This window comes from Jaculus jaculus, chromosome 1, assembly GCF_020740685.1.
Source record: "Jaculus jaculus isolate mJacJac1 chromosome 1, mJacJac1.mat.Y.cur, whole genome shotgun sequence".
Classification (NCBI taxonomy): domain Eukaryota; kingdom Metazoa; phylum Chordata; class Mammalia; order Rodentia; family Dipodidae; genus Jaculus; species Jaculus jaculus.
The window spans coordinates 233,145,439-233,217,527 of NC_059102.1; the positions used below are offsets into that span (position 1 = coordinate 233,145,439).

The following is a 72,089-nucleotide window of genomic DNA, read 5'->3' on the forward strand; positions in this document are numbered from 1 at the left end:
GGGCATTTTTTCGTAGCAAGCAGCAACACATGAGCCCAGCTGTGCCCACACAAGCCTCACCCACAGCTTTATGAGATACACAAGACGGATCATGCTATCTCTATTGCAGAGAGCAACACTGAGCTCCAGAGGCTTCAGCATACCTACCCAAAGATACAGGGTAATGAGTAGCAGCACTGGAATTGTCTGTTAGTCTTGACTCTGTATATGGAGGGCTCCTTGTTCCTAGACCATTACACCACTGTTCTCTTCTGGCTTGGAGAAGCTGTGTTCATACAGTTCTGTCTCTGGTTTGGCATGAGCACTCTGCAGTATCCCCCCTACACCAATACCACTGTAGCAACAGTGACATTGATTCCTGGATACATGGCATTGCTTTGTTCCCATCCCACCTTCAGAACTGTAATAGGGAGAGTTGGACAGGAGAAAAGATAATCTATCTTAGTCACCACTAGCTTCCTCCTTCCCTGCCTTTCATCCTCCCCCACCTTTCGATCATTAGTGTCTTATGTTCTAAAGCACTTCCCCACCATAAAAATAGAAAAGGAGCTGTGAGTCATTTATGCTTATCATGAATGTACTTTCATGCGTCTCCCAAGGCTACCTGTGCTTATCCCTTCTCTTCCAACTGCACAGTGAAGGTCCTGAGATTATATCCTGGGTATTTAGCCAAGAAGAATGAGCTGGGAATTATTGGCCTAAACATCACAACCGCTGGAGACCCATTGCCTAGAGCTGCTTGCACTGCAGTTGATGTAGATATGGCATCCAGTCTTTACTGAGCAGTAGATTCGTAGCCCAGACTTACACTTTCCCCACCTCTCTGCTGACATCAGATACACTCTTGTCCTCCAACCCCTCCAGATTTTCAGAGAACATTCTCCATCTTTCCAGTGAGCACATTATCTTGTAGTGTCCTGTGTCTTTCACAGTGGTGACTGAGCTGCCCATAGATATGGGCTTACAGTATAGCTCTTCTGTGACCAGCAACTGCCTGCTATCCAGACAGCCCAGATGTGACTGGTTTTGTATGAATGTATATGTGTGCATGTGTGCATGTGATCACATGCACATGCATACATACCTGCATATGCCCATGTGCTTGCAGGTAGAGTAAGAAGCATCTGTGTGGTGTGTGTTAATCACTTTTGGAGGAAATAAATCTGTTCATCTTATTGTTTCAGAGGTTTCAGTCCATCATAGAGGAAGGGCAGGCTGTAGCAGCTCAACATTAAGGTAGACAAGAACTAGTGAGAAAGAGACTCAGGACCAGGGGCATAACCCCAGTGATCTACTTTCTCTAGGCCCCATTTCCCAAAATAGCAAAACCAGATAAGGCCAAAGCATTCAGCACATGTGCCTATGGGGCACATTCAGATTCAGACCATACCCTGATGGACGCTTGAGGAAGGTTCAGGAAGCCACTAAAACCTTCAGCCCATTTCTCAAGTCGTATCTTACTTTGATCTCCCAGAAGCCAAAGCAGGACAAGGATCCAGGTATAGGCAGTTCATCTGGGAGATGATACCATGAAGATAATAGTGGACAGAGAAGTGCTAAAGGCTGGGGGAAGCTGTCTCCAGGTGAGTTGGAAGGGTAGTAACCATTACAGGCAGCATTCGTGAAGCTCAGGGAGTCTGTGGAACGTAGGCCTCAAGATGACTTTACCAGATGAGGAAATAATCCACAAGCTCCCTGCTATTGATGGGCATTGGCTAATGCCCATATGCTGCTTGGGTCACCAAGCTTCCTTTACTTTCAGAAAAGGCTTACAGGCAAGATATAGGTACCAGAAGTGGGGTTTACAGGAGCCCATGGAAAAAGCAAGGTCAAGCAAGGGCTATGGGCAGAGATCCTTGATTCCTCCTGGGGATGTGAGGAGGTAGGGGACATGCAGAGAGTGAGACTGTCATCTGTGATGGTTGGTGCAACAGTGCATTAAGGGAATTAGATGACTCATGTCATCTGTGCCAGCAGTCATCTCTGATGGTGGTATAGGTGGGCAGAACCAGCAACTAAGAAGGGAGGAAAACAGCAAGCAGTTGGCAGGTCTGGCTAAACACAAGTAAAGACTCCCATAGTCACTGGTGTGAGCTTCTTGTTATTAATGCTGATTACAATGCTGCCTGCCTAATAATGATTATGCATGCCATTAAGTATGTGTCAGATTAACTTTGTCATAAAATTTACGACAACGTTAAGTTTTATTCACATGCTCAGCCTTCATAATTTATTGCTCATGTAAGCATGGTTATGACTTCAAAAAAAATCTCCAAGGCAGTATTGGTTTGATGATTCCATTATTCATCCATAGGTGCCATTTCTCCATTCATGAGAAATGTCAGCAGTGCATGGCAGTGGTCATCAGCTCTGCCTCCAGTGACAAGATAGTTTCACTTATCCAGTCAAATGGCACAGAGATAACTCCTCTTCTTGAGTTCTCTTGCCATATGTCATTTACCAAATCAAACAGCCTGCATTTGAATCAACCATGTAGCCTGCATTGTGCCAGGTGGTGTCAATTGAGAGATGAATTTGAACCTGACTCTGTCATAGAGAATCCCACTATTTTATAGATGATTACTCACATGAATGAAGCAAATATCAGCCAGATGTTGTGATACTTGCCTGGAACTGTATCATCCCAGCCTTCTGGATCTGAGGTGAGAGGATTGTGAGCTTGAGGGCAGCCTGAATTATATAGCAAGACACTAACAAAACAAACAAAAAAACTGTGAAGTAAATAGGAATGAAAGACTACGCATATTCACTTACCCTGAGTGTGGAATAACAAAGCTATTGCTGTATTTGGTTTCTAGAAAATGTCTCTAAAGCATTTATGCTTTCAGAAACAAGTAGCAAGTCCTTATTGCATGGCATAAGCTTTTTGTGTTATTTGAGAAGAGAACTTGACAAATGAAAGTCACTCACTGGTAGAATTCAAGGGGTTTTCTTGCCAAGTGCACAGTGGGGTAGTACCTTTTAAATCCAGGTCTAAAGATGTCATCAGACCCACATCCAGACACTTAACAAAAGCCAACCAGAAGAACTTCATGACTCACAGCAGAGCCAAGCACTGTCCATAATGCAACTTCATGCTCCCAGAAGCTAAGCCAGGTGTGTTCTTGAAGTTTACAAGTTCACATGAAAAGGATGAGTTGGGAAGTCATAGCTTTACACATCAGCTCTCAGAACTGAGCTTAGAGAGTTGCCCTCAGCTCCATGAAAAAGGAGGCCAAATGAGCTTGAGAGGAAAAAGGGTCAAGATGGAATGGAGAAGGTCAGTAACAGAGACAGATCAGGTGAGTATAGTCCTGGCCCAGAGACCTCCCCAACGTCTGTGGGGAAACCTAATGTGGATATGGCAGTAGGATGGATAAGCCAACCCAGGCCACACTGATACCCTTCCATCAAGAAAAGGCTAGTATGAAGAGCATTTAACCAGCTAATGTTCAGTCCTTTCTAGCTGACAACCTAGAAAAATGCCAGATCACCATGAGGTTTCAGGCCATGAAATACCCAAAGTACATGCAATAACCTGTGAATAGCAAGCAAGGTTTGAATGAACCTGATCCTTGCTTTAAATGAACAGTATTCAGAGGCAAAATAGATGTTTGGATAAATACCTGTGTTAGTTAACTCCCTAAGATAGGAAAGGGGCCTGAGAGTACTTGAAGCCAGCGCCCTTTTCCTGCCTCCACTCCAGACTTGTACTGCTAGATGTTCTCCCTGTTACAGGCATTACCCCAGTCCCTTCAGGCTAGATCATCCTGGGACCTCAGCAGCACTCCACCTCCAACAGGCCTTAGCTCTCCCTGGCATCTTAAGTGCTTCTCAGACCTTGGCCTTCCTCCTCAGACCTTCTCAGAATACCCAGTGGATTCCCACGTCCACTCCAAAGCCTGACCTGCAAGCCTGGCTCTGTCATTCTCCATCTGGCTTGAGCTGGGTACTTGGGCCTTGGTATACTCTCCTTCCCTCACCTGCATGGCCCTCTACTCTCCTGTCCTTCCAAGCTCAGCTTCATTGCCTGGACACACCTGGCACTGTCACACCCTGTGCCTTTCTTCCACCAAGACCACCGCTTCACTGAGATGCCCAAGCCATCCCTGTAGAACTGACTGCGCTTGTATCTGAACTCCAAAAATGGGATTGTTTATCGTGTTGGCTATAGCTATTTATCTGTCAGTCATTTTAAGTAGCTTCGTGACACCTAGCACAGTGACTGAAGGAGAAACAGGAGAGACCCAAACATGGACTTTTTTTAACTTAAAGTATTAAGATGCGTATTTTGGGATGTCACACTCTGAGTCCAAGAGCTACTTTTTTATATCAGTACTTTTAATGTGTAGCTGTATAACAACCCTGGCTCATTTGAGCAGGAAAAGGAAGGTGTAGGTGGCCCAGAGAAAGGAGCAGGGCAGGAAATCTCTTTGGAGGTCCTTGCTGAGCACAGGCTGATCATTCACACCCTCATCTGTGACCCCAACACTAGACTCTGCCACTCCCTCCAAACACTGATGTGAGTCACCATACTGTCACCAAACCTTAGCCAACATTGCCTCCATGCTTACCACAAGTCATGCCAACATTCAAAGGCTATCTGGTGAAGCCTGGATCTTGTCTGAGACCTTGCTGCAAGAGAGGCTGGGAAAGTGAGCCTCTAGTTTCTAGTTGTATAGTCCTCATTTCCCATCAAGACTCATGAGGGATGGAAAACCACAGACCATGAGTCAGTACAGGTACTGGGAGTGCTAAGGGAAATGAGTAATCAAAGGAGCAAAAAGAATGATCTGTGTTACAGCCAGGTACAGTAGCACACACCTGTAATCCCAACACCTGGAAGGCTGAGGCAACAGCTCATGAGTTCAAGGCCAGCCAAGGGAACTTAATGAGGATTGTTAATGCCTACTGGAACTGTGAGGACACCAAAACCCTAATGAAGTGCATCTTTGACATAATTCTAGAATTTAGCAGAAGAAAAAAATATGCCTAAATTAAGTGACTGGAGGAGAGTTAAAAAAAAATTATGCTTACCAAGGACCAGTACAAGTGGATGATCACTAGGGACAGGGCAGTATTCTAGGGCTGTCCACTGAGGGGCCTCTTACTACCCCAGGCCTGAAGAAGTGAGGAGAAATCACAGCTCCCAGACCTGCATGTAGAGACAGGTCTGTATGGAGAGGACTGTTTTAAATTAAAGAAACATGGCTCCCTGGATAGTCCCCCAGTAAGAGGACAAGATAACTGTTCCCCTGGCTTTTGTTCCTTCCTGTGACCTTGCCAAGGAACCTCACCCCACTTAGAGGATCTGGGACCTGGGGAGTTGAACATGGGTGCTTAAGCTTCGCAGGCAAGCACTTTAACCTCTGAGCCATCTCTCCAGCCCCTACCATGCTTTTCGACTCTTTTGGGCTTTCCCTCAAAACTGTAAGCAAAAACAGCTCCTTCCTTAAGCTTTTTGTTAGTAGTTTGTCCCAGCAATGAGAGCAATGAGAGCCCATACCCTCACACATCAGGTCTTAGGCACCAAGCATGCTGACCATGGGGGAGAGCAGATGTTGAAAAACAAACACAAGCGCTTATGGCTTCATCAATATGCTACCAGCATTTTTCTTTTCCTTTTATTCAGTAAAATCCTGTGGGGCTGTCACTTTACATTTTTACTACCCTAGCCTACAAGATCAGTGCTCTTAAAATGTTCTCTTCCTGGGTTTAACGAGATGTCATTTTCCCCTTGTTTGCTATTTAGAATGCTCCATTGTGTGGTTCAACAATCTGCACCATCAAAGGTTAGAAAATGCCAACCAGGCCATTGTTCCTTCCCAAGCTTGTGAAAACAGGATGAGATGTATAGGCACGATGTCAAGCTTTTCCTTCCTAACTGTTTGTGCAGAAATTCTTTCTTCATCCAGTCTTGTCCCACGAGACCTGCTGCTTCACCCCTGCTTGTTCCTCACTTTTTTAAAAAAGCACTTTTTGAGGCAAGCCCAACAGACTGGCCTTTTTTATGTGAGAGAAAGCAGGAGAGAGAGAGAATTGGCACGCCAGGGCATCCAGCCACTGCAACCAAACTCCAAGTATGTAGCTCCCCTTTGTGCACATGTGTGACCTTGTGCACATGTGGCCCTATGTGCCTGGCTTACGTGGGACCTGGAGAGTCAGACACAGGTCTTTAGGGTTCATAGGCAAGTGCCGTAACTGTTAAGCCTTCTCTTCCATCTCCTCCTCACTTTTAAATGAAGAGATAGAAGAGTGGCTGTTATAATTATTACAATAAGCCCTATGCCATTAACAGCAGATAGAGGCCCATAAAGGCACCCAAGGAATTATGCAATGTGTGACACCCAATCCTTTTGAAGTACATGCAACTCATGCTGAATAAGACCTGTAGGAGTTTGATGTAAAATGTTCATCATAGACTCATGTGTTCGAATATTGAATCCCCATTTGGAGGTACTGTTGTGGAAGGCTGTAGAACCATTAGGAGGTGAACCTTAATGGAGGGAGTGTCCCTGGGGTGAGCCTTGAGGTGTTACAGCCAGGCCCTATCTATGGTTGGTTGGTCTCTCTCTTTCAGTCTCTCCTTCTTCCCTTCTGATAAGCGGTCATGACACTGGCTGCAGCTCCTGTCATACTTTCCCCGTCATGATGGACTCTCCCTTCTGGAAGTGTAACTAGAAATAAAGACTTTCCTTCCTTAAGCTGCTTCTGGTTGGGTATTTTGTCCAGGCAACAAAAACTGACTCATACAGGGACAGTTCATCACCGCCTTCAGGTACAGGATATGTCACCTCCCAGAATATGGCACCAGTTTTTTCCCATGAACTTCAGGTATATACACAAGGAATCTAGACCAAAGAATATTCATTTTTCCTGTTTGAAATGACACTTAGAACTCTTATTTAAAATGAAAATAACAGAAAGGGGCTGGAGAGATGGCTTAGCAGTTAAGCACTTGCCTGTGAAACCTAAGGATCCCAGTTCGAGGCTCGATTCCCCAGGACCCATGTTAGCCAGATGCACAAGGAGGCGCACGTGTCTGGAGTTTGTTTGCAGTGCCTGGAGGCCCTACCATGCCCGTTCTCTTTCTCTCTCTATCTGCCTCTTTCTCTCTGTGTCTGTTACTCTCAAATAAATAAATAAATAAATAAAATTTTAAAAGCACAGAAAAATATGAAGAGTAAAGAGCAAAAGAGTGTGCACACTTCCTTTCCCTAACTCTCAAATGAACACAGTGGCAGAAAAAGGTTTTCTCCTCATGTCAGTACATGCTGTGTCCTCTTGGGCTGCTGCAGATGGGGCATGCTCCCATCACTCTCACTTTCCTTAATAATTTGAGACAGGGCATTCTTGGCCTTAAACTTGTAATCCTCTTGCCTCAGATTCCTGAATGCTGGGACTACAGTATAAAGTATGTGGTTATAGTATGGTTGTTCCTCCATGCTGATTTTCTTTCAGTTTTTATGTATTTTTTTATTTTATTTCATCATCACTATTATTATTATTGGTTTTCTGAGGTAGGGGTCTCACTCTCGTTCAGGCTGACCTGTAATTAACTATGTAGTCTCAGGGTGGCCTCAAACTCACGACGATCCTCCTACCTCTGCCTCCTGAGTTCTGGGATTAAAGGTGTGCGCCACCACACCCAGCTCAGTTTTTTTTTTTTTTTTTTTTTGGTTTTTGGTTTTTGGTTTTTGGTTTTTGGTTTTTTTTTTGAGAAAGGGTCTCGCTGTGTTACTGCATTGCCCATCTTCCTGCCACAGCTCCCAAGTAGCTGGGAGTATAAGCACAGACACCATACCCAGTTTTACCATGGGGTCTTGAAATAGTCTGTACTCTGCTGCTCTGGTGAGATGTAGGCCACCCTTTCATCATAGGCTGTGTCTCACTGTGAGAGCAAACACCATTTGCAAAGCTGCAAACCTGCGCTGTGTCACATGGCAGGAGTTCCTGGGAAGCTTCTCTCCCTTTATTTATTTTAAGTGCTAATTGTACATGTCTGATTCTCTGCGCACCTGAAAAAATAGGAACTTTATCATTTTTAAAAAATGGATGAAGGAATCTACTGGAGAGATGGCTTAGCGGTTAAGCACTTGCCTGTGAAGCCTTAAGGACCATGGTTCGAGGATCGATTCCCCAGGACCCACATTAGCCAGATGCACAAGGGGGCGCACGCATCTAGAGTTAGTTTGCAGTGGCTGGAGGCCCTAGCGCGCCCATTCTCTTTCTGTCTCTCTCTTTCTCTACACCTCTTTCTCTCTCTCTGTTGCTCTCAAATTAATTAATTAATTAATTTAAAAAATAATTTTTTTAAATTAAAAAAATAAAATTCCTATGTATGATCTTTGACATTTGTTGTCATGCATTGCTTTTATAGTTTTATGAGAAGGAAGTATGGTTGACAATGTGAACATAAGGAATACTTGTTTCCATTATCATACCATGCACATTGAGCTTTCCACATGGATTTACAGGATTTTGGAAGCTTCTCATGGCCTGTGCTAACAGTAGGAGTTCCCTGGTCTGGGACTCATTGGTCATCTTCACTCTGTTCCACATGGTGTCAGGACCTCTGCGGAACCCACACTCACTGATCTCAAGCACAGTAAACTCTGGGTTAGCAGAGTCACCTTAGCCAACTCAGTGCAGGCAGGCAAGGAAGTTGTGCTGCGATGAAACCAGTAGCCATTCAGCTGAGCTCGTAGCTCCCCTTATAAGATAAGACCCTAAACCTCCCCTATGAGGAAATGTCAAGAGTAGATGAGCATGAGAACATGATTGTCCACCCTTGGCAACATCTCCTTTGTCACCCACAGACTCATTCACCACCATAACCAAGAATGTTACCTTACAACAATCTCTGGAACCCTCCCACTTCTTATATCTTAATGACCACCTCTTTATCTAACCACCATCATTTCCTGCATTACTGTAGGCATCATTCTGAAGCCCATCAGCTCTTTACACAGCAGAAAGCATTCTGTTTATAAAAGGCAAATATCACTCCCTCCTCCAACAGCCACCTTCTTACCATTCAGAAAGATAACACTGGGACTGAAGAGATTGCTCAGTGGTTAAAGGCCCTTGGCTTGCAAAACCTGATGGCCTGTGTGTAATTCCCTACTACCCACATACATTCAGGTACACAAAGTTTTAGTTAAATCAATGCCTTGTAAGTGACACTTACAAGCCCCTTGTCTGAGGATCACTTTACATATCCCCATCCATATGACTACCACCATCAGCAACCAGAAAATTATGGTCTAGCATTTACCTGATATCTGGCTTCCCTAGAAGACTGTAAGATGTATGAGGGCCAGTACCAGACCTATCCTATTTAGATTCATTTTTACTCCTCATTGTGTGCCAACACAGAATCTGCTACCTAGTAAATTTAATAAACACAGATTTTATTTTTTGTAAGCATTTATTTTAAGATGAGGTGGAAAAGGGAGAGAGGACAGGAAGGAAGGAAGGAAGGAAGGAAGGAAGGAAGGAAGGAAGGAAGGAAGGAAGGAAGGAAGGAAGGAAGGAAGGGAAAGGAAAGGCATTTGAACTGCTTACGGTTTAAGTTATTCAGGTGTCTTCACATTTGCTACCTGTATTGGTTAGTTTTTCATTGTTGTGACCACATATATGACCAAAGCAAGGAGGGGTTTATTTGGACTCACAGTTCAGAGTTACAGTCCATAGTTGTGGGAAAGGCATGGTGGCAGAATAGGAAGTGGCTGGTCACATTAAATCCACTTTGAGGAAACAGAAAGACATGAATGTTGTTGCTCAAGCTTTATCTTTTTGATTCAGTCTTGGACCCCAGTCCACGGGATGGCACCACCCACGTTTAGTGTGGGTCTTCCTTCCTCAGTTAAGCACCCTCATAAACAGGCTTAGAGGTGCTGCTTCTATAGTGATGATAAATCTAGTCAATTTGACAGTGAAGGGTAGCCATCATGCTTCCTAAAACTGTTTCATTTTGTCATTTCTGTTTTGCTATAAAATAGCCTGAAATCAGTTTCTTTACAAATTTTCCTTTGAGATACATGTTGCATTATTAATATAAATTTTTGTAATGTGAATTCCCTTACTTAGCCTCTCTCAAACATCAAGCTACCTGGAAGGTACCTCAGCTTGGATTTCCTAGCAGCCAGCATATGCACTCAGGTGCACTCCAAACAATGTGAAAGGCTGGGGAGATGGTTCAGCAGTTAAAGGTGTTTGTTTGCCCAGAACCAATATATGCATTACTTCATTGTGCTCTTAACTCAGTTTATCATTTTTTTAAAATAATTATTCCATTCTGTAGCTCTTGTTTGAAAAGGAAAAGCTTTTGTTGTTGTTGTTGTTTTTGAGGGTTTTTTGTGGCTTTTTTGTTGTTTTGTTGTGTTTTTGGTTTTTCGAGGTAGGGTCTCACTCTAGCCCAACCTGACCTGGAATTCACTGTGTAATCTCAGGATGGCCTCGAACTCATGGTGATCCACCTATCTCTGCCTCCCAAGTGCTGGGATTAAAGGCATGAACTACCATGCCTGGCAAGAAAAAAAGGAAAAACTTTTTTAAAAGATATAAATTCAGGCTTGGTGGCACAGGTCTGTAATCCCAGCTACTCAGGAGACTGAGGCAGGAGGATTGCAAGTTCAAGGCCTACTTGGGCTATAGAAGAAGTTCAATGACAGACAGGGCAAGACCCTATCTCAAAATAAGAAAGAGTAAAAGGGCTGAGGATATATTCTGTGGTAGAGTGCTTGCCTGGCATGCAGGAGGCCCTAGGTTCAATCCCTAGTACCACAAAATAACAATACTAATAATCATCATTATCACTCCTTATAAAATTAACCAAGAAATCATGCATACACAAAGGACATAACTCAGCCAGGCATGGTAGCACACACCTTTGATCCCAGCACTTGGGAGGCAGAGGTAGGAGGATCACCATGAGTTCAAGGCCACTCTGAGACTACATGGTGAATTCTAGGTCAGCCTGGGCTAGAGTGAGACCCTACTTCAAAAGAAAAAACAAAACCAAAATCAAGACAAAGTCCATGGATGCCTCTTTGGGGCTGGAGAGATGGCTTAGCAGTTAAGGCATTTGCCTGCAAAGCCAAAGGACCCCAGTTTGATTCCCCAGGACTCATGTAAGCCAGATACACAAGGAGGTGCATGAGTCTGGAGTTTGTGGTGGCTGGAGGTTCTGGTGCCATTCTCTCTTTCTCTCTCTCTCTCTGTCTCTCAAATAAATAAATAAATAAAACATAACTCCATGTCATTGGGAATATATTCAGCATTTTCACTTTCCTATTTTATTATTATCTGTTTGAGGTAGGGTATAAATTAGTCTATATTGATTAATCACCTATCTCCTTCCCCCTCCCAGTTTATTTGTTCTCATTGAACGTGTTGTTTGTTTGTTCTCATAAAATATCACAGTTTCCCTGGTTGCATCCATCTGATTCTATTTCTTCCGAATTGGCTTTATATTGGAAACGTTTTGTCATTGTTGCCTTACAGAAGGGCCAGGGATACTGTTTCATAAAGGCTTGATCCCTCCACCAAGAAGCTCATAAAGTATCTGGGCATGGTAGGAGCACCTGTCGTGCCAACAGTCTGGAGGCTGAGGAGTTTGAGACCAGCCTGGACTACAGAGCAAGACCCTCCCTCAAGAAAATAACAGCAGACATTAAGCAAATTAGTTAACAGGACTAGAGAGATGGCTTACCAAGTAACGTGTTTGCCTGTGAAGCCAAAAGATCCAGATTCAGTTTCCCAGAACCCATGTAAGCCAGATGCACGTGGTGGTTTATAATGCCTCATGGTTTCTTTTTATGATTGCATATCTCCGCCCATTCATTTATTAAGAGTTAAAAAATAGTCTCATTCTGTCTATTTTTCTTCATTTACTAATTGCAGTGTTCTGTAAATGAGCATTTCCCCTCATTACCCCTTTGGCTACCTTGGTGCACAGTCACACTGAAGTAGGATGTGTGCTTTATATTTTCTTTTATGTAGCCATTTTCAAAATGACAAGCAGTTTCCTGGCATCTTTCAAAGGTGATGAATAAATGAATGTGTTTACTTTTATTTTATTGCTAAATCTTATTGAGAGGTTATGTTCAAATACTTTCTGTTTATCGACAACAGTGTATTTATTGTTGTTTAAATCATTCTGTCTCTGGTCAATGGCAGTCTGATCACACCAGCTCTATGTACTTTCCACATGACTATAATTCTCATTGAAAACTTCTTTGCATGGGGTTAGGGATGAAGCTTGGATAGTAGGGTACTTGTTTAGCATGCATGAGGCTCTGGGTCCCATATCCGACACTGCATACAACCTGGCATGCCAGTACACACTTAAAATAATAGTGCTTGGGACATGGAAGAATGATAATCAGAAGTTCAAGGTCATCCAAGCTGTATACCATGTTCAAGGCCAGCTTGGGATATATCTCTGAAAACAGAAAAAGCCACTTGCTTTCTGACATGTTGTATGTTTACACACACACACACATATACACATACATATATATATATATCCTGCTCCAGACCTGGAAGCAGCCATTTGTTCTTGGGGTCTTCACTTCTCTATGATGGATATATTATTTATAGTGGGCTGGTTGCTTCTGGAATGATTATTATGTATAGTGGACAAAGATAGAAAGTGTGTTTTGTTTTTTTTGTGTGTGTTTGTTTTGTTTTTGGTTTTTTTTTTTTTTTTTTTTTGGTTTTTCAAGGTAGGGTCTCTCACTCTAGCCCAGGCTGACCTGAAATTCACTAGGTAGTCTCAGGGTGGCCTCGAACTCATGGCGATCCTCCTACCTGTGCCTTCTGAATGCTAGGATTAAAGGCGTGTGCCACCACTCCCAGCGTGTATTTTCTTTTAAAGGAAAGGATAAGAAATAAATTTTTAAAAATTAAAAAAGAAAGGATTGATCCATTAAAATACCAATTCACTTTCAGGATAAATATGTTTTTACTCTGCTTCATAGACCTTGTACCCATGAAATCTCTCCCTTCTTCTGTATTACAAATTTCAGTTATAGATCATGCCAGTGTAATTATGAATCGCTGTGCTGTGTGCTACACAGAGACTGTAGTCAATAGCATGATTAGTAAAACTGGCATTTTTCCTTTGTCTCTTAGGTATATCTCACAGCAATGCCTAGTCAAATTCCTGCATTATAGAATAACTGAGAAGAAGCTCACAGTATGGCCAGACCACCAACCATTTACATAATGAGATCCATTGATTTTGTCCTACTTAACATTTTTAAATATTCTTGTTCAAATTAATCACTCTTGGACTTACTTTTTAAAAATTTAAAAATTAATTGTTCTTTCTAAATACACAAATATTTACATGATTACAAAGTCAAATCTACAAATCAAGGTATACTTAAAGTCTGGTATTCCCTCATTCTCTTTCCCAATAAATAATCATGTTATTTTATTTATTGATTGATAGATTGATTTTTAGTGTGTATATGTGTATATGTGTATACATGCATGACGACCAGAGGACGATTTGAGGTGTTGTTCCTCAGGAACACTGGAAACAAAATCTCTCATTGGCCTAGAATTTGTCAATCAGACGAGATTGGCTCAGTTTCCCCAGTACTGGAATTACCCACACGGCTCCACACCGTGACTTTTTACTCGGGTCCTGGGCACTGAACTGAGGTCCTCATGTTTGCTGGTTGAACTGTCTCCCCAGTCCACTAATCACTTTGAACTGTGGCTTATTCTTTTTCTTCTTAGGCCTGTATCCATCTCAGCACTTGTGGAGGAGAGGCAGGAGGATGACGACTCATTACAGGTCAGCCTGGGCTACATCATGAGTTTGAAGCCAACCGGAGCTATGTGAGATCCTGTCTACAGAAGAGAAAGTATGATTTATCCTTTCTGTTTGAGAAAATACAACTTCATGTTTGAGTGCCTCTCCTCTTTCTTTAATAAAGAGACACCTCCCAGTCAGAGTTTTCCCTATGGTTTTCATGTAATAACTTTTTAATGGCAAATACAAGTGTTTGATGTGGCTTCTGATTCAAGGAACTAAACACAGGCAGCATATACTTTTAAAAGACACTTTTAGGAGTAGGCAGGGTGCCACATGTCTGTAATCCTAGTACCCTGGAGGCTGAGGCAGGAGGATCATGAGTCCTAGGCCAGCCTGGGCTACATAGTGAGAACCTGTCTCAAAAGCAGATTTAAAAAAATCTCTGCAGATTCTCATTCCAGTCTCTTGGACTACATCTAATCTGTCAGAATATAACTCCAAAATAAAAGACCTAGCAGGATATGTGTCACAGACCTGTAATCCCAGTACTCTAGAAGCTGAGACAGGGGGATCAAGGGTTTCAGGCCAGCCTGAACTATATAGACCCTGCCTCAAAAGACAAACAACAATAAAAGTAGCAAAATCGAAAGCCTGCAGCTTCTCACACCTGCCCTGCTGCCCACACACACCTGGTCTGTGGTTGGGACTGTTGCAGGGCCCTGCCCTCTCCTGCCAAGGTGTGTCATCAGCACAGTCATCACAGTCCTTTGGGACCAAGTCAGGTCATGTCAGTCCTCTCTGGGGACCCCGCAGGATCCCATCTCATTCTGCATGAAGGTCCAAGTGCTCCCCAGGGCTCCAGTCTATCTTCACGTCCAGTAGCTCTGCTCTGAGCTCCCTCCTACTCGTCTTCCTCCCTCTACCCCACCTGGCCCATGGGTTCCTCGCTGCTCACATCAGAGCTCTCACACTGCCTCATGCCCATCCTTGTAGCATCTGCAGAGCACTCTCACCTTCACATAGTAGTCCAATGGCACCATCTCAGAGAATATCACCCTCCCTGCTTCTAAAGTAGCAGCCTAGCATATTTCCATAGCACTCAAACTTCCCATCATGCTCTGGGACACTCGCTGTTGTAGTCAGCTCCACACCTGCTGGGATGAACATCCAAACCAGGCACAGTTTATAGGAGGAAGGGTTTATTACAGTTTATAGATCCAGGGGAAGTTCCATAATGGTGGATCCCTTTCAGAGATCCAAGCAGAGAGAGAAACTACCACAAGCAAGCACACAAGGGAAGCCAACACCAGGGACCCAGGCAGAACTCTGAGTGCTCTGCATACCTTTGGCTGGAAAGCAGATCTACCCCCACTGACACCGTAGGGCTGGACCCCCTCCTCCAGCCAAGCAGCTGGAAATCCAAATTTTAAAACACCTAAGTCTATTAGGAGACATACGTTCAAACTAGCACACTCTCCTTATAGCTAGTGTTCTCCACCTGGGTAGGGAGCCGGATCAGTTTTGCTCACTGATGTATCCCCACTGCCCAGAACACTGCCTCACATAATAGGCACTCCATAAGTATTGTTGAATGAATGAATACTCCTGAAACTTCAACTAAAAGTGTTAAGCAAACCGTGGCCCAGTGTCTCATGAGCATTCAGAGCCACACTGACCACATAGCCCACAAGAGAACAGAATTGTTTTCTGGTGACCAGAGCATGGCTGCTGCTTCCTCCAAGTGCTGCTGCCCTGAAAGAGAGCAATGATTAGGGCCGCATGACCCTTTGCTACTATCAGACCACTGAAAGACAATAGTAGCCAGCTGTTCATATGATGTTCATTATGTTAATGAGTTTTACATGCATTCATTAAACCATATAGTCCATACCCCAGCAAAGGCATGTTTATGATTCTTCTCACATTAGACATGAAGCCGCCGAAACACAAGTAGATGTTTTCAATGACCTGTGGCTAAGTGGTTTATAGAATAGAGCTGAGACCAAGGAGTCTGGTTCTAGAATCTATGCTTTCAACCAGTGCAAAGCAGTAGGATTTTGAGACAATATGGAATGTACCTTATCTGAGATACTTAGTGTACCTCCTCCAGCCACAATGAGCTACTAAACTACCCAGTTCTTGAAATGTGGCTAGTTCCACTGAACTTCATTTGAATTGTATTTAGTCTGCACTACTTTAAATAAGAACACATTTCTGGGCTGGATAGATGGCTTAGCAGTTACAGCACTTACCTACAAACCCTAAGGACCCATGTTTGACTCTATAGATCCCATGTAAGCCAGACCTACAAGGTGACACGAGTGCACAGGGCCGCACATGTGTACAAGATGGCACACATGTCTAGTATTCAGTTGCAGTGGCTGGAGGCCCTGACATGCCAATTCATTCTCTCTCTCTCTCTCCTCTCATAACAAAATGACAAAAAAAGAATGTATTGATGCTATATTGGAGCACTATGCCATTGTAGTTTTTTAAACAGCAAAGAGTTATTTAAGTTTTTGTTGTAATTGTTAAACACAAAGGTAGGACATGTTTCCAGGATTCCAAGAAAATGGCTGGGATCCATAATCCTGAAGTTTCCCCAACTGTGTTCATCCACAACTTGGGAACATATGTCTCTCTAGTTTCAAAGCGTTCTTAGGCAAAAATAAAGAAGAAGAAGAAAAAATGTTGTCCAAATACACTCTGTCCTTTTGTGCTGAAAGCAATAGAGTCAAAGTGTTCTGATTCTAAATGTGTGCTTATTTGAGTATGATTGCATAAGATAAAAATAAAGTTAATCACAAAAGGCAGGGCATGACATTGCAGATCCAGCTGAAAATTATAAGCATTTGATTAATTTTTAAGTATCTTTTTTGGATAATTGGAAAACTATATAATATTTTAGAGAAGAGACCAAACAAATTCTTAATACCTGTGATTAATCACGGGCATGTTCTTCCTTATGTATAAAAGGAACTGCATGTCTTTTATGTATGTATTTTTTAAATTGTGCAAGTGTAATGAATTTCCTCTTTTCAAAGAAATATAGCCCATCATTGGCAGGCTTGTCCTTGATCTGTTCCTTCAAACATAACCTCCTCCTTTACTCCTCAGAAATAAGCAGTATTCTGAGTAGTATGTATGCACCCAGCCCATTCTCTATCTTGTTTTTTAAATTTTTTTGTTTTTTAATGTTTTATTTTTCTTTTTATTTGAGAGAGAAATAATCAGGGGAGAGAGAGAGAATGAATGTGCCAGGGCCTCCAGGCACACTAATGAACTCCATTCAGATGCATGCACCCCTTTGTGCATCTGGCTCACGTGGGTACTGGGGAGTCGAACCTGGGTCCTTTGGCTTTGCAGACAAGCACCTTAACCACTAAGTCATTTCTCCAGCTCCCCATTCTCTATCTTCTTACATGTGATTGTTTATATATTTTAATATTTATATAAATGATAACACTTTTATTTTTATAACTTTTAAACTCATTGCTTTTGAGCTCTGTGCATTTTGATATATTTGATATATTTAAATCTATAGTAGTTTCATTAAACTATTACATGAGGAAACCATATTTTGTTACCCATTCCTTTGCCAGTGAAACTTTAGGTTAAGTCCAATTTTTCATTGTTTCAAGTTTTGGTGCAGGAAATGAACTCATACTTATCCTCCAGTTTGTCTGTAACAGTATTTTTCTGAAGAGGTCATTTTAGACAATAGAATCTGGCCATATCCGTGTAAGTAGAGTTTATCAGATACCTCCACGTGGCTGTACCATATGGACTCCCACCTCCGTGCATGAAGCATTCATCCCCATCGTCCATCAGCAGCCACTACGGGTCACCTTCTTAAGTTGGTCCATCTACAATAGGTGACATTAGGATTTAAATTTGTATGCTCCTAATTATTAATTAGGTTGGACATCCTGCAGTGTTTCCTGAACACCTGAATTTTCAGTCTTTGTGGAATTCTTGAATATATTGCTAATACGTTTTGCTACTGAGTTATCTATGTCGTTGATATGTGGTTCTTTATAATGACTGATTAACACTCTTGATTACCAACAGTGTGGCAAATATTTGTTCCCTGTTTCCAACCTGTCTCTTGACCTCCTTATGATTTATTCTCTCATACAGAAGTTTTGAATTGTCGACATTAATGGTGCCTTCTCATAGACATCTGTCATTCCTGTTAACTGATTATAAGTCTTATTAAATCTTCATGTGTTAAATTCTAGAAGAGATGGAACCAATATATGACTTTCTGATTTATTGGCTGATTGCCATTTCTGAGTGAAAAAAATTCTCTTGTGCATATTTATAGCATTTTCCTTATGGAACAAAGTTCATTTTTATGTCATTGTGAAATGTTTTGCTGTGATGGTAATGATTTTTTGATATCTAATAATAAAATGTTGACAGTGGTAAAAGCCTTGAAATAGATTTTAAAGCAAGAATTGATTTTGCTTTTCATTGCCTGCTCTGTGAAAGTGTTTGCTCATGGCTCTTTCCTCTGTTTTTTGGTTTTTTTTTAATTATCAGGATCTACTGTCTATAATTACACTGAAAATGAATTTTATATGCTTAAAAATTATTTTAAATACCATCTCTCTTCAAACTGAAATCACAGCAGACTATACTCACTTCACCAGCTCTGAATACCAGTTCTGCTGCCTGGTTAATGGAAACATTAGGCACACGCCACTTAGATTTGTTGTTTCCGTTTCTTCACCTGGGGGATGGGGCAGTGGCCGCACATGCCTCTGGGATTGCTGCAGATTCTCGATGAGGCATAGCTCATCAGACCACCCTACAGCAGTGCTCAGTGCAGAACAAGGACACCTGTCTATCAGGTGTCTTCAGAGTCTCACAGATGAGGGACATAGCTCTCTGAAAAGTATGTTCAGATTAAGGTGCAGCTACTTTCTGTGGTTGTCATTATGATTCAGAAAAATTGACAGATACAAGTACTGCTGAGTACAGTTGACCAGTAAATGTCTGTCTTGCAGATTTTCCATGGCACACTTTCAGCCACCCAAGCTCAGTGCTCACTTACTCCACAAACTTAAAACATAATTTCAAAGTGAAGAAAACCCTGCAAAAGATATATACATCTTAAAAGTCTGGCCCCTCGCAAGTGTGATCATATGGTTATCTAGGTGAAAAATGGGTTTGGTGGCTGAAGAGATGGCTTAGTGGTTAAGGCACTTTTTGGCAAAGCCAAAAGGACCCAGGTTCAATCCCCCAATATGCATGTAAAGCTGGATGCACAAGGTAGCGCAGTTCATTTGCAGTGGCTAGAGGCCCTGATGTGCCCCCCCCCCTTTCTAGCTCTCTCTCAAACAAATATCTTTTTTAGTTGGTTTGGCTGGGCATGGTGGCACACTCCTTTAATCCCAGCACTTAGGTGGCAGAGGTAGGAGAATCACCAAGAGTTCGAGGCCACCCTGAGAATACATAGTGAATTCCAGATCAGCCTGGACTAGAGGGAGATCCTACTTCAAAAAGACAAAACAATTTTAAAAAAGGTTTTGATTTCACCTTTCCTGCTAGTTGTAAGCTCTGTAGAGGTCAGAGCAGTGTAGATGCCAAACATATAGCTGGCTATGCATTTAGTACTGGGTCAGTGAACCCTCCATCTTCTGTTAACTGACAACCAGTGATTGTATGTATATATAATATATTAATGGTGCATAGTGTGGTGTTTATCTTTACATTGCTGATATTTAAATCACACAAATGCATCACCTCTTGTACTTATTTCTTATAACAAAAACCTTTTATATCTCTTCTCTTTCAGTCTTTATATATACTGTTTTAGTACCCTGTTTGCACAATAGAGCACTAACAGCTTTCCTCTTAACTGAAATTTTCTACCCTTTGATCAGTACTTCTCTTCCCTTCTGTTCCTCCAGTCCCCACCAGTTCCCACCATTCTACTCTCTGTTTTAGAGTTCGTATTTTTTGATTTACATGAGTGAGCTCATACGGTGTTTGCTTTTCTGTTTCTAGTTTATTTGACTTAACGTAATGTCCTTCAAGGCCATCCATGGTGAAACCAATGACAGGGTCCTGTCTGTTTCAAGGCCTGTTGTGTACATGCATGTTTCCATTAAACACTCATCTAGTCATGGATATAGGCTGCTTCCAGGGCTTGGTTCTTGTGCACAATGCTGCAGCGGGCACAGAAGTGCAGGTGTCTCTTCAACATGCTGATTACAATTCCTTCACACCCATACCCAGATAGGGCATTGCAGCATTCCATCCATATTGTTTTCCATAATAGCTATACTAGCATATACTTCCACCAACAGTGAGGGTTCCCTTTTCTCCACAGCCTTACCAACGCTTGTTATCTTTCTCCTTTTACAACTAATTATTCTAACTTAAAAAGAAAATGACCTTTTAGTTCTTAACAAACATCTTGTCATTTGTTCTGCCACAGTCCCTAGCTGGCAGGTATCTGGAGCCATGCATAAGGCTGTCCTGTCCAATTTGCTTTGGAGCACTGGACTCAGGGTGGGAAATGCCTGGTGTCAGGGCACAGGGCCCTCCTACCGCCTACAGTTTCCATTTCTTCCATCCTAAGGATTATCTTCAAGATGTAAAGTAATAGAAGAATGCAGGACTTTTAAATAGTAGAGGTGGGATCTCACCAGAAATTATTTAGATGACCGCATCTGCGTATTAAAAGACTGGAAGCCAGACATGGTGGTGCACACCTTTAATCCTAGCACTTGGAAGACAGAAGTAGGAGGGTCACCGTGAGTTTGAGGCCGCCCTGAGAATATAGAGTGAATCCCAGGTCAGCCTGAGCTAGAGTGAGACCCTACCTTGAAAAACCAAAAAATAATAATAATAAAATTAAATTAAGCTAAAAATAAAACAGTACCTACACAAGACCCTCCTAATAGGAGAAAAAGATGATGACATCAAATTAAAAGAGAGACTAATGGAGAGAGGGAGGGGATATGATGGAGAGCAGAGTTGTGAAGGGGAAAGTGGGAGAAGTGAGGGAAATACCATGGTTTGTTGTCTGTAAGTGTAGAAGTTGTCAATAAATATAAAATAAATATATATACACACATATATATATTGTGTGAAATAAATATAAATATAAATATATATATAAATACACATATATATATTAGAAATAAAAGAGGGCTGGAGGGATGGTTTGGCAGTTAAGGTGTTTGCCTGCAAAGCTAAAGGACCCAGGTTCGATTCCCCAGGACCCACGTTAGCCAGATGCACAAGGTGGCACATGTGTCTGGAGTTCGTTTGGATGCAGTGGCTGGAGGCCCTGGTGCACCCATTCTCTGTCTCTTTTTTTCTCTGTCAAATAAATAAATAAAATATTAAAAATAAATAAAAATAAAATGAAGACTGGTGCATACATACAAGTATGCGAATGTTTTAATTTACAATTCCACACTCTCCTTTATGGTGGTCATCACTGTGGAGCAGGCCCGGCTCCTGAGTTGGTCCTGAGCTGTGAAGGATCAGAAGTGTCTGCTGAGCACTGACTGCTGTACTAAATGCATCCTCTCTCTCTTTGCTCTGGTGATTGCACATGAGCTAGCCACTCTCACCTGTCAACCCCCTAGCAGAAAACCCACCTGGCTGCCAAACAATGGCTTGCAGACCAGCGTGGCCCTCCCTGCCAGCATGAAGGAGGGGGAGGCACCTGCCATTGGGGTGGCTGCTTTTGTTGGTGTGCCCCTTTTGTAAAGTATACAGTCATGTTCTCCATTTGTACCCGGCTGCACACTACCTGTTTACTTGCCATCCTTGACCTAACTGGCTCTTTCCCCCACCCATAAGTGGGTTGCTATGAGGGAAGCTTCCCGCTGAGGGATTCACTCTGCACTGACTCCTCTTTGTTAATCTCTGGAAAATAAGGCTGTTTCTGTGGAAGGCAAGGCACTCGTTAATTTTTCATAAGAGCAGCAAGGATGGGACTAGCAGAGAGAGAATCTCTTGAAAAAGAAGCGTAGAGGTTCCAAAGAGAGAGAATAAGAAAGCCCAGGGGAGGGGACTGTGTTCTTTCTTACACTTGTTTACCACCACCAGCCCCCACCCCTGCCATGAGACCACCCTCTGTTATGAAGGAAGAAGCCACTTAGGGAGGCTTACAGCACTTCAGATCTCAGGAACCTTAATTTTAATCCTTATCAGTGCCTTTTTAGATGAATGATACAGTGACCTTCAGCTTTGTCCTGTAATATGGGAGGCTGATTTGCAAAGACTGCTTTGGTTTTTGTTTTTTTGTTTTGTTTTGTTTTTAAATTAAGGCAGATGCTGTACGTATTCTATTCAGTTCCAGCATTAGTGTTGTCCCAAGTGTGACATTTATGTTCTTTCGCTTCTTTGGTATAAATAAATATCAAAGGAGGAAGACCAGTGTGAACTCTATGAGGAATAATAAACTAAAATAATATGCCATTGATTTTGTTCAGGATGCCTAAGTGTGTTTTTACGATTGTGTGTGTTTATAGCTTTTTCACACAAGTGACATGAATTCTGGGCAATTAAAAAGGACAAGAATTTCAAAGCATTTAGGAAGAAAATCTGCTTTCTAATGGCTGTGCATTTTAGCAAGTGGTGGCTCCACGAAAACACTGTAGATTTCAGACCTCCACCTTTAGAAAGTGAAGAGTTATTGCCACCTTGTATTGTTTTATAATATGATTGCCCTGAGACCACATTTGGGGGTTTATTTCATAAGGCTGCTAAAGTGCTGTAAGTGGATGTAGCAGTTTAATCGGGAGTAGATAAAGAGTACTGTACCCCATGTGCATATTCTCCCAAATCCCCGTTTTCAATCCTATTAGAGGAATCTCAACCTCTTCTCTCCTATGCAGAGGGGGTGGCATGCGCCCCAGAGTCTGGGCGCCCTGCACTTACAGACTGTCAGCCGAGAGAAATCCCCACCTGGTGGGAAGTGTTCTGCTGATTGCTTTAGGACAGTTGCTGTTCTCAGGAAGTCCATAAGACAATAGGCACATTCTGTACCACTGAACTCTTCTCCGTCTCCTTCTCTCTGCCCTTTTTAACGTGTTAATGCTATTGCTCTCAACTTTCTGTTGTTTGATTTAAATTATTCAAGTAATACATAAATAGCAACTCTTTAAAAAAAAAAGACTTAAAACATTACGGAAAGGTTTAAATCACCTTGTACCCCCTTCCTCAGGACAAGTTCCTGTTTCTGCTTCTTCTCCCCAAAGCTCTTCGCCCTTTTAGTGGTATTTGCATCCTCTCAGGTACTGTCAATACAGTTAAGCATAATACATGCAAATCAATAGCATTGGACAACTAGAGAGAATTGGTTTTAGAAAGTTTTGTTCTCCTGTGACAGTATAAAGCTATGTATTTCTCTGCATCTGTATTTTTCATTCCTTCCATGCTAATCCATCTACATCTGTTCATGTAATACTTCATGGTATACCTATGCAGTAGTTGATTTAAGCTTTTTCCCCACTGAGGGTGATGGTGGATTTGTTTGTTTGTTTGCTTTTCAGTTTCCACTGATAGAGATTTAAAAGGAAGGTAAATTTTTTATATAGGTAGTTATCAAGGTACTGACCCAAAGAAACACAGATTCTGCCCTGCTCTAGTCTGATCCTGTCTCATCCTAGATGGCAAGGCAGCTTTATGATTCTTCCTCAACATTTAAGGGGCTCAGCACCCGTGAGTGGACCCTTCCTGAGGTAGTGGTCCTTCTGGGCTCAACAACCAATCAAGATCTTTCATATTCATTGGGACTTGGCAGTGAGGTCCGTTATCACTGGATGCCTGACTCATATAAATAGACTTAACCTAAGCCTCCAAGAGTGAGAAAGTTTTCTCTGATCTTTGCTTCTCCCCTCCCAGCTGAGAGGGGAGGAATTCCTTTTGGCTTGGAAGCTTTCCTGCTTGTTTCCTCTTACTTCAACTCTTCTTTAATAAATCCTCCATAACTTACTCTCTCTGTGTCCATGTTTTTCAGTTCTTTGCTAAACATAGACAAGCGATCCAGATTTGAGCCACTGGATCAGGGATTCTTAGCTTACCCAGAGTCTAGCTTCTCTTCTGCATCGTTGTGGAGATCCAGTCCAGACCTCAGTATTAGAGATGCCACTGCATTCTGTGAACTTCTTGGGCACATCAGTACCTTCGTAGTTAATACCCACAGGTGAGTTTGCAGAATCACAGAGTATGCATTTACTACAGTAGACAGCTGTCTTCAACTTACTCTACAGAATGGAACATTGTATCCATGTTCTGCAGGAAATAAAATCTCCACCTCTTTCCCTACATCCTTATCAACTCAAATATTACAATAAAATGTCTATTCCTTTAATAGGTGCCAGACAGCATCTTATTACTTTAGTGTACATTTCTCTTATAACAAAGGCAATTGAATCACTTGTCCTGTTCATTGGCTGATGGTAATTCCTCCCTGTGATCTGCTTATTCAAACCCTTTGTTCATTTTTCTATCAGGTCGTTTTACTGATCTGTAAGATGTGTGTGAGTGTGTGTGTGTGTCACTGCATTATATCCCATATTTGTTAAATATGTCATAATCTCTCACACCATGGCCACCTATCTTTTAAATTTTTTATCTATATTATTTTTGACCCTTTTACCCTGGTTTATTTTTTTTCATTGTTATTCTTTTGCCCAAATTTCCTTGTATACATGGTAAAAGCTTAGCAGACTCTGGTGGAGTTTCCAAATAATTGCACTCATCTGAGGCTTGGAGCTGAGCCTCCAGCAGTGGCTTGATACTATCATACAGCAGAAACATCTCATGCGGGAATGAAATAGGTCCTGAAGCAAACACCCCTGTCCGTAGCTCAGGCTGGCAGAACAAACCAGGTGTTGTGTTCCATTTTCCTCAGTGTGAAATAATACCTAATGTAAATGACTTAAAGGCAGGAATTTCATTTGGGCTCATGAGAGGTTTTAGCCCCACAGTCCTTAGCTTCCTTGCTTCTGGGCTTGTGGTGAGGCCATCCTGGTGATGGGACCATATGATGGGCAACACAGTCCACCTCATGGAGGACAGGAGGCCAAAGGGATGGACCATGCATAGTTTTCAAAGGCCCACAGCCAGTACTAGACCCCCACTCCCCAAAGTGTCCAGAATCTCCTGGTACAGTACCACTAGGTGTGGTTCAGGTGTTCAACACAGTAGCCTATGGAGGACATTTCATACTAGAGCCATAAGAGGTGTCACTAGGTGTCAGAACCAGGGGCTAAAATTCCTCAGAAGCTATACCTGGAAATGGTAGGTGCATTCATTATATATAGGAAGGTTTTTGTGCCCTCTTTTTTTTATATATAATTGGGAAGGAAAGACCTAAGATCAGCAGTTTACCTGCCATCTACTTTTCAGAAACTGGGCCCACATTCCCAAGGCTGTATTCTAGGTTTTACTGTGCACTTTAAATTGGGATATATCTCAACAGTTGGATTTAATTGGGAGATTATTAAAATCCATGAGCAAGTTCAGCATCTCACCCAGTGTCTGACCTAAACGAGCTGCTCTTCCTTCACTTCCTCCCCGACCAGGAGCTGGGGGAAGAGGGTGAGCCAGGGCACAGCTTTGAGTAGACCTGTCCCCAAGCATTAAGGACTTGGAAAACACCATTACAAATAAAATAATAATGTTCCCCTTGCTGTGGCTTGCCATCTACTTAATCACAAACTTACTTACAAGGATGAATTTCACCTTTATAACAAGTGAAAAGCCAGTTTTGTTTATCTGTCAGTTACACAGAAATAATCACAATCATGTTAGTGAGATGTGTGCCTGTGCCTGGTGCCTAAGAAAGGAACTTTGTTCTAAAGGGAGATTTTAGTCACATCGCAGGTAGAGAAAAACTGCTAAATATACAATGGTGCTAAGCTGGTGCTCAATTGTAAAAGGAATCGTGTTCTTCCTAAGAGGCCCACAGCTGAACTTCATGAAACAAAGCCGGGGCTCACACCTCCCCACACACAGCACGTTAGTGTGGCCAGTTGGTTACAGCGTCTTTGAAATCAAGGATCCCTTGGTTTAGGAGAGAGTACAAGGACATTGCTAATCCCACCAACTATTCCCCTGGCAATTGAGACATCAGAGTGCCTCTTCTCTTGTTAGTCAGCTTTTCATCAGTGTTAGAAAATACATAACTTAAAAGAGGAAATGTTTATGTTGGCTTATGTTTTCAGAGGCTTCAGTACATGGTGTCTTGGCTCCGTTACCTTTGGCACTGTGGTAAGGCAGAGCATCTTGGCAGAGAGCATCCAGTTTACTTCATTGTAGACAGGAGGCAGAGAGAGAGAGAGAGAGAGGTAATGGACAATCTATACCCCCTAGGGTACACCTCTAATGACAGACCTACTTCCTTCAACTATTTCCCACCTCCTAGAGTTCCCACCACTGCCCAGGAGCACCACTAGCTAAGGACTTAGCCTTTGCCAGGCTTTGGGGGAATTCCATATCCAAGCTCAACACAGGCTTGGTTGCATCACTCCCTAGACTGCAAGTGACTACATGCCTCAACTTCAAATGAGTCCATCCTCCAGGGTTCTCGATGTCTGCATGTCCTTGCTGCTATGAGGTCACAAACTGCAGAGGTACCTTGGTTCTACACCATAAGCCTCATCTTTTCAGAGTCATATCAAGAAAGGCTAAGAAAAAGAAACAAAGATCCCATAGAGAGTAACATGTAATTTAGGGTGCCCAGGCATGTGACAAGTGCAACCATTCAACCCTAGAGTCCAGTCAGTTTGCTTTGTGATCTAATATCAACATGTACGTATTATATCTTTAAAGCATTTTGAAATTATTCATGTAATTAAAAACAAGTAATACACGTAGGGGTTTTAAATTAATTTTAATATATTACACTGAGATAGCAAATAGGGTTTTTAAATATTGCATTTATTCCCTGGCTCATTTTCCTCTTTAGTCATATTCCCAAAGGCAGCTCATTTTGGCCCATCCTATTTATAGACCTTCTGGTTTTTAGTTATGTGTTTGTAAATAATATACTTACATTTTCATTTGGTTGTTTGCCAACTGCAGCAGCTACTTTCTTGCTGTTGGGACAAAACACCCAATCAGAAGAGAAGGATTCATTTCCAGCTTACAGTTTCAATGGGAAGGTTCATCATAGCAGATGTTGCAGTCAGGTTCGCATTGCTGGTAGAAATTACCCAACCAAAAGCAGCCTGTGTGGGGGAAAGAGTTTATTTTGGCTTACAGGCTCAAGGGGGAAGCTCCATGATGGCAGGGAAACTGATGGCATGTGCAGAGGGTAGATATCACTCCCTGGCCAGCATCAAGTGGACTACAGCAACAGGAGAGTATGCCAAACATTGGCAAGGGGACACTGGTTATAACATCCATAATCCCGCCCCCAAAATACACTGCCTCCAGTAGGCTTTAATTTCTAATTGCCATCAGCCAGGGAGACTAGCATTCAGAATACCTAAGTTTATGGAGGACACCTGAATCAAACCACATTCCATCCTTGACCTCTATAAACTGATATCCATAAAATACAATGCATTCAGTATGACTTTGAGTCCCCATAGTTTTTATCAATCCTAATGATGTTATAGCATCCCCATAATGCAAGATCTTCTAACTAAGCCATAATACCAAAAAAAAAAATATCCCCCCCAAATCCCACAATGGCACAGAATAAACATTCACACTGCAAAAGATGGCATTGGGCACAGCAAAGAAACATTCAGCCAATACAAGATTTAAAACAACCAGGGCAAATGTCAAATTCTGTAACTCTAAGTCCAACAATTCTAGCCAGTGACAAATCTACAAGTCTGATAACTAACCAACAAGTCTGCCATTCTAATTCCGCCCCTCTAATTAGGCTGTTCACAGTCATGGAGGAAAACTTCACCAGGGCCAGCAGCTCTCCTTGGCAGTCATTTCGTTGTCCCAGCATCTCCACTACAACCCATGGTCCATCCTCATGGCCCATTGGGTCTCCATGCAGGCATCCAACAAACTTGCTTCACACTGCCCATGGCCATTTCCAAAACACAAGACTATGTTGCAAACTCAAAGACCTCTCTTTCCTGCATTTCTTATACTGCACAGGTTGGATGCCAATTTGTTAATCCAGGGGAAAAAAGAGCAGACTTTGAAGAACAGGACATTCCTTGAGCACTCAGGCCCCTTCAAAAGAGTCTACATTCTTCCTGTTGCCCCAGTGCAGGTCAGCTGGCCCAATCTCAAAGGTTTAATCTCTCAACCAATTAGCAGGTGAACGGGCAGAAGCTTAGGCCCAAAGATTTCATTTTTTTCTGAGCATATCCCTCTGCTCACACCAATCCATTTCTGTACAGTGCAACCCTGCACAGCTTCTCAGGACACGGCCGTAACAGCTAGCTTTTCACACAGACTTCCAGCCCAGTCCAAGAAAGCTCTTTCCCACCTTCATAAGCCAAACCTCATAGTCCATAGTTCTTACTGCATTCAGGTCTTGCAGCTCAGACCAAAATAGTCCATCAAGCTGTACTTACAGCACTGCAAGGCATCTCTTAGGCCAAAGTTTCAAATCCTTCCACATTCCTCTTGAAAATCAGCCCCAAAAAGCCAAATCCACACAGTCAGTGTGTAGCAGCAACCGCACTCCTTGGTACCCTTTTACTGTTGCAGTCAGGTTCTCATTGCTGGTAGAAATTACCCAATCAAGAGCAGCTTGTGGGAGTTTAAAAGGTTTATTTTGGCTTACAGACTTGAGGGGTAAGTTCCATGATGGCAGGGAAAATAATGCCATGAGCCAAGGGTGTACGTCACCCTGGCCAACATCAAGTGGACAACAGCAACAGGAGAGTATGTCAAACACTGGCAAGGGGAAACTGGTTATAACACCCATAAGCTGGCCCTGACAATAAATCGCCTCCAGGAGACATTAATTCCCAAGTTTCCATCAACTGGGAGTCTAGCATTCAGAACACCTAAGTTTATGGGGGTCATCTGAACCAAACCACTGCAGCAGGTAAAGCATAGCAGGAGCAGACAGACAGGCAGATACCAGCAGCAGTCCTCAGCAGCAAGAAAAAAGTAGACTGAGTATTGGTCCTAGAGCTGTGCAATATTATCCCAAAGCCCATCCCCAGTGACATACCTCCTCCAGCAAGGCTTCACATACCAAAGACCCCACAACTTACCCAAGTTGCCACCAGCTAAGGACCAAGTACTCAAAGCACATGAGCCTATGGGGGACATTATTCCCATCTAACTGCAATATTCCTATCCCTGACCTCCATAGAATTTTGGCCATCTCATGATGTGCATGCATTCAGTCCAATTTCAAAAGTCCTCATAGTTTACCAGTTCCAACAATGTTCAAAATTCCAAAGACTCATCTGATACTCAAGACAGATTCTTAACTGTGAGCCCTGTAAAATCAAAACACAAGCTACACGCATCCAATATATAATGGCACAGAGTACACATTCCCATTTCAAAAGGGAAGATGGGAGCAATAGCAAGGAAAGATTGGACCGAAGCAAGGTCAAAAACCAGCAGAGTAATCATCAGACCCTTCAGCTTCCTATATAGCACCTAGGACTTATGATGGATGACATCCTCTGGACTCAAAAAGGCTTGGGCAACTCAGCACCCCCCCCCATACAGTTGTCTGATTGCTTTGTGTGCAGAATCCACCCTGAATCAGCAGGTTTCTTTAGCTGGCTTCTCATACTCCTGTTGTCTCCAACATCCCAGGATCTCCACTGCAACTCATGGTGTACCTTCACAGCTCCACACCATGTCCCAACATGGCTTCCAAAATGGGACTTCAAGCATATCTCACATTACCCAGTGGCCATCTTCAGAACCATCAATCCCATGGCCCTCTATTTTCTGCATTTGTCACATGTCTAAACCAATACCAGGTGGGGACACTGCCAACTTTGTTAATCCAGGAGGGATATAGCCTAACTTGAAGGAGCAGAAAATTCCTTGAGAATTCTTCCTTTAGGCCCCCAATCTTTCATAAGAATCAGCACTCTTCCCATTGTCCCAATACAGAGCAGGTGGCCCATCCTCCCTAGTGATAACCTCTTAAACAACTACAAATGAATCAGGTGCAATCTCCGGTACCTGAAACCCATTGGCATGTCCATCTGTGCCAACATTTACAGCTCTCCTATCCTTCTGCTCTGTATTTTGCTCCATCATACACACTAGTGAATCACTTTTAAGCTCCAATTTGCTCAAGTTCTTAGGACACAGGCAGAACACAGCTATTCTCCTTGCCAGAATATCAAATGAACTGAATCTAGCCCAGATCATGACAAAGTTCTCTTTTCCCTCTGAAACAGAATTAAAGCAGTCAACTGTACTCATAGACTTGCATATTTCTTCTTGAAAATACTTAATTATTTGTGTCATTTAATTAAAGTTATCTGAAACTTTATTTGTTTTTAAGGCAAGCCCTATGCCAGAGCTAGAAAGCCACAGAGAGAGAGAGAGAGAGAGAGAGAGAGAGAGAGAGAGAGAGAGGAGAGAATTGGCATGCTATGGCCTCCAGCCACTGAAGTCAAACTCCAAATGGGTGTGCCCCTTTGTGCACATGTGCAGCCTTGCATGCTTGCATCACTGTGCATCTGGCTTACGTGGGACCTGGAGAATCAAACATGAGTCCTTACGCTTCACAGGCAAGGACCTTAACCACTAAGCTATCTCTCCAGCCCCTGAAGCTTTATTTTTAAGTATGTGGATATGATTTATTATACTGTTCTTTCTTCTTGATGAATTGATTTCTTTATGGATATTAAATGGCTTTCTTCATCTCAGTATCTGCCTGATGTTGGTGTCAATTTGTTTATTTTTTATAATTTGTTTATTTTTTTCCATCCTTTTATTTTTAACCATTATAGTTGAAATATGTTTCTTGACTAAGGTGGTCATGATCCCATGGGGCATAACAACTGCTCATGTCTGGCTAAATGCTTCTATTATTCTCACCAAACTGCCTGACAGGCACTTCTCTTAATGTTCATACCCATATATTAATGCTACTCTCACTTTTGGTTAGAGAATCTTCTCTTTTCAGATGATGGTGACCTTGGGATGACTCAGGAATTACCATAGTGATGAGAAGAAGTGACAGAGGAGCGCTCAGCACTGAGATATCTCTATCATACCTTCCAAGGTTCTGAGTCCATTGTGGAAGAGGTGGTGGGAAGAATGTAAGAGCCAAAGGAAGAGTAGGACTCCTTACATTGTACTCTTCCAGACATAAAATGGCCTAAATATCCATGACCTCACAGTTCTTGACACTACCTACACAAGATGATCATAACAGGAGGAAAAGATGATGACATCAAAATAAAAGAGACACTGAGGGGGGCGGCATATGACAGAGAGAGGAGTTGCAAAGGGGAAAGTGAGGAGGAAATTATTATGGTTTATTGTCTATAATTATGGTAGTTGTCAATAAAATTTTTTTAAAAAAAGAAAAATGCTTTATAGGCAGCATATAATTAGGTCTTTTTATTTAGTCTGATAATCTCTTCTTTCAACTGAGGCATTTTGACCATTTATCTTTAGTGTGATGTATTTTATGTTTTATTTTATTTTAATTTATGTTTATATTTAAAAATATTATGATGTATTTAGGTTTATATCCTATTTGTTTTCTCTATGTGCCATTCATTATTTGTTTTCTTTTCTTGCTTTCCCTTTCTTAATTTGGATTGATTAATTTATTATATTGTATCTCCTTCATTAGTTTATCATCTACAAGTCTTTGTTTTATTATTTTAATCATTGCCTTGGAATTTTAGTATATATTCTGCTTATCACAATTTCATATAGTGAATAGTCATGTAATTAAATATTTATATTTCTTTCCTGCCATTCTTTTTTGTAATTATTTCTATGCATTTAATTTCTATGGCTTTTAAAACCCCTATATTCTGTTATGTTTTGTTCAAGTAGTCAATGTGTCTGGAGTTCATTTGTAGTGGCTGGAGGTCCTGGCATGCCCATTTTCTTCTGTCTCTCCCTTTCCCTGCATCTTTCTCTCTCTAAAATAAATAAGTAATTATAAAATATTTTTAAAAGGTTTTCTTTAACCTTTCTTGCACTAAACTCTACTAGTCATGAATTCTTTAGCCTTTATGTGTCTGAAAAAGACTGTATGTCCTTTTCATTTAAAAAGTTATTTTCAGGAGCTGGAGAGATGGCTTAGCACTTAAGCACTTGTCTGTGAAATCTAAGGACCCCAGTTCAAGGCTCAATTGCCCAGTACCCATGTAAGCCAGATGCACAAGGTGGTGCATGCATTTGGAGTTCATTTGCAGTAGCTGGAGGCTCTGGGGTGCCCATTCATTCTCTCTATTTCTCCCTTTCTGTCTATCTTTCTCTTTCCCCACCCCCTTTCTCTGTCTGTCATTGCCAAATAAATAAAATAAAATAAAATAAAATTATATTTTCAGCCAGGTGTTGTGGCGCACACCTTTAATCCCAGCATTTGGGAGGTAGAGATAGAAGATTACTATGAGTTTGACATTAGCATGGGACTACAAAGTTCCACATCAGCCTGGGCTAAAGAGAGACCCTATCTCAGAAAAAAAAAAAAAAAAAATCAAAGTTTACATGTCTTTCCTCTTAATTTGTTAAGATGTTGTTTCAGGGCTTGAGGGTATAGTTCAGTGGCAGAACACTAGCTTAGCATATATCCCTAGCACCAAAAGAAGGAAGAAAGGAAGAAGGGAGTAGGTAAAAGAAGGAAAAGGAGAGGGAGCTGGACATGGTGGTGCACACCTTTAATCCCAGCATTTGCCAGCTGAGATAGGAGCATCACCATGAATTCAAGGCAAGCCTGAGACTACATAGTGAATTCCAGATCAGCCTGGGCTAGAGTGAGACCCTACCTCAAAAAAACCTCCATTGGACATTTATCATACCAATAACTGGGGGCTAACTCCACAATGCACGACCCATTTACATCAACAAGGAGGGTCCAATGGGAGGGGGTAGATCACAGATGAGCCTAAACAATGGTACCAAACTGCCTGTATTTACTGAAAAGCAAACTAATAAATTAAATTTAAAAAAAAAAACCTCCATTGCAAAAAAAAAAAAAGGGGGGGAGAGGAAGAGAAAGAGGAAGAAGGGAGAGAGGGAGGGGAGGAGAGGGAAAGAAGGGAGAGAAGAAGGAGGAAGGAAGGAAGGAAGGAAGGAAGGAAGGAAGGAAGGAAGGAAGGAAGGAAGGAAGGAGGGAGGGAGGGAGGGAGAAAAAAAGGAAGAGGAAGAAGGAAAAGTTTGTCTACTATCTTCTCATGTGATTTTTTCTGTCTGTAAGTCTGCACTTATCTTTACCTTTGATCCTTTCTGCATAATAAGCTTTTCTATCTGAAGCTTTCTTAAGATTTCTTTTTATTACTGGCTCTAAGCAGGTTGATATAGAAAATAATATGTTGGTCCATCTTCAAAACAAAAGGGTCTGAAGTAGGCTTAAGCCTACTTAAGATAAGCAGGGCACCCTGCTGTGCCGACTTCCTGGGTCCTCCTAATGTGGGAATTTTGGGGAAAGCAGCAGAGCCTTTCTCAACTCTTGGTTGGCAATAACCCAGCAGCTACCATGCTGGACACCCACAGTCTCACAGAGATTCCTGAGTCAGTAGCCTCCATATTCTTGTCTTATAAATGTCAATGAGTAATATTCACTGATAATAGAGGATTGAGTATGGAAACATTTTAATATAGAGTTTATAGGCCTTAAATGAAGGAATAAGACAGAGCTCTTGCTCAAGAGGCAGGAGTTCCTAGAAATGGGAAAGCCTAACTACAGACCCAGATTAGGGTCATTTATGGGAGTTTACAGGATGGGGGATGGACAGGTTATTTCAGTTCCAGTGCCCATGTCTAAGTACAGCCAATTTCTCTGGAAAGAAAATAATCCTTTTATATTCCTTTCTCTTTTAAGAAGAGAGAGAGAGAGAGACCAGTGGTACCTATTCATATCCTCCCCTGGTGAGGTCTTAGGGGAAAAGAGATAAAGAGAAAAAAAAATTCTCCCATACAGGTTCAAGGGCACTCCTGGGTTCTATTTTCAGGGACCTGCCACCTCTAAACTGTCTCGCTTCTAGCTATCCCCACCCAAACCAGAAGCTTAGAGTAGAAAATTATTAACAGCTAAGCTTACTGTATGGCCCAGCCTGTGGAGGTGACAATGTGCACACACGTAGAAAATCCCTAAGCAAACAAGATATGGGGTCAGGAGCAATAAACTAGAAAAAAAAAAAATCTTGTTACTTAGGCAACATCAAGGAAAAGGGGTAACCCCAATAGTACTTAGCCAAGGAGGAACTGGGGGAGGGACTTGAGCTCTAGGAATAAATAGCTTGTAACTGTATTGTATGGCTGCTCACCAGCTGGGTACCTGGCTTCTGCCGGACTCTGGGTCTCCAGGTCCATTCTTTGGGCTTGGGCAAGTGTATTTGTTCCCAACAGTTGATTATGCCATAACTTGCTGTAGCTCTGTTCATATTTGTTGGGCTTTATTAAATATCTTTATTTGTTTATTTGAAGCAGAGAGAGACAAAGAGAAGAGAGACAGAGAGCAATCGAGAGAGTGAGAGAGAAAATGGGCTTGGGCTACTTTGTGCACCTGGCTATACGTGGGTACTGAGGAGTCAAACCCGGGTCATCCAGCTGTGCAGGCAAGTGCCTTAACTGGTGAACCATGTTTTCAGTTCCTCATGAAATTTTTAAATAGTTTTTGCATGACCAAAAACCTTTAAGGCATTATTTTAAGCCAGTTTTTCTGGCTCTGCTGCTTCTCTGGGTCAGGGGCTCCTCTTGCCCCATCTTCAGGCCTCTTGAAGTTAATTCCACAGTTCATAATGCTCTGCTCATCTGATAAAATTCTCTTTCTCCTTGTCTTTCATTTTTAATGCTTTCTATAAGCATGTATTCAAGTTCAATAATCTTTTCTTCTGTGATCTCTAACATACTGATGTTCCAGTGTAATTGTTATCTTAGGTATACATATACGCACACACATACACCACACACACACACACACACACACACACACATACACAGAGAGAGAGAGAGAGAGAGAGAGAGATGGGCATTCCAGGGCCTCTAGCCACTGCAAACAAACTCCAGATGCATGGGCCACCTTACCCTCTAAGCCATCTCTGCAGCCCCACTTTTGGTCTTTTGAAATTATCTTGATGTGTCTGCTTTACATTTTGAACATGTAGAATGCAGTTATAATTTCTTAAATGCTAATTCTGAGATATTTGGAGTCCAGTTTTGATTGATTCTTTTTTCTTGTGAGCCATTCTTTCTCCCTTCCTGATTCTTGTATATTAAATAATTTTTGAGCATGTACCAGAAAGTGTCAAATTTACCTTATCAGCTATAGGTATTCTTGTATAATTTTTTATAAATCTCTCTTACTTTGCTCACACATATGTTTTAGTCAGTTAGAAACTGTTTTCCTTTGTGCTTGCTTTGAAGATTTGTAAAGGGGTGCAGAAGTGATGCTTGGCTTGGGGTATTTAACAATTATTCTCCACAAATTTTCCAATCTGATTCATGGGGAAAGCCCCTGCCCCATCCTTTGCATGTTTTCCAGCTGACCTTGGGAGTTTCCTCACACACATGCATGTTCACGTCCTCAGCTGAATGCTCAAGAGGGACCACCTTGAGTTTTCAAGTGACATTCACCCACTCGGGTCTCTTCTCCAGTGTTCTCTGTAAACCTCTCAATCTGGGTCACCTCAGATCCTCAGCTTTGCCTGCTTAACCCCAGAGCCCACTGGGCTGAACCTGGCTTTGGCCCCTCTGTGTTGAAAGCTAGGCTTCTGCCCAGGCACCCAGCTCAGTGTACAGAGGGCTCAGCTCATGGGCTCCCTTCCCTCCTCTCAAGGCTCATTGCTTTTTGTTAATTGATGTCTAGAGCATTGGATGCAGTTGCTTCATGTATTGTGACCACTTCTCACTGTTTTAGGTAGAAAAAAAATACCTTTCTTCCATTGTGGCTAGAAGTAGAAACTTGGCACATGCTCTCATTTTCCTGGAGTCTGAGTTTTCCTTTCAGCAAACTGGGCCCGAGCACACTGCCCGTTTTTTAAAAGCCTGCTGCTGATAGAGTCTCTATTAATGCTGAGCTCGTGGCTTTGTCATTACTTCTCCAAACTCAACATCCTCTAAGTGGACTTTTTCAAGGAATAGAAATGGTGTCTCATTCATTTTTGGAATACTGTCGTGCTGAACTGGAGCTCAGTAAAAGTGTGCTGAATGCCCGGGTGAGTGCGTGGCACTGCTTTACTGGTAAAGTTACCGCTGTAAGAAATGGAAACTGCTAGAAAGGTGATTTCATGAGAATCTTTGCAGGGAAATGCAGTGTGCCCTTCAGGACATCGCTCTTTCAGGCTGCAGCTTCTGGGGAGCTGTTCATATTAGCACTTGCCCCCGCCTACGTGTGTGGCAGGAAACACTTCTCAAGAATGCAGTCGCACCTTGCTCTGCGAGAACAAGTCTGTGTAACACGTAGGGGAATTTTATTCTTGGCCATTTGTCCTAGTTGTTTTCTAATCTGATCTCAATGTGAAAATTATAGTGGAATAACAGAGAAATGTATCTTTCCCATCCATCTAGCCTCTAGTTTCATTTTTGCTCAATATCAGTTTAATTCTCTACAGGACCCTTAAGGTCTCGTGGATAATGATAAAGGCAATTGATGGATTTTAAGGTTGCATTTCTTTACTATTTTTTTCTGTTCTAAAGCACATAGAGTTGTATCATATATTCACTTAAGCTACCAAAGGTCAGAAGCTGAGAAATACCTAAACATTTCATATTTCTTTGCTTATAAAGGCAGCAAAATACAATGGCTTCAGACACTATGGAACCTGATTGCCAGCATGCAGCCCAGCTCCTGCTATTGTGTGGCCTAGGATAGGTTATGCAGCCTCTCCAGGACTCAGCTTTTGCAACTGTAAAGTGGCATCATAATGGTATCTTTTAAAGTTGTTAAGATGACTAAACTGGATTTATGAAATCCTGTAGAATAAATGATACTTAGCACATGTCAAGTATTATATAAACATTGGTTCAAACAGAAAATAAAATGGAATAGAATGAAATATAAAGTTTTATCCCATCTTTCAGCATTTTTTATCCAGTCTGCCTTTTCCAAGAAGTTAAAAATCCCACTGTTTTCTCAGCATATGTCCCATGTTAGTACACTGTGATTTTGAAAAGCAGTTGAGTAGTAAGGTGAAAAGATCCTTTCTAATCTCCTTTTCTGTATAACAATGATGCCCCTCTCATGGGGTCAAGGCTCACAAGTTTCTGCCCTTGGTACTATGATCTCTTTTAGTGAAAACCTCCAGCATTCCTCCCTTCAGCTTTAAATTCTGCCTCTGAGCTGCCCCCACCCCACTGCCAAGTGGGTGCTAGAAGTTTCTGACATAGTCAAGATCCTCTGAGATAGTGTAGCCACTGCCTGGGATCCTGTGCACCATTTGTATATGCTCCAACCTTCTTGAATTTCTTTTCTCACTGAACATCCTTATTTTCTATAGTATGCCAATTTCACAAATATCTGAGGTTATAGAAGTTTCTCAAGCTATTAAAGACAGACCTTGATTTGCCATTCCCGCTCCACTTTTTCCATTTGTTGGTCTGTTGTTGTTGTTGTTGTTAATCCTGCTTGCAGGATTTTCAGTTTAGCTTCATCTGTCAGAGTCACTGTCATCCTAACATGTTATAGTTTGGATTACTAAGAGGCTAAGCCACTGAAGAGCACAACCACCCTGTGCCCCAGCCATTAACTGCTTCTTCAGGGGGAGTGGAGCCTCAGAGGCACTTTCCCCCATCCGTGGTGAGGTATTGTTGGGCTCGGTCTCGTGCAGGAAACCACAGCTGCTATGAACAATAGCCATGCCATGTCCAGAATACAACATTCCCCAGCACTCCTCCCCCTCCCTACTCTTACATTCTTTCTCTGCACTCTGCTGAAACTGACTATATCGCTTTTCTTCCTCACACAATTGATTTCTTTGTTTCTTTTTCTTTCTTAAGATTTTATTTAAAAAATAATTAGGGAGAGAAAGGGAAAGAGAGAGAGAGAAAATGGGCACAACAGGGCCTCTAGACACATGCACCATCTTGTGTACCTGGATTATGTGGGTCCTAGGGAATTGAAGTTTGGTTCTGTGGCTTTGTAGGCAAGCACCTTAACCACCAAGCCATCTCTCCAGCCCGTGATTGTTTTCCTACACCTTCATCAGGATTTCAAAGTCCATTCTGGCAAGTGTCTAATTAATATCTTTTTTAAATTTATTTTTTTGCAAACAGAGAAAAGAGACAGATAGGAAGGGCATGTTAGGGCCTCCAGTAGCTGCAAATGAACACCAGATGCATACAATGCTTCATGCATCTGGCTTTATGGGGAATGAAACCTGGGTTGTTAGGCTTTGCAGGCAAGTACCTTAACCACTGAGCAATCTTCCCAGCCCCTCATTTTGGTTTTAATTTGAATTTTCTCACTGAGTGATGATGCTAGAACCATTTTATATGTTTATTTGACATCAAATGAAAATATACTTTGGAAAGGGTGGGTGCTGAGAGAAGATTATGATCATGGTGTATTGACTATATGTAAGGAGATTGTCAACAAAATGTTAAGAAAAGAACCAAAATGAATTTCATTGATTTAAATTTTTTTAGGGATGGAGACATGGCTTAGAAGTTAAGACACTTGCCTGTGAAGCCTAAGGACCCCAGTTTGTGGCTCAATTCCCCAGGACCCATGTAATCCAGATGCACAAGGGGTACACGTGTCTGGAGTTCGTTTGCAGTGGCTGGAGGCCCTGGAGCACCCATTCTCTCTCTCTCTCTCTCTCTCTCTCTCTCTCTCTCTCTCTCTCTCTGTCTCTCTGTCATACTCCCTCTTTCTCTCTCAAATAAATAAAATATTTTATAATTTTTTAAATAGGTTCCTGAAAAGGTTTTATTCATGGTAATTTTTTAAAGATGAAAGTTGGCAAATGGGATTTTGAAATTTTTTGCCTTTTTTTTTTTTTAATTTAGTCATCTTAGGCTAGAGAATGCTCTTTGGGGAACTTCTGTGCATGATGTCACATCCTATCCTTATATTTGTTTCTAACAGCACATGTGAAGCAAGGTAGACTCACAGGGAGAACTGATGAGTCTAAAATCCAGATTTCCTCATTTGATTTATTGTCAGTGCACACAGGCCTGGACCACGTCAGGACACATGGCAGCCACCAAAAGGGCATCGCAGACACACACTGTGCTGGCCTCCCCCTCACTGAGGGCAGTCACTGCTCTGCCAGTAGGGGTAGCAGTGGCTCCCTGGGTGTCTGAAGACATAGCTTCAGTTGTGTGGGCTACACTTTATCACACAGCGGCCTGCATAACAGAAAGTATTTATTAGGAGAGTTGAATAAAGTAGAGATTAAATCAAGGCACATTGTGACCGGTCACAGTTTCAAAATGAATCCACCTGACTGATTGGGGCCTGACATTTCCCAGGCTGCCACTATTACTGAACTCAAACATGTGGGGGAAACAAGCCAAGGCAAAGTGATGTGGCTCTTGAATGCTTTCCTGAGAGCAAGCTATGGTCTCAGACTCATCATGGGCACACGCACACCGCCACATGCGCAGGTGTGATACATACCTAAGGAGCTCTCGAGGTGCACCTTTGACCTTGTAATCCAGTCCAACCCCGCGGCCCCTGCCAAGCTCTTTCTCCACATCAGTTCTCTAAGTATTTGGCAAAATAAGAAGGCCTTTTAACTGTGTAGTAGTTGGCCTTGCTTATAAAAAAGAAAAGGCATTATCTCTTATAAGTCTCTAAGTATTAGAAGCAGGAAACCCTTCCTTCCCTCCCTTCCTTCCTTCTTTCCTTCCTTTTTTCTTTCTTTCTTTTTTTTTTTTCTTTCTTTCCTTCTGAGAGAATAAGAAAATGGGTGTGCCAGGGCTTCCAGTCACTGCAAACAAACTCCAGATGCATGCATCACCATGTGCAACTGGCTTATGTGAGCTCTGGGGAATTGAATCTGGGTCCTTAAGCTTCACAGACAAGGGCCTCAACCCCTAAGCCATATCTCCAGCCTGCATGTTTCTTTCTAATTTAGCAAATAGCATTTATGTGCACATGTGCGGTGCTGCATCCACACTTAGACTGTAACAGAAGCACCATGGAAAAGCAGTCCCTAAGCTTTTAGTGCTGTCAGGCCTGGGCGCTTCCTTTCATCCCTCCTGAGGGGACAGTTAGGAGAAAGAGAGGCCTCTCAGGGTCTGTGTTGATAAGCCTGCACAGAGAAAAACAGAGTCCATTTTTTTTTCTGTAGGCTCAGGATCACACTATAATAAATGTGAATCTACAGTTGCCAGAGTGCTTTCTAAGCAATGCTTCCATCTACAATCCCACACATCCCTCTTTTTTTTAAAGTATTTTTATTTATGTATTTATTTGAGAGCGACAGACACAGAGAGAAAGACAGATAGAGGGAGAGAGAGAGAATGGGCGCGCCAGGGCTTCCAGCCTCTGCAAATGAACTCCAGACGTGTGCGCCCCCTTGTGCATCTGGCTAACGTGGGACCTGGGGAACCGAGCCTCGAACCGGGGTCCTCAGGCTTCACAGGCAAGCGCTTAACCGCTAAGCCATCTCTCCAGCCCCCACACATCCCTCTTATATTTAGTAAATGTCAGTAAGAGCTAATCAGGTTGCGGACCATTTGCATGTTGCACCATCGTCACTCAGTATGGAGTCTAGTGGTTGAAAAGGCTCAGCTGGTGGCCAAGACCGGGTAGCAAAATCAACTTTCTGGATCCTACAGGGAGCTCCCCTAGATTAGAGGGCTAGATGTCTTCAGGATGGATGTGAGATGAAAGTCACATAGCGTTGGGACCTGGGCATGCCTTAGGAAGCTGGGGTCTCTTTGATGCTTGAATGGATTCTTATTTTAGGTGTTGTCAATATGAAGAAGGTACTGCACATACCATGATGTAAAATGTACGACCAATTCAGACAATATTTCTGTTTTTAAAAATATTTGATTATCAAGGGAGGGAATTAGGGCACATGGAAGAAAGATGATGTAGAGATATAAAAATATGTGGACTGGAGCCAGATGGCCTGGGTTCATATCCCAGTTCTACCTGCCAAGCTATGTCAGGCTAGTTAGCTAACCTCCTTGCTACACATGGGAGAACCAGGAACCAACCATGGCTTTGCTGCTAAGAACAGCACAGGCACAACAATCCTCAGGTAGCACTAAATAAATGCTAATTTGTGTGACTTTTATATTTTAGGCATTGAGAAAAGAATTTTCACAGCTAAGATATCAAAAGAAGTGGGGAGGCTAAGGAAGTTTTTGGCTTTAAAAGATAAATTCTAGAACAGAGTGAGGCCCTGGCTGACAACTGGATGCCACCTGACCTTCCAGGTGTTCCAGCACAGGTAGGTATTCACCCCAGGCTTCATCTGGTAAAATGCTTAAAGTTACCAAGAGCTTTTGGTGTTTTTTTTTTTTTAATTATAATAAATGAAATCCACATTTCCTTCTTCCTGTCTGGGAGTGTGTCACATTCTCTTGTGCTGTGGTCTGAATGTTATTCTCTTCTAATTTGGCTCTTTTTTGTTTTTTTAGAACTAGTTGTGAATTCTTTATTTTCTCACATAGACATATGACAGTGGGGGTGGTGGGTATGTGTATTTCCTACATTTTCACAAGAAATCTGTCTTGCTGTCTCCAAAGAGTGGAAAATTTAGCAAGGAGAATCTGATAGTTTTGTCTCCCTTTCAAACCACATTCAGGGGTGTGTTTACCATGCCACGTGCATGGATCAGAAACCTGGCCACGAGGAACAGTGGAGCAGTCAGCGGCGGGGGGTGGGAGTGGACTTCCTATGTGCAGAGGGAATCTTAACCCTTGGATGAGTTCTGTAGCCATCACTGTGGGGGTCTTACTCATATTCCCTGTATCTTTGGCAGGCAGGCTTCTGGAACCCACTTTGTCCATAGCACGGAAGACCGGAAGTCCCCAGTAAGTAGCATGCCTGGAGGTGGACGTAAGCAACCACTGCTGGGTAGGTAAGTATGAATCACCACCACCCTTATCTCATGGCCAAGGCATTCTGAGACCATTTGCAGACATATTTTACATCTCTTCTGGGGCTCACCCCAAGATCGCCTTCACACTTCCCAACTCAGAAGGTAATCCATAAGTCTGGATTCCTAAAGCCATTGTGGACCCTTAAATTTGCAGGATGCATTTTGCCAAACTTCCGGGTTGAGAATGCTACTCACTCAGAGCCCCATATGTCACGAATATCACCTGTCAAGGTCCTTTGAAGAAGTGGGCCAGAACCACAGCCATCCATTCCCTCCCTCAATCTTCCTTCTTTAGTACAGTTTGTAGGTGGGGAGGGAGAGGGTAGTCACTGCGCTCAGAACACTGAATATGCGGCCTCTGAGAAAGCATGAGACCACGCAGCTGCTCCTACCCACTTCATTCATCTCTCCTGGGGGTTTGTTTGTTTGTTTCTTTGGTTGATTCATTGTTTTTTCCCCCTGTTTACTTATTTGGTGCGTGTCCATGTTACCCTGTGTGAATGCAGATGTGCACATGCCATGGCAAACCTGCGCATATTAAGGGGCAACTTTTGGGTTGGTCCTTGCCTTCCTTATCTTCTGAGGTAAGGTGTCTCATCATTCAACCCTCTGTTCACAAGCTTCTAAAAGTTCTACTGTCCACTTATCTTTTCACCATAGCTATGCTGGGATTACAGAAGCCAGCTTTTATGCGGGGTCTGGGGATCTGAACTCAGGTACTCAGTGTTATATATATCAAGCACTTTATCCATTGAGCCATCTTCCCCGTAGTTGTTGTTTGAGACAAGGTATCACTCTGTAGCGCAGGCTGGCCTGGTGCCTCAAACTCACAGCAATCTGCCTGCCTGCCTCAGCCTCTTAAGTGCTGGCATTGAAAGTATGAGCCGTCACACCTGGCTACCTCTTCTGCTAAGTTCTAGAAGGTACCAGCTTGGTTGTTTCTCAGACCGGCCTGGGTAAGCCAACCTCATACCAGTTTAAAAAAATACCTGCTTCACACATTTCCCACTGATGGGGAAATAAGGTTAGTGCTTTCAGCCCCTTCCTGCATACCAGCCTGTCCCTCCACAGTCTGAGACACACAGTGCATATCCAGTGAGGCAGCTCTCTTCCCCTTCTCTCCTTTCTGATTTTACATTATCACCTTCACAATGCTCCAGTGCGCAGTGTGCCAGCAGAGCCTACGTGGAACCTGTATTCAAGTAGGTTCGCATTCTAAAAAGCATGCGGTCCCCATAGTAGACAATAAACTTGATTCATCACAAGTGGCATCCTTTATGCTTTGCTCATAAGGCAATTTCTCAAGTGTATCTTTTTATTTTTTTTTGAAACACACACAAATAGTCCATGGGTTGCATGATGGGTTTTGTGCTCCTTCAAAGGAACTTAGACAAAGAAGCCACGCCAATGTTCTTATTTACAGAGGTTGTCGTCTGGGAATTAATGTCGGCTGTTGCTCAGTAATTAGGAAAATTTAGGGCCCGAGTGCTGCCACATCTTGCGTTCAAGGTTGTATGTCATTGGTGTTTTCATGGGAGCTTGCTGGATTTCTGTCATTAATAACAGGCATAAACTCAGCAAGCAGTAGAACATGCGTTACATTTAATCAATTTACTATTTGTATTCATTATGCATGTTCCCCATTTTGAGTCATGAAAAATTGAAAGGCTGTGGCAAATGGAAGAAGCATCATGGATTACAAATGATGTAACAAGAGCAGAAACGCTATTAATTGGTCAATTGTGCTTGTCAGTACATTTAAAGTGATTAAGGCAGAAAGATTAGAAAGGACACGAATGTGCTTGGGAACAGGAGCCCAGAGACACTGGGGCCTTCTTAAATCTTTTATACCTAGAAAATTGCAGCAAAGCCCAATAGCATTTATTCCAAGTTCATTCAACAAATATTGTTTGATCACCTATCATGTGCCTGAGACTGCACAGCAAAAACAAAGTAACTGAAGTCCATGACCTCAAGAGTGACATTCCAGAGGGGGTGAGGAGGTATGAGGTGAACAGATACACCATGCGATCAATCTCTGATACTGTAAGGGCCACAAAATCTGATAGAAGGCCAGAGAGGACATGGAGAGTGATGGTCAGAGGAGCACTTCCCTAGGGAAGTGACACCAGAAAACCTTTAATCTCAGCATTCAGGAGGCAGAGATAGGAGGGTCGCTGTGAATTCCAACTCAGCCTGGACTAGAGTGTGACCTACTTCTCAAAACTAAACAAAGAAGAAGAGGAGGAGGAGGAAGAATAAGAATGAGGAGAAGGAAAAGGAAAGAAGGAGGAGGAAAGAAAAAGGAAGAGGAGGAGGAAAAGAAGAGGGAAAAGAAGAAAATAGACAAAAGAAGCTCTGTGGAAATGTAGGAAGAGAGGGTTTTATTCATGTCTAGACCAACACTCCCACTCTCATTTCACCACTCAAGAAGAAAAGAGAGTTCCTTTGTAGATAGTCCTTGACTTAGAATGGTTCTAATTGGGATTTGTGGCTTTACGATGGTGTGAAAGGAAAACACTCAATAGAAACTACACTATGAATTTTGATCTTTCCCAGGGCAAGCATATGGCATCCAGCCTTCTTTCCTGATGCCAGGCAAAATCAAGAAGCCTCATCAGCTGTGTAGTCACAAGAGGAAATGACCCATGCCCTGAAGTGTCTTGTGTTATCAAAAGCTTTGCTTTTGTATAGTCAAGTATAGTAAACACTGCCTTTTAAAGTAGACTCTGCATCGGAGGCCTTTGCCCACCTTGAGGCAAATGAAAGTGCTGTAAGCACATTTAAGATAGGCTAGGCTGAGCAATGGAATCCTAAGGTTGCATACTAAATCATTCTTAGAATCTTCATCATACCATGCTTTATTGGGATATAGTCCCAGCCCCATCACAAACCAAGGTGCATCTATATTTGTTTATTAATTTTTTCACTTAAAACATTATGTGACCTTCAACCCAATGAAATGGCTTCTCCAGGATAAAAAAAAATAAAAAATCACACCCTGTCCATTTTCTTCTGCAGGCCCTTCTGTGGTAGTAAGTCACTTTCCTTGGTCTTTGGGTTGCCCCCACCTTCCAGCTCAGCTTGCCCTTGAGCCTGCACATACACTGAGAGGAGCCTTAAAAATTCAGGGCACAGAATCCAGGTCACTGCTCCAGGACCCTCCCTCACCCTCTTGGGGCTCCACACACTCCCTCCAAGGCCTCAGGACATGCTCCTGCTGTGCATCGCCTGATTCTGCTCACTCCTGCTATGACTTGAATCACATTCTGCATCTTGTTAAATTCTATTTTGTTTATTTGACAGAGAGAGAAAGAAGAGAGAATGGTCATAACAGGGCCTTCAGCCACTGTAAATGAACTCCAGACACATATGCCACCTTGTGCATCTGGCTTATGTGGGTCCTGGGGAATTGAACTTGGGTCCTTTGGCTTCACAGGCAAATGCATTAACTGCTAAGCCATCTCTCAGCCCTTTTGTATCTCTTTTAAAACTTTTTTTTTTTTTTAAGAGAGAAGCCAACAGAGAAAGAGAGAGAGAATGGGCATGTCGGGGCCTCCTGACACTGTAAATAAGCTCCAGACACTTGCATCTGCTTGTGCATCTGGCTTTACATGGGCACTGGGTAATGAAACTTGGGCCATCAAGCTTTGCAAGAAAGTGCCTTTAACTACTGAGCATCTCTCCAGTCTTGCCTTCTTGCTTCTTACCATCCCCCACACTAGAACTCAAGTTCCATGAACATGATTGTATGTCACTCAAGTTCTCTGTTGTCTCCACATCTCAAAACACAGCCTAAGAAGAGGCTCGAAAACTGCAGTTGGATGAGTGAACGAGAGGATCCATCAATTCGTCAACCAGCCTCCCCAAAGTAAGAATAAATATGGACCGTTGGGTTCTTGCTTTTGTATACGGAGAGCTGTTTCAATTTGTTCCTGAAATTTGGCCACATGGAGGAGCTGGGCATTTATGCTGAGCAATATTCTCTGCAGTGACGAGGTGGCATTAGTATTTGTGCTGTTTGGCTGCCCTTGACTGCCCTCTGTTGCCTTTTAAACACTGGGCAGTTTGTCTTCAAAGTGTTCACTTACTTCTATTGAGCAAACTGTCTTTCCAAGCGACGGGACAGGGCCTGGATGAAGCACGGTGAGCAAGTACCACAGCAATCCTGCCTCGTAAGGTGACAGCCCAGAGCTCCTTGTTCATGCAGCACATCTGAGAAATCTAGCAGAAATGGGCAGTGTAAGGGTGCAGGGTTCCAAGGCCTTTCCGGGTATAATCTCTACAAGCTCATAGTGGACTTGGGAGTCTGCCTTGTGCCAGGCCCTGCGATACAGGCTGTCGATGGCAGGTGGAGGTAACAGCACTGCTCAGCTACCAGGGAGAGCTGATAGTCGCTGCCCTGGTTCTAGCACCCACCTGCACACTAGAATCACCTGTGCCAGGCCCACTTCCAAGACCACTTAAGCCAGATCTCTGGGAGTAGGACTTAAACATCTGTTGATAATTTCTGAAGCTCCAAGTACTATTCATGGGTAGCCAGGTTGAAGACCTGGAAAAGAATACACATAAACAAGCAAAGGCACAAGTCAATAGAGAATGAATTAACAGGTGGCAGGCATGAGCTAGAAAATGGTGCCGTTTGTCTTGGCTGTATAACTGTACACAGAAAGATAGGCTTCTAGTGGTCAGGGGAAGAAATGGCCTGGTCTTGTGCAGCAGCTAAATGGCGCATCTGTTTTATCATGCCCCCGCCCCAAAGAATTGCTTTGAACTGGCACATATCATTCATTAAGTAATTTATTTGCCCTACTTTTAGCCCAATGGGTTATCTTTCTGTAAAAGCCAGTAATTTGATGTTGAACACCTAATCAAATAAAGAATCTTCATTAAGATATAGCCTTTGCTAATCACCAACCTTGAGAGGGAAAACAAGCGAGCCCCATAGTGCAGCCAGTGAAGAGAGGAGCAGCATGCGCTTGGAAACCGCTGAAAGAGGCCAGGACTTTCTGACGTTCAGTGCAAGGGATTCAGAACTCCCTCCCTTATACTGCTTCTTCAATGTGAAAGAATTTAGACCTGAGAGAAAGCACATCTGCTGGGGAAGAGCTGAACCTTATACTACTCAGTTGGGCAGGAGCTTTGCGCCCCCAATACACACATACTTTGAATAAAATAAGAGGATGAGAATGACATTCTAGGGGCCGCATTGGTAGTCCAGTGAGTCACTGTTCACTGTGCCTTGGAAAAGCACTCCTGTCTTATGTCTACTGATAAAAGCCAGTGAGCTCTTCACAAAAGCAAGCTAGTGTGTTCCAAGTCCACACACACAGCATGCAACCTTCACACCTCAGCTTTGCTCCGTGCCCAAGAAACCAATGTCTCTGTCCACAGAACAGATTCACAGAATCACCTTCTGCTTTCCATCCACGGGCCTCCTTCGGAGCTACAGCTACCAACAGCTGGAAGCAACTGTAACTTCAGAAATGTTCTGTTTCAAAAAAGCCACAGACTCAAACCTTTTAAAAAATGTATTTTACCAAACACCATGCATGGCCATAGAGAATATTGGGAGGGAGGCTATGGGGACTGAGCCCTTGGTCAAATGTGAAGGTAGCTGGCAAGCTCAGGCCACAGGAAGTGCTATCTGCTAGTCCAGGTGGCAGGCTCCCAGGGCCATGCTCCACCCTGTGAAGCTTCGGTTTTCAGGCCTGTTTGCATGCTGGTCACCTGGGAGCATGGAACAGTGCTGACGCCTGAGACCCAGACCCTGAGATTCCTGGCAGGAAATGGGAGGCTGACATGGCTGGGCATAGGTGTATATGTGGAAGCTCTAGGGAGGCTCTCATTGACTTCCTGTTTATTGCCCTGCAGAAAAGACATAGATCAGGACAGAGTGGCTAGAGGATTCAGGCATCACTTTTCTATACACGCCTGGCTCTGTGGTCCCTCCCCAATGAATATTGTTGTAGGAAGAGAAGCTCTAAAGTCAGAAGCAAAGTCAGAGTGGCTGGGCAGCCCTCCCCACAAGTAGAGATGGTCTGGGTGTCAGTGAAAAGTCCCATGGACCCGTTTATCTGTCCCCAAGCCCCTCGTGTGACGTCACACCTCTGTCTCCTACAGAGCTCCTGGGACAGATCTACTGGGACGTAGGGAGCCGGCTGTAACAGGGAAAGTGAGGACGCCAGCCAAGGCAGGGCTCACCCTGACCCAGGACAGGCTGTGAAGCAGAAATTACACTTCGTGCCTTGTCCAGCCTGGGAAATGGGCGAGGGGTTTGTATTCCAAGTGGGTTAGCCTCTGGCACCTTTGGGTTCTTGGTAAAAATGATGCAACTCCAGGCCTGACGAACTGTCCTCAAAGATCACAGAGAAGAGCTGTTTGTCAGCAGTGACACATGCCACACACAGAAGCTGAGGGGTGGGTATGCAGAGCAGATGAAAGGCACCAAGGTCTAGCAGATCACAGACAGTGTTTGTGCCAGAGACCCAGCATGCTTCCAGAATCCATCAGCTCCACGCCTGGACACCATGCAGCAGACTCCCACCTCCTCCTCCTCTGATGACTGACCTCTTTAGGCCATCCTCTTCCTTGATGTAGTTTCATGCTGCCATTGTTGTTTATTTTTCTTAAGACCAAAGTGGAAGTCTAGAAGGTGAGGAGGAGGCTGTGTCCAAGGAAATGAGACAAGGCCACTTTGACCTTGAATGTGTACTAGAGGGGTTACTGATACGGTTGGTGGTCAGAGACCAGACAGCCATTCAATGGGGCCTCAGAATGGAAGACTACCTGGCATAACAAGAAACCTGGCCGGGCTGGAGAGATGGCTTAGTGGTTAAGTGCTTGGCTGTGAAGCCTGAGGACCCCGGTTCAAGGCTCAATTCCCCAGCACCCATGCAAGCCAGATGCAAAAGGTACCACATGCATCTGGGGTTCATTTGCAGTGGCTGGAGGCCATGGCACGCCCTCTCTCTCTCTCTCTCTCTCTCTCTCTCTCTCTCTCTCTCTCTCTCTCTCTGTTACTCTCAAATAAATAAAAATAAACAACAACAACAAAAAGTTTTAAAGAAGCCTAGCCACAGGGGCTAAGCACACTGCCACCAACACGGGTCTCTTGGACTGCTGCTCCCAGCCCCTTGGCCTTCCTCTGCCTTGGAGGCAGGCACTGCAGCAGCCCTGATGTCACGTCCTTAAGTGGCCATGGCCTAAGTCACGGAGGTAAGGACCTACTTCTGGATCTTCCTCCAGTCATTGAGGAAGATCTCTCCAAGAGCAAGCAGACCTTACAGTGAAGGAGTAAGCTGAGCTGAGTGCGGTGCACACGCCTTTAATCCCAGCACTCGGGAGGCAGAAGTAGGAGGATCGCCGTGAGTTTGAGGCCACCCTGAGACTACATAGTGAATTCCAGGTCAGCCTGAGCTAGACTGAAACCCTGCCTCGAAAAAAAAAGTAAGCTGAACAAGACAGTGGCCATGGAAGTCGGAATTGGCTAAGGAGTGTGTGACAGCTCACCCGCTGAATCAACTAGCCCTGAAAATGGATGACGCTGGAGCATCGGGCCCATACCCAGCCATCGCCGGCAGTCGGACAAGGGACAGGACGGGAGCAGGCGCGGACTTCCGCCACATGGGGAGCCTTGAAGCCTAGGGTGCGGCCCGGGTGGAGCCACCGCAGGTGCAGGACTTGGTGGTAGTGGCAAATATTCACACGAGAACTTTGAAGGCCAAAGTGGAGAAGGGTTCCGTGTGAACAGAAAAACTGTAAGCTAGCCATGAGGCCACACCTTCCTGTTTCTTAACTTTTAAGGTGGACTTTGGAACTGGACATGTTTCTGCCTGCCAGTCTCTGTGAAAGGAGCCAGGCAGGTGACTCTCCAGCTGCCCTCCCTGCCCTACTTGCTGCAAATCTTTGGAGGCTGAGATGTCTTCTTTTTATCACTGACTTTGCCCTTGGTATTAATTACTTTCCTCATGACTTTGACAAAATACCTGACAGAAACAAATAAGGAAAGTGATGGTATCGGGGGCTGTCAGTCCATCATGGGGAGGGTGTGGGGGAGCAGAGATGCTCACATGATGATGGCCAGGAACAGAGAGGACAGACTGTAGGAAGGGGTCAGAGTGAGATACACCCCCAAACACATTCCCCCAGTGACCTACTTCCTATAACTTGATCCCACCTATTTCTATTTCCACCACCTCTCAATAATGCCATCAGGGGCTGGAGAGATGGCTTAGAGGTTAAGGTGCTTGCCTGCAAAGCCTAGGTTTGATTTCCCCAACACCCATGTAAGCCAGATGTACAAGGTGGTTCATGAGTCTGGACTTGGTTTGCAGTGGATGGAGGCCCTGGTAGGTGTTCTCTCTCTCTCTCTCTCTCTCTCTCTCTATCTATCTATCTATCTATCTATCTCTTCCTCTCTCTCTCTCTCTCTCTCCCCCTCCCTATTTCTAGTAAATAAAATGTGAAAAAGCATGCCATTATATTTTTTTTAATTTTTTATTTATTTATTTAAGAGCGACAGACACAGAGAGAAAGACAGATAGAGGGAGAGAGAGAGAATGGGCATGCCAGGGCTTCCAGCTCTGCAAACAAACTCCAGACGTGTGCGCCCACTTGTGCATCTGGCTAACGTGGAACCTGGGGAACCGAGCCTCGAACCGGGGTCCTTAGGCTTCACAGGCAAGCGCTTAACTGCATTACCTCACAGCCCTCATGACCTGGTTGCCTCTGGAACACCCTCTCAGGCACAGAGGCTGACCACACTACTCCTAAGGGCACCTCTCTTTATTATGGGAGAGAGACAGATTGGGTGCGCCAGGGCTGTAGCCACTGCAAACGAACTCCAGACACCTGTACCACCTGTGCACATGCATCACCTCATGCATCTGGCTTACATGGGTTCTGGGGAGTTGAACCTGGGTCCTTAGGCTTCACAGGCAAGCACCCTAACTACTAAACCATCTCTCTAGCCCCCAAGGGCATTTCTTAATCCAATCAGGTTGGAGAGATTAACCATCATGCCCTTGGTCTGTAGACTGAGTTTAGGCTCATAGAGAGAAGGCAAGGTATTTCTTCCCTCCAGATGGTTATGGCCTTTCAAGGGATTGTGTTTATTTTGTACAATTAGAACGTTTACAGTACTTGGCATTTCCTCCCAAATATTTTAGCATGCAACTCCTAAAGACAAACATTCTCCTACCTAACCCCCAAACTAATATTAATTCAACAATATCACCCAATTATGGAATTTTTTGCTTAAAAAGAACTGTCTTTGTGCTTTGCAGCTCACAAAGCTCTTGTGTCAACATTGTTTATCTAATACAGCCTTCTGAGGAGCCTGGTGCTATTGCCTCACACAGGTAGGAAAATCGGGACCAGAGAGGATAAGTAACTCACCAAGGTCACACAGCTAGTGGAGAGGACAGCTGGAAGCCTTTGAGCTCCAGAGTCCCTACACTTGTCATGGCATTATAGCCCATTCTGAACAAAATGTTCATTTTTTTAGAACTTGGTCCCTAAATACTTCTCTTATTTTTTTTTAAATTTTTTTTTTTGTTTATTTGAGCAACAGAGAGAGAAAGAGGAAGATATACAGAATGGGCGTGCTAGGGCCTCCAGCCACCACAAACCAACTCCAGATGTGTGCACGCCCCTATGCATCTGGCTAACGTGGGTCCTGGGGAACCGAGCCTCGAACCGGAGTCCTTAGGCTTCACAGGCAAGCGCTTAACCGCTAAGCCATCTCTCCAGCCCTCTCTTCTCTTATTTTTTCCCACAAAACTTTCATTCTATCGACAGAGATGGATCAGCAGTTAAGTGAACTTCCTGCACAAGCATGAGGCTCTGAGGGGGCCTGAGACCACCCTAGTTCGAATCTTCAGAGCCCACAGTAAACAGCAGGGTGTGGTCATGCGCTCCTGAAATGTCACTGCCATAGTGATGCAGAGACCCAGGAATTACCAGAGTGCACTTTTAGAAAGGCAAGTGCTGAGATCAGTAAGTGTGGCTCAAAACAAAAGCAGGGATTGGGGTCTGGGTTCAGTGGTTAAAGGTACTTATTTGCAAAGCTTGACATCTTAGTTTTGATTCCCCAGTAGCCAGGTGCACAGAGTGGCACATGCAACTGAAGCTCATTTGCAGTGGCAGGAGATCCTGGCAACCCATTCCCTCTCTCTCTCTCTCTCTCTCTCTGTCTCTCTCTCTCTCTCTCTCTTTCTTCTCTTCTCTTCTCTCTCTCCCCTCCCCCATCTCGGTCTCCTTGCAAATAAAAAATAAAAACATTTTTTAAAGAGAACAAGTGTTGGGAAGTGATGGAGTGGAACCCCTGACCCCCACTGTGGCCCATAGGCAAGTGTACCCAGATGCAGGCAATATATATGCCTACAACAAATATGCCACATTACACACACACACACAGGCAAACGGAAACCCTTCCATGCTACCTAAAATCATGAAAACTCCTTTTCTAACTTCAAATGGTGACCATCTAGATGTACCGTGGCCTACCTCAGCTTCTGCTGTGGGAAAATGCCAAGCAACAAGCTTGAATACTGCACTTAATTTAACCCAGTGTGACTAATTCCATGGTCTTTCTTAAATGCATTGTGCTTGATTCCCTCTCCATCCCCTGAGTGAAGAAATGTACCTCTGCTAACCCCAGAATGCACACACCTTTACAGGAGGAACTGGCTTGTCTGTTCCATAAGCAGGAAGGAGTAAGTGTCCTTGGAGCCTGATTATTCTCAGCCACTAGATCTGGCTGACAGATGCCACCAAGGGATACAAACAACCAGGCCCTTCTTCAGGGTGGCACAGTGAAATGGGCAGAAGTGTGTACAAAGTGATGGAAGGACTTGAGAGCCCAGGTGGGGCACCAGTGTTTTGGACACCAGAGTGAGCATCTCTTACTAACCATCAGGCAGACTGAAAAGCCTGGCAACCCCACCCTCCACCCCCATCTGTGATCATGTCCACCCTGTCCCTCCTAGGGCCAGAGGGGTCTCTTCCTGCTACCCATTCATAACAGCCAAGAACAGCTCCACCTCCTATTAAAATGGAAAAAAATCTTTGTATATCAAAAGCATTATTATACATCATTACTCAGCTCCAGGTTCTTTTGCAAACCATTGAAAGCCAGCATCATAATTTGATGAAGCAATATTGATTATGCATGTACAGTTGCATGCAGAGCTCCATACCACATAGAGAGACTGCCCACCCTATATTCCCTCCTACTTTAAGTCAATATGGAGATGGATGTCCCTTCCCCCCTACAGGCCAATTTTGATAAAGTACTTTGGTCAATACAAATAGGCACTAATGCCAGCGCGAGTCACTTTCTGCTTATTGGGTTGGGTTCTGCACATAGCAGCTGGCTCCAGGAGAGGCTTCCAGGCACCAGCCGCTCCCAGGCAATGGGCACATTTCTCCATTTAAGCCATGTGAGTGTGAAATGTCAAAGGGACGGTGGACTGGTAGACAGCTGCCCCCTCCTATTCCCCACCTGAGAGGGAATGAAAATAAAAGCGAACAGACTTGTAAACAAATCTGGGAGAAGCTTTATTGCCATCGTTAGTAGTGTGCTTGTCTTCTCTGCTCCCAAGAAGGGAACTGAAGTAGTGTCAGGAGAAGCTGTTGCCATGCTTGCTAGACTTCGGCGTGTGGCAGGACCTGGGCTTCATCCTGACTGTGGGCATCTGCTGTGCTTGTCCCCATGCCTGAAACTCAAATACTTGGGACTTCTTTAAAAACTGAAGTTTTAGGGCTGGAGAGATGGCTCAGTAGTTAAGGCACTTGCCTGCAAAGCCTAACAACCCAGGCTCTATTCCTCAGTGCCCACATAAAGCCAGATGCACAAAGTGGTGCATGCATCTGTAGTTCATTTACAGTAGCTAGAGGCCCTGACATGCCCATTCTCTCTGTCCATCTCTCTGCTTGAAAATAAATAAAAAATAATTGTTTCTTAGTTGCAAGCAGAGAGAGAAGAGAGACAGACAGATTGGGCGTGCCAGAGCCTGCAGCCTCTACAAACAAACCCCAGACGCATGTGCCACCTTGTGCATCTGGCTTTCCATGGGAAGTGGGGAATCAAACTCTGGTCGTTAGGCTTTGCAGGCAAGTGCCTTAGCCACTAAGCAATCTCTCCAGCCCTAAAAAACATTACTGAAAGAAGCCTCATTTCAAAACCTGGCTTCTCTGCCAGAAAGCAAAGCTCCAAAGCTCACAGGTTTTAGTTTTCTTCACTACTGCATGCCTGAATGTTGAGTCAGTGTACCCTTCTTTTCCATTCACTCATTCATCCAACAGGGTGCAGTAGCGCTAGAGAACATGACTGAGGGAGCAGCATGAAGGAAGTTGTGTCTCCAGACCTGGGCCATGCGAGGGGCTTTGCCCATGGTAGGGTCCATTTGTCTTGTGGCCCTAGGACACTCAGCCTCAGATCGAGGCCCAAATCCATGTACGTAAGGTGGCCCACGGAGCTGACAGGTGAGAAGGAACCTTTCAAATTTGCAATTTTCAAGTGTCGGAAGGATGTTGTGCCACTCCTCTGATGCCTGGCATGGGAGACAGGTCCTCCCGGTTTCCATCAACACATCTGCTGTGTGCAGCGTGGCCTTTGCCCTCTCGCCACGCAGTCCCCACAACTGAGAATGCCAGCTCTCGGGCGCTTCTGCCTCCACCTGCTCCAGGAGCAGGCCGACCATCCTCCTCAATTACCAGAGGTGTCCTCACGGGGCTCTGGGACTCTGGGAGATGCCTTCCATTCAGCCGCGCTTCCAGTGCCGCTCTCCAAGGTGCCGTGGAGTCAGAAACACAGGCTGTCCCTGAAAGACCTAATCTAGCAGACAGTGATCATTAACCCTCCTCCTGCACTGTTCACACCTCACTAAGGTGAGACCCTAGCATGCAGTGCAGACTTGCCCTTGCCACTCAGAAAAGATGTTCCCATGCGGACATCTGTATGTGCGCCCCACACCCACCCTTGCTCATCCAGCACTGTAGGAACTTCCTGTGTGTGGCAGTTTTGAAGCAAAAGCAGCCTCAAAGAGGGCAGACTCCAGCTCACAGCGAGCTTTTTCTGAGACGAGATCATACCATGGGACTAACTTTTCCAAGATGATTTCAGAAACCGTCAAGTGCAGCTAAGAAACATGACTGGCATGACAGCAGAGAGACACCAGGGGTGTGGGGCAAGACAGGGACAGTGGGGAAGGCCGAGTGGAGACCCATCCACAGAGAGGCAGGAAAAGAGGCCCTAGCCCAGGGAGAAGGGATACACAAGCCTGAGCCAGTGCAGCTCAGTATTCGTGAGGACCAGAATCTTAGGGTCAGTGTGGCAAGAGCTTGCTGAATGATAGGGAGAGTTATGAGCCACACATGGTGGCTCAAGCCATACTGCATCCAGCCCACCATGGCCAGGAGCTGGCATTTTAACCCAAGACTGCCCCATGTCTCCCCTAACATTCCCACCTCAGAAGGTTGTTGAGTGGGTACAAACACACCAGCAGTGCTGAAAGAAGCAGGGATGCATCACTTCTCATACCATGAGCAATGGCACCTTGAAGTTTCCAGTTTTGATTGAGAGAGACTGGGTCTTGCTATGTAGCCGAGGCTGCCCTGAAAGTTGCTGTGTGGCAAAGGCTGGCCTCACACGCTAAGTCCTCCTGCTGCAGCCTCCTGAGTACTGGGATTATAGGTATGTACCACCACCCATCTGCAATTTCCTTTTTGAGTACATATACTATGTGTGTGAAAATGTAGTCTAGGCATGCATATGTGCAGATGTGCATGCCAGAGAAGGACATCAAATGCTCTTCTTGTTTCTTTGAGACAGGGTCTCTTACTAAAGTGAGAGTTCATTGTCTTTTGCTTCAGCTGACCAGTGAGCTGCAGGGATCCTCTCGTGTCTGCCCCCACAGTGCTAGGGTTGCATGCATGCACAGCCATGTCAGCATTTTACATAGAGGGTGTGGTTAAGAGCAGCAAGCGCTCTTAACCACAAGGCCATCTCCTCCACCCTGTGGTTTTCTTCTTAGATGAAAAAAAAAAAGTCTACAGGTAAATACAGCTTCAGTGGAAACAAGAGAAAGGCACAATAAAGGGAGGCATAGTATGCACCACATGAGCGGCAAGCCCAAGGGACAGTGGTTGGCTGCAGGTGGAGGGACTGTAGACAAGAGGAAGAGACTGGCAGATGCAGGAGTCATTGGCCACCCAGAGGTGGGGAAGGATGTACCTCCTGTGGGTGCAGCAAGCTTTCTGGGAGAGCCAGCAACAGGAATCTGGGCTGGGAGTGGTGAGGAGCTGGGGTGTTGGGTTTAAAGTTAGGTGGGCCAACAGATCCCTTGTGGCCCACTACAGTTTGGATCTTGGATGTTCCTCAAAGGCCCATGTGCTTTGTACCCAAAGTGCTGCTACTGAAGTTGGGGAATGCTTGAAAGTCAAGGCCTCATGGGAGCTCCCGCAGTCATTAGAATGGTGCCCCTGAAGGGGATTGTGGGACCCCAGTCTCTTCCTCTTTCCATTTTTTTATTTATTCTTATTTATTTGAGAGTGACAAAGAGAGAAAGAGGGAGAGAGGGAATGGGCGCGCCAGGGCTTCCAGCCACTGCAAATGAACTCCAGATGCGTGTGCCTCCTTGTGCATCTGGCTAACATGGGTCCTGAGGATTTGAGCCTAGAATCGAGGTCCTCAGGCTTCACAGGCATCTATCTCTCCAGCCCGCCTCTTTCCATTTTGCTCCTAGTCATGAGGTGAGCAGTTTTGCTCCATCAACTACTCCAGCCGTGATATGCCGCCTCCTCACCTCAGGGAGAGCACAAAGCCAATTGATCATGGACTGGAAGCTCCAAAATCATGAGCCAAAGTCAACCTTTTCTTTTGCAGGATAATTATCTCTGGCATTCTCTTATAGTAGTGTGGAGCTGATGGTGCACGGGTCTATCCACTTCTGTGCTCTTGGGAACACTCAGTCCTGAGTTAGGGGTCTTCCCAAGCCCCTGCTTAGCTTTGGGGCTGTCACGGCTTTTCCATCTGCCAGCACACCTAGCAGCAGCTGGACAAGGAGGGCTAGTGGTCTGGGATAAGCATGGAGCCTCATGCCCCCTTCAAAAACCTATCTGCATAGAGTCCCTGAAATCTCTTTGAGATGAGAGCAAGCCCTTCATGCTGAGCCTGCAGATAGGCAAAGGTGGCATGTGTGGGACATGGTTCCTCTGGCCGGCTCCTGAACTCTGGCTTCCTGAACAGAGGGTCAAGGAGAAGCTGGGAGGAAGGTCCCTCACAGAGGCGCCTGGGGCTGCAGCCAAAAGAATGGGCCCTGGGCTCTAGAAGACATCAGTTCAAATCCACACTCCAGCTGTAGTTTGCAATGTGATTTTGGGTCATGAACACAACCTTTCAGAGCTTGCATCCTCACCCGAGTGTAGATGGCAGCCCCTCACACAGACACACACTGTGAAGATTCAGTAAGTAAAAGGTAGGTGTCAGCCTCTTGTGCACATTAACTACTACTGTTACCTGTCACTAACCTTTACTGATGTTATTGTTACTACAGAACACCCCTCCAGGGGACCCTCCATTATATTTTCTGCCTCATTCACACCATCCCACATGGACAAGCTCTGAATGGGTACTGGTGGCACAGAGTGACTTCAGGGCTGAGTCACAACGAAGACTATGACTTGCCCCCTACCATCTTGATGTAGGCTGTCACGTGATGTCCTGTGGACATGCCAGGCATCCTATGGTGGAGTCGAGATGCTGAGGGCCCGAGGCCTCCTGTCCACAGGCAGTCTTGACACGTCAGCTATGCAAGTGAGTCACACTGGAGACAGATTCATCAGCCCCAGCAACCCCCTGAATGACAGCAGTCCAGGCGACATGGTGACTACAGGCCCCCAAGGCAGCCTGAGGCATTCTTCTCAGAAGCCTTGAATCTGACCCAGAAAAGCTATGGGGTGGGTCATCAATACTCACTTTCTATTTGGGCCCCTTGGCATGGGTCTGCTCTGTACACATCAGTCCATATGTAATGATTACATTTCTGAGCATGGCTCACTTTGAAGTGGCCACTCCTCAGACAACATATCCATGGCCTGTCTCTAGTCACATGGACTGCTCAAAGGACCCAGCAGTTGTTCTGTGCCAAGCCCAACCTTCAAAGCTCTTTGTGGTTCACACCTCTAAACCCAGCACTTGGGAGGCTGAGGCAGGAGGATCACAGTGAGTTTCAGATCAGGCTGGGCTACAGAGTGAGACTGTCTGAAACGACGAACCAAGCAGATAGGAACGTTGTGTGCTTAGGCCTCTTCCTCAGCCCCTTTTGGGTGTCGCCTCCTCTAGGGAGCCCTCTAGCCTGGCTAGAGTCCTCCCTCCACAGAGCCACAGAAAGGCCCTGGGTTGTCTTCTCTCAGAGGACTTGCCACGTGGACTCAGGGTCCCAGAGCCTATCCCGTTTTCATCTACAATTTGCCTGCTGGGAGGCTCAGGCCCACATTTTCAGGCTCCTTTAGCAGGGCTTTTACAGCAGGTAAACTTCAATGCCAGCTGGTTACTTCAAGCTCAGTCAGTGATAATCTGACTTCGTTTTATCTCTAACTCTTACTGTATTTTTGTCATGACTTCCTCATCCATTTTCATTATCCCAATTGTATAGCTTTTGTATAGATTTGTCACAAATTTGTGAAATGAAGCCAGGCATGGTGGCGCACGCCTTTAATCCCAGCACTCAGGAGGCAGAGGTAGAAGGATTGCCATGAGTTTGAGGCCACCCTGAGACTCCATAGTGAATTCCAGGTCAGCCTGGGCTACAGTGAGACCCTACTTCCAAAAAAAAAAAAAATTTGTGAAATGAGGCAGCGCTGAGCACATCCTCCAGGGAGGTTGGAGCATGGCCAGGAAATCTGAAGGTAGGGTGCAGATGTCTTCTGCTGCCCACAGCAGCGTCCTCTTGACACTCCCTGACCTCCTCCCCTCCATGGTGATAGCATCCTGTAAGGGTGGGGAGTGACCTGGCCAGCCCTCTGTGGAAGTGTCTGAGCCCCTTGCCACGCCGCCATAGCCAGGTCTGAAAGCACATCTCTGTGGCTGTCTTCCAAATGCACCCACAGACTTTCTGAAAGGATCCCAGAAGCCTGGGGGGACATGCCCTCTGGGGCAATGCGAGATGTCCAGCCCAAGGCCCACTATCTCAGGAGAAGACTCAAATGTCACCAATCCCCAGAACAAGAGAGAAGTGCAGTGGCTTCAGTGGCTAAGGTGGGGTGAGAACTGCCTACAAGCAAGAGTCAGCGGGTTGCCTCCAGTGCAGACCTATCTCTGGGTGAGCCTGAATAAAACCACTGGAGGCTATACCTCAGCACCATCATTGTGTGAAGTCAGTGTCATTAAGACAATATGACTATGATTAGTTTTGTGCCCACCAAGCATCCTTTGGGTTTCAGTTTGGCTTTCCATGTCATGGGCAAGAGGGAGCAAGTGTGTTGGCAGGAAGAGGTCAATGGACTGTTCCCCTTGACAGTCGTCTTCTTTATTAAAATGCCAACCTTCCAGTTCCTCGTGCATGTGCACACACAAACACATGCACGCATGCACATGTCTTTTTGCTATTCCTGATTCCCATCTATAACGAAGACAATGTAGACCATGAGTTCCATCATCTCCTGAATGTGGAGTAAACCAGGGGACGTCCCTTATGGATCCACTCTATCCTTTTTAGAATTAACAGAATCAGGTCTAAGTGGGGAGAACTCCAAGAGCTACTCAAAGAAATGATTTATGAAGACTTATAACTTGCCCTCCAGGGCTCAGGTAACCTTGCAGAAGGAGGGCAAAGAAAGAATGTCAGAGCCACAGGGTAGGAAGGTGTACCCTGAAACACTGTCCCCCCCACAGAGGCTGACCAGCGCATTCTGGAGCCCACAGTGAAAACGGATAATGTCACAGAGGAGGGCCCTCAGTGGAACAGGGCCGGAGACAGCCTGATGGGAATATGACCATTAGGCAATATGTTCATATAATATGTTCTAATAAAAAAGGATTCCTCAGCTAGGTGTGCTCCACATGCCTTAGAAACTGAAAGGGGAAGGTAAAAAGTTCAAGGCAGGACTAGAGGAGTGGCTTACCGGTTAAGTGCTTGCCTGCAATGCCAAAGGACCCACTTTAGCCAGGTGTACAAGGGGCGTACATGACTGGTGTTTGCAGTAGCTGGAGGCCCTAGCATGCCCATATTCTCTCTCTCTCTTGCTCTCGCTCTCTCTCTCTCTTTCTCTGTCAAATAAGTAAATTTTAAAAAATAAAAAAGTTCAAGGCAACATAGAAAACCCTGCTCCCAAAATGAAGAAAACAGAAAGAGAGAAGTTAACCTCTCCTTCCAGTCTCTGGTGCTTCAGAGGACCCAGGTTACAGTGCGGACATAGCTAAGTCCAAGAACCACACCACACACAACCAGTCCTGAAAACGGCACAGAAATGGCATCAGGAATCCCTGATCACAAAGATAGGGAGCTTTTAAGGGAGTCAACCCCAAGTTCCTGAGGAACATGGCTGTGGCCAAGAAGCACAACAAAAGGGTCTGAAGAAGATGCAGGCCAGCAACACGGAGGCGATGAGGGCTCGTGCCGAGGCTGTCGAGGCCCTCGCAAAGCCCAGGCAGGCCAAGCCCAAGCTCCCCAAGGGACCCAGTCACAAACTCAGCCGACTTGCTGCCATTGTTCATCCCAAGCTTGGGAAGTGTATTCATTTGTCCAAGAGTCGCAGACTTGGCCAAACAAAATCCAAGGCCCAGGCTGCAGCTCCAGCCAAGGCCCAGATCCAGGCTGCAGCTTCCACTCCAGCTCCAGCTCAGACCTCAAAGGTGTGAAGGCACCACAGTCAAGCTCTCCATCCACCGATGTAAAGACAGATGGACTGACATGTTCCCATTGGCTGATTGCATATGGCTGACGTTCTCTGCCATTCCCACAAATAAACTTGAAGCAGGATCTGTTAAGAAAAAAAAGTTAATGACTCCTGCTCCAAGGTTCACAGAGGCAACATCAGGGACTGTAAAGTCTTGGCAAAAATTCAGAAAACCTAAGGTAATCCACACATTAAGCCAATAGTAAGGCCACGTAGACTAAATAAAGTAACAGCTTGAAACTTTAATGCTGTTTTTATTGCACAATCACTTCTAGAATGTCTTTTATTAATAAAATTGGAAGTCTGAATTTGTTATTCCTTTATAAGTAGTGTGTTTTCTTGACAAGATCTTTACAAAGATGGGAGCTGGTAAGTTGTAAGAAGGCTAAGTGATGCCCTTGTTCTAAAGACCAGAAGCCACTGAGCTATCAGCTCCTATGTAGAAAAAACAAGAGTGACAAAATATACATTCTCAAACCTCAGATTTCTCTTAAACACTTAGAACATTCTGTAAACCCTGTTGTTTGTGGCAGCTAAAATTATGAGAGGTCTTTTCTCTAGAGTCTGTTTGATTTTACTCTTAATTGACTCAAGCCTCCAGAAGTGAGTCTTGCCCTTGAAGTCAATATGCTACATGAGTGTGAATTTGTCATCTGTTCACCTGCTAAGCATGGCACAGAGAGGGAGGAGGATCCATATGCAGAGCAGAAGAGGCGGGTGCAAAATCACAGCAGTTACTGTCTTTATTATTTGTAACAACAGTCCCATGAGGAAGGTAGAATATTACCTTATCCATAAGAAAATTAATATATTTTGATATTTTATTTATTTTTGAGAGATAAAGAGGAATATATATACAGAGAGAGAGACAGAGAGAAAGAGAATGGGCACACCAGGGCCTCCAGCCACTGCAAATGAACTACAGACACATACACCACTTTGTACATCTGGATTATATGGGTACTGGGGAATCCAACCAGGGTCCTTTGGCTTCATAGACATGCATGAGTAACTTCTAGCCCAATCAAATTAATATGTTGTAGGATTAAAGTATTCACAAAGGGCTGGAGTGATGGCTTAGTGGTAAAGTTACTTGTCTATGAAGCCAAAGGACCCAGATTTGTTTCCCCGGGGTCCATGTTAGCCAGATGTACAAGGTGGCACTCCTTCCGGAGTTCGTTTGAAGTGGCTGGAGGCCCTGGCATGCGCTCGCTCTCTCTCTCTCTCTCTCTCTCTCTCTCTCTCTCTCTCTCTCTTTCTCTCCTTCTTTCTTGCTGTCAAATAAATAAATAAAATATTTAAGAAAAAAAGATTCACAAAGAGAACATATGCCAGTTCTAAGCTTTCAATCTTGGTTCCTTTCAACACACTACTCGGTTCAGCACCACGGACAGGGTGCAGCAATTCCTCTGGGTGAGCAGGATGGGGGCATGGAGGGTGTGGAGTCTGGGAAGAGATGAGCCCACAGAAGTGCCTGTGTGTATAGGAAAGGGCATGGGGGAGAACAGACAGACCACCGAAACCTCTTCTGCCCGTATCACACTGCTTCCTTTAGGGCTTTCCTCTGCCCCCTGTGTAAGACAGGACTAGCATTATGCAATGCCATTCCCAGACTGCCACCCAGAGTGCAGAAGATACAGATGAGTCGGTATATGGGAAAGAGATCTGAAATCCGTAAACATCCACTCTCAAGGAAATCACCATCATAGACAAGGCACCCAAGCTCAGTGGTTATTGTTCTTCAGAGATAAAGACGCGAACAGGAATTGTTTGACCGGAGAACGATGCTGGTTGCCAGATTCCTTTCTCGTTCAGCCCCCTTCTGACTTCTACAATCACCGTGCCTGTGTGCATTGATCCAGAGGATGAAGCCTCACGAGCAAATATCCAGGGAGATTTTTCACAAGCTGAGCCCAGAATGGCACACATCACTTCTGCTCAGATTCTGCTGGTCAGAACCTGACCCAGTGCCACACATGCTAAGAGGGTGGGGAGAGCCCAGCCACGAGCCCTGGAAGGTGAGGTGAGGGGTCCTGGTTCACTTGGAGCAGGAGCCTCTCCCTCTTGTGCGAAGCTGAGAAGCTGTCATGATCACAGTGTTGGTTCCACTAGAGAAGCTGGGGGTGGAAATAAGCTAGGTACCAACATGCAAGATAGCTTAGCTGAGGTCCTACCGTGTGCTGGATGCATCCGGCCTGTGCTGTTGCTGCTGGTTTCTCTTGGATTCTCCATCTGGGCTTCCTACATGCCCTGTAGCACAAAAGCAGGGGGGATCACCCATCATCCCAGCAATTTATAGAGATATAGTGACAGACAGGATGGGATAAATGATAGGTAGGTAATAGATAAAAGATAGATTAGATAGATACACAGATTAGGAAGCAATTAGACATTAATACATGGACTTAGAGATGGACCCACCTGTACATTGGTGAAGGTTCTAACAGCCATACAGCACAGGCCGGGGAATATTTTTTTCTAGTATTTGATTTTTATTTATTTATGAGAGAGAAAGAGAAAATGGGCATATCGGGGCCGCCAGCCACTGCAAACGAACTCCAGACGCACGTGCTCTACCATGTGCATCTGGCTTACGTGGTTTCTGGAGAATTGAACCTGGGTCCTCAGACTTCGCAGGCAAGTGTCTTCACTACTAATCCATCTCTCCAGGCCCCTAGGAATGTTTTTTATTTGGCAATTAGGAATCTCAGTTGCAAGGTATAGAATGGCCTCATGTTCCTAAAGAAGACAGGGAGGTGCTGGATCACATAGGAACAAGGTGGGTCTGTTTCAGACTCCAGCAGCCTCCTGGGGATATCTGGACTCTCCATCTCTCACGTCCTCCATGGAGGTTATCTGAGGCAGTCTCTCCTCGTGAGTCAGGGTGGTCATGAGCTCCAGTTGTACCTTTGCATCATCGGCCCCAGTAAAAGTTTGTTTTTGTCTGTAAGTAAAAGTACCATGGAGTGGGCTGGGGAGATGGCTCGGTGGATAAAACACTAGTCCCACAACTCCGAGTATCTGAGTTCAGAGAAAAGAGTTCAGAGTTTGTAAAAATCTGTAAGCTGTGGTGCCTTCTATAATCCCAGTGTGCCTACAGTGAGACAGGTGGTTGAGAACTGGAAGGTGAACAACCACAGACTGCCTCAAATGGGATAGAAAGAAAAGACTGACCCAAAAGTTCTCTGAGCTCCACACACTGTGGCATGCAGATACACACACACATACACACACCACCCAAATATTTAAGTCCCATAGAGGGCTAAGGATATGGCTTAGTGGCTAGGAGCACTTGCTTGCATGACTTGCATGCCTGGATTCAACTCCCCAGCACCCGCATAAAGCCAGATGCTCAAAGTGTCACATGTGTCTGAAGTTTGTTTACAGCAACAAGAAGCCCTGGTGTTCTCGTTCTCTCCCCCACCCCTAAAAAAATTAATTAACTACATTAAAATAAATCTAGTGTTGTGGAATAGCCCTTTGGCAACTCCATGTCCTGACCTGGCTCTGATGTCTATGCTTGAGTGAGTCACGTGACCAGAAAGGTGATGTCCTCTGTAACTACAGGCCCTGGCCATGGCCCACCTCAGAATCTGGGGGAGGGTTACATGTGGTGTACACAAACTAGGATGCTGGTGGCTCCCCAAGGACCGTGGGACTGCTCTCTCTTCAGAAGAGGACACGACTACCAGGCAAGCCTCAGCAGATGCCTCCCAGCGGCACCCTCATGTGCCTGCTGTGGACAGGGGGGGAGATATGAGGGCTGAGGGCTTTCTGCGGGGCTGTGGGGTAAGAAGGGAGTCTACTAATCCAGCTGCTTGTTGCCCTCCAGAAGGTCAGGAGTGTGTCTGGACCTGATACACAGTAGCCTCCCCACCCCCAGCAGCTTTGCCTCAACCCTCCAGGACCTAGCACCCGCCTCTGGTAAACCCAAGGACTTTAGTTGATAATGGTTGACAGTAAATCCGAACTCAACATTCTGAGTGTCTAACATACGTTGTGTAAGTGTGTGCTTCTCCACAAAGGCAACTGTCCATAATGTTCACCATTACCCAAAGAGGTGCATCCTAAAAGAGCTGAGCGGCAGCAACTCTAGCTGTGGCTCCCCTGGGTGTCAGGATAGGCAGTTCGTGCATTTTTGTGCTGAAACTCCACAAACCAGAGTGTACATTCTGGAGAAGCAGGAAGTATGGGCCCACAAGAAATGATATTCTTGCCAACCTTTCCTGGGGTCGATTTCTTGCACATCTATTTTCTGTTGCCTTAAGGAAATCCTTGAGGCAGCTATTGTGTAAAGAAAAAGTTTATTTAGCTCACAGTTTGGGAGGCTGGAATTCCCACCAGCAAAATGCCGGCTCTGGCGAGGTCCGCTGGTTTCATCACATTATAGCACATGATATCATAGCACTCGTGTGTGCAAAAGGGAGAGAGCACACAGGAAGACACGAAGTCAGACTAACACGTCCTCACAAGAACTTAGGGTCCCACCTGAAACACCTTAATCCCTCCTGAGAACAACACTCCAATGACCCAGTGACTTCCCCCCTAGGTCCCCCCTCTTAAGGTCACCACACTTCCAATACATGAAGCTTGGGGCAACAGAGCCATTTCCAAGCTGTAACAAAAATGGATGTGACACACCCAGAGAGGGAAACAAAAGCATGTTTGTATGCGTTGGGGAAATGCTGGGCTCAGCAAGATTAGACAGACTCCTTTCTTGCAGGACTTCTCAGGGCCTTCCATATTCTCATGTGCTTTGTGAGTCTCTGTGAGTGGAGTAGATAGTATTTCTCAGCTTGTTTTACCGAAAGTGCTAGTTCTATTTCATGCCGAGATCGTTTGCACTATCCTATGAAACACTTCTGAGGACGTGTGGTCCCCAGGGGATGGATTGCTAGTGGTGATAAGGCCAGATAACAAATATCTAATAGCTGACAAATGGGATGATAGTTAGCAGATATTAACAGAAAGCATTCTCTTTGCCTAAATCAGAAAGAACATGGTGTCAGTATTTTTTTTTTTTTTTTTTGCAAAGCCGCAGGCATCTCCAGGTGTCTGCTCGCCAAGGAGTGTCAGACAGAGGGCCCCTGGTATGTCCAGGCTTAGCTCTGCCACTCACAAGCTGTGGCAGCCTGGGGTGGGGCGATGGCCCCTCTGAGCCTCACCCCTGATTCTACACAGGGGTTTGCTGCAAGGACAAGAGAGAACCGGCAGGGCTGGGCACTGTGGCACACAACTTTAATCCCAACACTAAGGAGGCAGAGGTAGGAAGATCACCGTGAGTTCGAGGCCACCCTGAGACTACAGAGTGAGTTCCAGGTCAACCAGGACTACAGTGAGACCCTACCTTGAAAAAACAAAAAGAGAGAGAGAGAGAGAGAACCAGCAGGTACACACAATGTATGGAAAGCTGGAGTGCCCACCCAATAGCTGTGGGAGATGATCACTCTTGGTTTGAGGGCTCTGGGTCTGGCACTACAGTTCCCCACCTCTTCCTCCAAATGGCACCGCCCCCTCTTCCCCGCCCTCTTGTGGCAGCTGAGATGGTGGCATGGGACCATGGCTGACCAGTTCTTGCATCTTCCTACATTTCCCTTGGAATGTTGTAGCTTTCAGCACCACCTCAGACCAACAAACCACAAGGAAACAGATGCAGAGATCCCACTGTTCACTGACACAGACTGTCCTTAAGGTCACCCACTGTGATGTGTCACCAAGAGGGAGCAAATCCTCATGCATCTGTTCTATCAGAGTCTGTTTCTGCCTGCATCTGTCACCGCTGATTGCATTGGAATGGCTTCGTCTCTATTTTAAATAAAAGATTTATGCCTTAGCTGTCAGAGCTTGCCTTTATTTGAAAATTTAATCTTGTTTCTAGGAGTCTAGATTAACTTATTAGATTTAGGCATCCCTCAAGTGTCTCAGGGAGAGTAGAGGAGACTGCTCTCTGCACACGCTCCTGCAAGCCTCACCATCAGCGAGCCAAGGTGGGTCGCCGTGCCAACTCACACCTTGCACTTTGGGAACTGTGCATATTGGGGATATCTCCCTTGGTACACAGTCCCTGGGTCAGCTTCCAAGACCTCAGCCCAGGAACCTGTATTCACTGCAAGGGTACAACATCAAGCCTACCCTTCCTCCAGCTTTGTGGCAAGGGACCATTGTGCCAAGGATTACTGGATTTCCCTCACACATGCATGTCTTCCGTCTCCCTTAAGCGCCCTCACCCTGTTTCTTAGACCACGGGGTGGGAAGGCCTGGCTTGAATCCCACTGTGTGACCTCTAGCTGGCCACTTAACTTCTCTGACCTTATCTGAAATTTCATCTGAAAGATAGAGGTGATATGTTAATCCCATCTCCTGGGCTTGTTATGTCTATTGCATAGCAAGAAGTGGGGCCTGGCGTGGTCTTGCTCTGCCTCCTGCAACTGTAACTGAGCAGCACAGCTTAAGTAACACCCACCTGAGTAGAAATTCACTCAGCTCACAGTGCTGCAGGCCAGGACGTCTCCACTCACGTCTAGGGGAGGTCTACTGAGCTGCACCCCAGGACAGAATGTGTAAGGCTCATTTTCCCAGCAGGTAGTGGCCTGAACCAGTCCAGGGACACACTAACCCCAGGACTTAGTCACTTCACACCAGTCTGGCCTGTCACTATCGTCACGACAGTGAAATTTCAGCATATGACCTGAAGGAATGATGGAGCCATGGAGTGAGGAGCTGCTCTGGGGCTCTTGTCCCGGGGTGGGTGTTTTGGTAGATCCAGACCCCCTTGGTGTGAGGAAACAGCAGCTTCTAAGGAAAAGTGAATTCTCAAGGTCACAGCAGAGTCAATGGCAAAATGGTCTCCAGGAAGGAGACCCCAACTTTCTGCTCCTCTCTGCTATGGGTTGAGTTGATATGTTCAACTTTCAGATCCCAGAGAGGTGTGCATAGTGGGAGGAAGGGTGTTTAGGAGAGGATCAAGGTTAAAGCTGCTGGAGGACGCTGTAGAAAGACCCTGGTCCTTCTAGGAAGAGAACGCAGATGAAGCCCGCCTTGGCAGCGCGCAGGCCCTGGTCCTCCAGCCTGCAGAGCTGTGAGGAAACCGGCTCCTGGGTAAGTCACCCAGCCTGTGTTCTTTGTTATGACCACTCAAATTCTCTCCCCGCGCCCCCTCCAGCGGTGCAGGCAGCCACTGACTTTCCCGCTGCGCTCCCGCCATCTGCTGGCCAGTGACGGGATAGCAGCCAGGTCTGCGCCTCGGAGAAACACCCTTCCCAGCCTCAAGTGCGCGTGTGTACACACACACACACACACACACACACACGCACGCACACACACACACACACACACACACACACACAATGAGCGCGTGCGCACAAACGCAAGCACGCAGCCAGGGAGGCAAGCTGAGATGCAGTCTCACCATCACTTCCTTTGTCTTCCGTAGACCAAACATCGCAACGAACCTTTCAGCTCCTGGTATGGACAACTAACTTTAAGCTTCTTCAAGTCCAACCTCTGCCATCCGCTGCCATCCGCTGCCATCCGCTGGCAGTAGGAGCTCTGGCCCGCTTGGATTGGCAGAGACAACATCGTCCACTTTTTGTTTGTTTTGTTTTTAGTTTTATTTGTTTATTTGAGAGAAAGAGGCAGAATGGACTCACCAGGGACTCCAACCACTGCAAACGAACTCCAGATGGCTTTTACGTGGATCCTGGGGAATGGAACCTGGGTCCTTTGGCTTTGCCGGCAAGTGCCTTAATGGCTAAGCCATTTCTCCAGCCCTTTTGTTTTGTTTTGTTTTTAGAGGTAGGGTCTTGCTGTAGCCCAGGCTGACCTGAACATGTAGTCTCTGTGTGGCCTCAAGCTCAGAACAATTGTATCTCTGCCTCCTGTGTGCTGGGATTAAAGGTGTGCCCCACCACACCCACCTTGATCGCTTTTAAAGATTTACTTGCTTATTTATTTATTTGCTAGGTGAGAAAGAAAAGGGCTCTTGCCACTGGAAATGAACTCCAGATGCATGCGCCACTATGTACACCTGGCACTGGGGAATCAAACCCAGGCCATCTACCTTTGAAAACAAGCTACTTTAACTGAGCCATGTTTCCAGCCCTCATCCACTTCTTAAAAATATTTTATTTTTATTTATTTATTTGAGAGAGAGAGAGAATGGACATGCCAGGGCTCACAGCCACTGCAAACGAATTCCAGATGTGTGCGCCACCTTGTGCATCTGGCTTATGTGGGTCCTGGGAAATCGAACCTTGGTTCTTTGGCTTTGCAGGCAAACACCTTAACAGCTATGCCATCTCTCCAGCCCCTCATCCACTTTTTTTTGACACAGGTCCTCTCATTTACTTGGAGCTCACCAATTAGGCTAGGTTGGCTGGGCAGTAAGCTCCAAGATTCTGTCTCCAGTTCCCCAGTGCAGGCACCGATGCCACCACAATCAATAATTTTAGATAGGTTCTGAGCATTGAACTCAAGTCCTCCTGCTTTCAAAACAAGCACCTTAACCAACCGAGCTATCTCCAGTTCTGCATGGAGGGGAGGGGGCTTTTGGAGGCTACCTCTGCCCTGGTTCCAGCCTCCCTCTCTGTTTCCTGGTCCCTTAGCATGTGAGCCCCTTCACCATCTACGACGCTGTTTGGTCAGGCCTTCCCTGCTATGACAAGACTAAAACCCTCTGTAACCATGAGCCAAAGGGAGTCTTTACTCCCAGAAGTTGCTTCTGCCAAATATTTGGTCACTGTGACCCCAAAGTAAAGACGAAGATTAGTTAAATTCTGCAATGAAAGTATCTGGGGAAAGTCTGGGAAGATGGCCTAGTGAGCAAAGTGCTGCACAGGCCCGATGACGAGCTGAGGCTGGATCTCAGGAGGCCACGTAAAACCCACATGCTCCAGCCCTTGGGAGGAGGAGGCAGCAGGAGCCGTGGGGCCTGCTGACTAGAGAGTCTAGCCAAACTGGTGAGCTCCAGGGTCACTGAGGGACCCTGTCTCGAAGAGGAAGGTGGGGAGTCATTGAGGAAGATATCCAGTGGTGACCTTTGATTCCACATGCGCGTGCACACGTGGATGAACACCTGCACACATACGTGCACATGCATACACACATGCGCCCATATGCAACATCCATGCACGCCACACATACATACACACATTCATGCTGCTTTAAAATATTTGGTATAGGGCTGGAGAGATGGCTTAGCAGTTGAGATGCTTGCCTGCAAAGCCTAAGGACCCAGATTGGATTTCCCAGAACCTACATAAGCCAGATGCACATGGTGGCACATGCGTCTGGAGTTTGTCCGCAGTGGCTAGTAGCCCTGGCACACTCATATCCTCCCCCCTTTATCTCTGTCTCATAAATAAAAATAAAATATTTTAAATTTGGTATATTGCTGCTGAACTGGGTCTGGTGTTTTTTGTTTTGGCTTGGTGTTAGTGTTTTATTAAGTTTTATGCATGATATGAGTGCTCCTTGCCTCATCCTTATCCAGCCCTGAATTTCCCATATGGCCTCATGTTATAGGCAATAAAGCCTAGCTTAAGGGATATTCCCAGGACAGACCCAACCAAGAGCCAGAAAATCACGCATGAACCAGAAATTCAAAAGTCATGCCTGCAGTGCCTGGGCTGAGACAGGGGCTGAGACCACAAACGCCCTCTTCCCTGTTTGCGCATCATCCCAAGCCCTCCTGGGGGCCTCTGTCTACACTGCCCTCCTGGAGTCTGCTACTCCTTGAGTGGAGTCTCACCCTGCAGGGAAGGGCCTCAGTGGATCCACCACATGCACCCCTGGGAAGGTGGACTTTACATCTGACCCCAAGAGAGCTGTAGGCAGGGCTTTGGCAGAGGGAATGGGAGACCAGCACCAAATCCAACTGTGACAATGGCTTCTACCGGTCTCCCATCACCTGATGCGCCTCCTTCCTCACTCACAGAACCCGGGAGGCTTTAGTTGGGCACAAAAATCTCATCGTTTGTTTCTCTCACCAGCTGGGCATGTCCATGGTCCTCAGAATGTGGATCTGGCCCCAAGCCTAGAAGCCAACATGTCATGTGTAGTTTAGGAGAACTTTCCTTAGATAGAAAGGCACCTCCTTCCTGCTCCATCCTTACTGCTGCCTGGAGAGACTGCTGCCAGATCTTGCCCTGTGAGATTGGTAGACCACAGAGTGGAAAGTGGCTGGTCCTCACCTAAGCAGTGCTAAACCAGCCCTGATCACTCACCAGCTTACTTCTGTGAAAGGTGTGGACTACCGTAGGACACAAGGCCACATGCCCTAGAGCAGGCAGCTGCTATCCCTCCCTCTCCACAGTACAAGCCCTCCACCCTCTAGGTCCCTCCTGGCTTTCCTGTCACCCTTGCACACAGACCCTCCACATGGCCTCTATTTCTGGGAACCTGACTCCTCTGTCCTCTCTATGTGGACAGCTGCAGGCTGAGCTGTGCTTGGGGACCAGTCCTAGACCATCCACTGGGCCCCTGTGTAGGTGACACAAACTTCTATCCAGCTGAGCCTGTACACCACTCCAGGCTTAAGCTCCACCTCTGTGAAATCCGTCTAAAGCCACATGGGAAAAAATGGACATAAATGCATTCTTCAAACTGTGAGGGGTATTATAGGCTGCATATGAGCAATCCCTAACCCCTAATGTGATAGAGATGCAGCCTGCGGAGGGAATTAAGTTGTGAGGGTGAGGCTTTCTATGTTCTGCTACGTCACAACAACACTGTGGGCGGTCAGCCATGTGCACACTGGGAAGCAACCCCACCATGCCCCACTCCCTGCGTTGGCTGTTTAAGGCAACCAGCCTGTGGTATTTTTGTCGTGGCTGCCCACACTGAGACGGAGTCTTAGCTTCTGTGTTATCCAGCCCATGACCCATCCTGCTAAAACCAGTGGCTCTCCCAAGCCAGTGAGGACTCTTGAGCTCTAGCTCACCCTCCACAGCCATATCACAGCAGCTCCCCAGTTCCTGTGTCCTCTCCCAGTCCCTTGTGCTAACTACAGGCTGAGGAGAAGTGAGGTTCCCAGAGCTACCTCTGTAGAGGCCTGCAGAGAGGGCCCCAGCCCCAGGAGCATGGCTGGGAGGAGGTTGGAAGTAGTGAGGGGACTGGGGAGGGGCTCACAAGAGAAGGCAAGCCACACCTAACTCGGGATCATGGCCAAGTGCACTCTACCTGTGATGTGTCCTGACTCTCAGGGAGCAGGTAAAGGCTCTTAGACCTCAGAGGGCTATCCCAAGGCCACACAGCGGGGGCAGGCAATGCTATGAATATGA

The 72,089-nt window shown here is 45.0% G+C and overlaps 1 long non-coding RNA gene across 1 annotated transcript; it reads left to right on the forward strand.

Annotated features, from left to right (window-relative positions):
- The first annotated feature begins 13,760 nt into the window (after positions 1 to 13,760).
- Positions 13,761 to 41,858, forward strand: LOC123457748. The gene is made up of 3 exons (XR_006635133.1): positions 13,761 to 13,883; positions 41,106 to 41,253; positions 41,788 to 41,858. It is a non-coding gene; the product is annotated as an uncharacterized LOC123457748 (long non-coding RNA).
- Positions 41,859 to 72,089: the final 30,231 nt, after the last annotated feature.